Genomic DNA, 71,809 nt, shown 5'->3' with positions numbered 1-71,809 from the left:
ATGAATGGTGTGAATGGGTTTTAATGTTTTAATTTTTAGATGTTTTTATAATGGTTTTTTAAATGCATTTTTTTTTATTTGATTTATATGCCGTCCTTCTCCGGAGACTCAGGGCGGCTTACAATGCGTTAAGCAATAGCCTTCATCCTTTTGTATATTTATACAAAGTCAGCTTACTGCCCCCACAAACTGGGTCCTCATTTTACCTACCTTAGAAAGGATGGAAGGCTGAGTCAACCTTGAGCCTTGGAGAGATTCGAACCTGCAGTAATTGCAGGCAGCTGCGTTAATAACAGGGTGCTTTAAACCACTGTACTACCAAGGCTCCTTAGGCGGTAGTAAGCCGCCCTGAGTCTTCGGCGAAAGGTGGCATATAAATTGAACTAATAATAATTGAACTAATAAAACTGATCCAGGAGAGATTCAACCTGGAAATATGGAGAAATGTTCCGACAGTGAGAGCAGCCCATGGAACAGAAATTGCCTTCAGAGGTTGTGGGAGCTTCATCACTGGAGGCTTTCAAGAAGAGACTGGACTGCCATCTGTCAGAAATGGTGTAGGGTCTCGTGTTTGGGCAGGGGGTTGGAATGGATGACCGACAAGGCCCCTTCCAACTCAGCTATTCTGTTCTGTTCTGTGTGAACGTGAAGATGTATAAGAGCAAAGAGATGTTGGCGAGGGAAGCATCAGCCTGGATCGTTGGAAAAACAATCACCGAAGAGAAAAGTAGGGCTGCATACGTGTGCATTTGTGTTTCCTTTCTATCAGTAACCAGGAGGGAAGAAATTGCTGAGTTCTCAGCGACCTTGCTCTATACAAGGTGACTGCGGCAACCGAGGAAGGCAAGGCAAAATGCATTTACATTTGTGTGTTGCAGCACCCCGTTGGATTTGATTAGTAGAAGAAACAGCGGACAGTCAGTGAGTCTTTGTGCATCCCAGCATGATCCCAGTTTCACACTTCTTCTCTTCTGGCACCAGCGTCAAGGTGAATTAAAAACAGAGGGCGAGGAGGCTTTTTCTAAAAAAAAAAAACAAAGAACAAAAAATGCTGCCCTCATTTTCCCCATTAATCCTTATTTTTATGTCCCTGTTGCTCCTGGGGATAATCAGAGACACAGAATTGCTCAATTTCAGCTTTATTTTCCAGGTGTTAAATGTCCTTCGTGGGTATAAACGTGCGGTAGAGCTTGCAAAAAATCCAGATTACGGCAGGAAGAAGAGATTCCCTTAAGAGGGTGAGAGAAGGAATGGCAGAGCCAGAGGGAGGGGTGAAAAAGAAGGATCAGCCTAGAAGAGACGTGGGCATTTTATGCCCTCCAGGCAGGGGTGAAATGCTCCTGGTTCGGGCGAATCGGTAGTAAAAAAATGCTTTAAAAAAGTTTTTTAAAAAAAGGTTCCAATGATCACAGCTGTGCCGCGCGATTGTCAGAACCTTTTTTTTTTTACCTTTTTAAAGCATTTTTTTATTACCTAGTCACCGGAACCAGTAGTAAAAAAATGTTTTAAAAAAGTTTTTAAAAAGATTGCGATGATCGCACGGCACAGCTGTGATCGTCGGAACCTTTTTAAAAAACTTTTTAAAGCATTTTTTACTACCGGTTCAGGCAAATAGGTAGTAAAATTTTTTTTGGGAATTTCCACCTATCTACCCCCGCCCTCCCTTCGCCCGTCGCCGTTTCCCCTCCTTTAGCGGCCACAGCCCTAACCCCACTTCCTCCCCCACCAGCGCCTCTTTGTTCGGGCTGCTTACCTTCCACGGCGGCTGGTCCAGAGTCCGGAAGGCAAGCTGAACGGAGTTTTCGGCGGCCCCCAGCCAGCCGCTGCAGCTGGCAAAGAAGCCTACCTGAGAGCCGCTTTGTGGCTGTGGCAGCTGGCCACAGGCCACCAAAAAGTACCGGAGGTCGCGGAAAAAGCTGCTGCCATCGCCACCATGTTCTTCGTGCACGCGCATCCCATTGCCTTGCAATGGGATGTGCGTGCACGAAGAACATGGCGGTGATGAACATGGTGGGCGGGGTGAGCAAGCGGCGACTGGGAGACCAGTTCAGGGGCATGGCCAGCCGGCCCTTGCTACCAGTTCGGCCATCTTGGCCAAATTTCTACCAACGGTTTGCACGAACCGGTGCGAACCAGCTGAATACCACCTCTGCTTCCAGCTCTATTCTATTCTAAGCTTCTTCGGTTCCAACTGAATGGTGGAGAACAGATGAATTCCTTCCATCCTCCACCATTCAGTCAGAACCGAAGAAGCTGCTTTGGATGAGAAGCGAAATGCCTTCGAGGAAAAACAAAGGAAGTCCAATTGCCTTTTGAAGAAGGGGAAAAAAAACACCTTTGGGACAATCAAAACCTGAATGACTAAGAATCTCTATAGATATTTATTTTGTTTATTTATTTGTTGGAAGTGTTTCATTCTGCATGATAGGGGGGAGCTGAGCTCCCTAAAGCAACCTCACTGAAGCAGCTGGGAAAGACATAAATCCAAATTGCTGGCAGAATAAATGATAGGATTGGATTATTAGTTGTGGAGGGAAAAAAAAAGGCTGGATTTCTTCTACTGACTCATAACGCACAACGTGAGCCGTTTTAGTCATTCTTCCATTCTTTCCAAAGCTTTTCCCCCCTTTGTTGTGTAGGAATGAATAGTAGGAGATTATCGCCAGCGGCTATGAGGAGAAAATGTACTTGTGTTCCTGGAAATGGCTGAACAGCTGTCATCCAAATCTATTTTCCCTCATTTAATCACAGTTTTGCCTCTGTACAACCATTGTATTTGTATTTCTTTTGAGTTCCGAACAGGGTAGGTGAACGTAGCACGTTCAAAGAATATGTATATCTTATGGATTTGGATACCTATTTTGCTCATTTGTTCAGGGACAATTTTAAAAAAAAGAGAGAGGAGGATAAGATTTCTTTGGCCATTCCAGCAGCAAACAGGATATTCCCAAAGATGATTTTTTTTCCAAAAGGCAACTGTTCTTGGTTTTCGTTTTTTTTCCCCCCTGAAAATGTTGTGCTTTTCATCCAAGAATTTTCTTCGGTTTTAGCTGGCTGGTAGGGAATGGAAGGATTTCATTCTGCAAAAAATATAAACCCTTCCATTCTCCACCACTCAGTTAGAACAGAAGAAGCTCCTTGGATAAGAAGTGAAACAGGAGGGAGGGAGGAAAGAGGGAGGGAGGGAGGAAAATAGGAAGGAAGATAAAAGAAAGAGGGAGGGAGGGAAATAGGAAGAAAATGAAAGAGGGAGGGAGGAAAATAGGAAGATAAAAGAAAGAGGGAGGGAGGAAAATAGGAAGGAAGATAAAAGAAAGGGAGGGAGGGAAATAGGAAGGAAGATAAAAGAGGGAGGAAAATGGGAAGGAAGATAAAAGAAAGGGAGGGAGGAAGGGAAATAGGAAGGAAGATAAAAGAAAGGGAGGGAGGGAAATAGGAAGGAAGATAAAAGAGGGAGGAAAATGGGAAGGAAGATAAAAGAAAGGGAGGGAGGAAGGGAAATAGGAAGGAAGATAAAAGAAAGGGAGGAAGGGAAATAGGAAAAAAGATAAAAGAAAGAGGGAGGGAGGAAAATAGGAAGATAAAAGGAAGAGGGAGGGAGGGAGGAAAATAGGAAGGGAAATAAAAGAAAGAGGGAGGGAGGGAGGAAAATAGGAAGATAAAAGAAAGAGGGAGGGAGGGAGGAAAATAGGAAGATAAAAGAAGGAGGGAGGGAGGAAAATAGGAAGGAAGAAAAAAGGGAGGGAGGGAGGAAAATAGGAAGATAAAAGAAAGAGGGAGGGAGGGAGGAAAATAGGAAGATAAAAGAAAGAGGGAGGGAGGGAGGAAAATAGGAAGGAAGATAAAAGAAAGAGGGAGGGAGGGAAATAGGAAGGAAGATAAAAGAAAGAGGAAGAGAGGGAGGGTGGAAGGAAGGAAGGAAGGAAGGAAGGAAGGAAGGAAGGAAGGAAGGAAGGAAGGATAGCACTAGCAGTTAGAGGTATATGTGGTTCCATAGTGCTTTATGGCACTCTCTGGGCAGTTTACAACGTCTGTTGTATTTGGACAAAGTTCCAAATAGCGCAGTCTTGGAACGTGCTGGAATTTCTAGCATGTATACACTATTGAAACAGCGATGTCTACGCTGGCTTGGACACGTCGTGAGAATGGCTGATGGTCGGATTCCGAAAGATCTCCTGTATGGAGAATTAGTGCAGGGAAAGCGCCTCAGAGGGAGACCACAGCTGTGATATAAGGATATCTGCAAGAGGGACTTAAAGGCCCTGAGAATGGACATTTACAACTGGGAAACCTTGACCTCCGATCGTTCAGCTTGGAGGCTAAAGACGCAGCATGGTCTTCTCCAATTCGAAGAGACGCTTGTTTGGCAGGCTGAGGCAAAGAGGCAGTCCCGGAACCAGCTGGGTAGGGGACAGAATATTTCTGCCCTCAGTGTGGAAGGGATTGCCACCTTTTTAGTCACACCAGATGCTGTTTTAGGACCTCTTTCCAGAGCACGATACCATAGTCTCTTGAGACTGAAGGTTGCCAATGAATGATGGGCAGTTTACAATGTCAGCATATTGCCCCGATAATCTGAGTCCTCATTTTAACAATCCCGGAAGGACGGAAGACTGAATCAAACTTGATCTATCTACATCCTATGCAGGAGTGAAATGCTTCCGGTTCGGACCGGATCGCCCGATCCGGTAGCGATGGCAGCGGGTGGTTCGGAGAACCGGTAGCAAAAATCCTTCTGCCCTCCCCCCCCCATGCCCAGATGAGCCGCACGATCATCAGAGGCTTTTTTTTTTTTTTACTTTTAAAAGCATTTTTTCTACATCTTCCAATGAAAAAAATGTTTTTTAATTTTTTTTTTTAAAAAGCCTCTGATGATCGCACAGCTCAGCTGGGATCGTCAGAGGCTTCTCAAAGCATTTTTTTTCTGCAACCTCTTGGCCGAAGAGGTGGTAAAAAAAAAAATGCTTTGAAAAGTCTCTGACGATCCCAGCTGAGTTGCCTGATCGGCAGAGGCTTTTCAAAGCATTAGAAAAAATGCTTTGAAAAGTTTTTAAAAAAAAAAAGTTGGCCACACCTACCCAGTCACATTACCCACCCACCCCACCAAGCCACGCCCACAGAACCGGTAGTAACAAATTTTACATTTCACCCCTGATCTTATGAACAAAATATCACTACTCATTTTGCTGAATGTTTTCAATTAGCTCATCTCAAAAGTGGCTAAAATAATTGATAGGATCGCCTTGAATTGACACTGAATTGTTTGGATTGAAAGCTGCCCAATCGTAAAAGTTGGCTAAGAAATGCATAGGATAAAACAAATGCTTTTTAAAAAAAAGAGAACTATCATGCAAAGTTATGGTACATTTCCCATAAGTGAATACAGAAATTTGCTTGGGGGGGAAAAAAAAACACATATACACACACAATTTTTCAATTGCACTTCTTTTTGAAATGGAATCGACAGAACTGGTTTCATTTATTAAATGTTCGCTCCCAAGCATAGTTAACACAATAGCTGATGAAAATAACCCTGACTGCTATTTTTCAAAAAATATGGCTTACATCAATTTATAGGCTTTCTTTCACATCGTACAATACATTAAAGAGAAAAAAAAATCCAAATTATAAAAGTTGATGTTTGAGGGCTCGAGCAAATGAAGAGTGGGTAAAAACAGGAGCCTTATTGGATCTATAAACTGCAAAATATTTTTTTTCCCCTGCTTCCAAATACCTTAACTGGATCCAAGCCAGACAAATACGATCAATTGTACCTTGTATGCTGCATTTCTTAATTTGCATCTTAAGCTTTGTTAGTAGCACATGAGAAGTTGTTGAATCTCCCATGACTTTTCTGTTTCCTTTCTCCATTTTCATGGAAATTTCTGACAACACCAAGAGAAGAGAATAAATATAGCTCAGGACTGAACTGCAGAGTCCTTAGTGCTCTCTGAGCTTGGTTGTTTATTTGTAGACGTTTTGTTACCCAAGTAGGTAACATCATCAGTGCCAGTGAGTGAGGGGTTTGCTCCCTGTTTATAAATAGTAGCTTACCCTGCCAATGTTGGTGAGGATGTGGTTTTCTTGGTAGCCTTTTGCTCCAAGATTAAAGCTACCCTATGGAGCTCAATTCACTGCAGGCAAAGTGGTACATAATCCCAATATCTGAATGAATGGGAGTCTTTTGCTGGTCACATCCGTTTCAAAATAAAAGTCAATGTGCTTATTCCATATTTATCAGTTTTGTCTTCTGCAGCCATATTCAATCTCTTTGACCTGTTGGTTACACAGGGTAGTCCTCCACTTACAATTATTCATTTAGTGACCATTCAAAGTTACAGCGGCGCTGAAAAAAGTGACTTATGACCATTTTTCACACTTAGGACCATTGCAACATCCACCGGTCACATCCCCCGGTCAAAATTCAGATGCTTGGCAACTGACTCATATTTATGACGGTTGCAGTGTCCCGGGCAGCAGTGAAATCCTCTGAAGGCTGCTACCGGTTCTGTGAGTCTCGATCGAGTGTGCGCTTTGCGCGCATGCGCGCCTGAGGCATGCTAAGAAAGGGACATTTTGAAGCCTTCGGAGTCTGCAAAGGTAAGTAGAACAGCGAGGGGGGGTGGAATCCGCTGTGCCACGCGATTTAGATTAGCTAGAAAGCAGGAAACCTGACGATTCTAGCCAATATAAATCGAGTATCACAGCTGATAGTCAGAAATACCGGTTCACACGAACCGGTAGCATTTTTTTTTTCTACCAGTTTGCCCAAACTGGTAGCATTTTTTACTACTGGTTCGCCCAAACCGGTCCGAACCGGTAGCATTTCACCTCTGGTCCCGGGGTCACGCGATGCCCTTTTGCGACCTTCTGACAATCAAAGTCGATGTGGAAGCCAAATTCACTTAACAACCGTTATTACGTGAATTACTAATTTAGCAAGTGCAGTGATTCACTTAACAGCAATGGCAAGAAAGGTCGTAAAATGGAGGCAAAACTCGCTTAACAGCTGTCTCACCTAGCAATAAATTTTGGACTCAGTGTCGAAGGCTACCTGTAATGGGGCAGCTCTTTCAAAGTAAAAGGAAATATGTTTATTCCATATTTATCAATTTAACTCTGCAACGATATACAATCTCTTTGACAGGTTGGCTATACTTCACAGTGAACAGCAATTACCAACAAATAAATAACACTAATCCATCAACATTAAAGAATCTTCATGGCTTTCTAGACAACGTTGAGGCAATGGCCTTATAACTACAGGAAAAGGCACCCTGATAAAGTTGAATATTACTGATATCTACTTACATCGTTCCTGGACTCTATATAAGGTCAAAGCAGGGTGAGATTCAGCCGGTTCAGGCAAACCAGATGTTAATTTTAATCTGATTTGCCGAACTGGTTGTTCCAAGGACTGGCTGACCTGCCCACCCTGCCCCGTCCCTCCCAGGAGTCTCCATGCGGCCAGTTTTGGATGCCAGGTAAGTGCAGGGCGCACACGGAGGCTCTAGGAGGGCGAAAAACAGGTCTACCGGACGTACCGGAAGTCCAGAAATGGGCCCATTTCCGCCCTCCGGAGGGCCTCCGGTGCCCAGGGGAGGCCATTTTCGCCCTCCTGGAGGCTCGAGGAAAGCCTCCAGAGCCTGGGGAGGGCGAAACACACAAACACCCGCCATGGTGCAGGAGGCCAAGTAGGCCACACCTCCATGGCCACACCCACCCAGCAACCGGGCAGCGAACCAGTTGCTGAAATTTTTCAATCCCACCCCTGGGGGGTTCAAAGTGCTGTATGGTGGGGTTCCCAACTTCGTTTTGAGAAATCTTGAAGTTTCTCAGGGATTCTTCAAACCAAAATGTTTTATTTGGAGAAGGAAACATTTGTTTTGGACAGCATGAAAGAAAGAGCTCTGTTGGAAGGAGGAAAAATGAATTCTCCCCTAGCATATGGCATGAATGATGCCCTGTGTTAAGTCACCAAAAATGGTTCTACTAACTGCAAGGGCCAGATCATTCTATGGGGGCATGGGATATCCAGACAATTTGGAGAGAATGAGGTAAGCGCAGCCCAAGATGGCCGCCTGCAGTAGTCATTCTGAACAATGTCTGCTGACCAGGAAACCCTGCAGAAAATATTTTCATCCACTCCAGGAGATCTTTGTAAACTCAAAACCATGCCTGGTTTTCTTACTTTCTTACTTCCAGAAGCAGGGGTAAAATTCAAAAATTTTCCCTACTAGTTCTGTGAGCGTGGCTTGGTGGGCATGGCAGGGGAAGGATACTGCAAAATCCCCATTCCCTCCCCACTCCTGGGGGAAGGATATTGCAAAATCTCCACTCCCACCCCACTCTGGGGCCAGCCAGAGGTGGTATTTGCCGGTTCTCCGAATTACTCAAAATTTCCGCTACCGGTTCTCCAGAATCTGTCAGAACCTGCTGGATTTCACCCCTGTCCAGAAGTCTATAGAGATTCCCCTTCATCCAAGTCATGGTTGTCCCAAAAGTGCTTTTCCAAAAGGTAATCGGACTTCCTTGTTTTTGTTTTGTTTTTTAAAAGGTTTCGCTTCTTCTTCTTCTTAAGAAGCGTCTTCAGTTTCGCTTCTCATCCAAGAAGCTTCTTCACATCTGAAGAAACTTCTTGGATGAGAAGCGGAACTGAAGATGCTTCACAATTATTCACTTCTGAAGAAGCTTCTTGGATGAGAAGCGAAACTGAAGATTCCTCAGAATTATTCACTTCTGAAGAAGCTTCTTGGGTGAGAAATGAAATGTTTTCAAAGAAAAAAACCCACAAAAGTCTAGTAGGATTTACTTCTAGAAGATAGTTATTTGCTTGCAGCATGCAGCTTCCTAGCTTCTTATTAGGGAACACGGAGGAAGAAAATAGGTATCAGGAAGCAGATTGGTGGTCTTAATTGGCACTCTTCTAATTCAGTTAAAATCTTTTCCTTTTTTTTTTTGGCATTGGTTTGTCCTAAAGATTTCCTCAAAATGAATCCAGTTCAATCTTTTCTCCCTGTATCACTCCAGCTGTACGGCCAATATAATTAATCTAAGGTGTGGTTTTATTGGATCCAGAGGTGGGTTTCAGCAGGTTCTGACTACTTCTGGAGAACCGGTAGCAGAAATTTTGAGTAGTTTGGAGAACCGGTAGTAAAAATGCTGAATGGCCCCACCCCCATCTGTTCTCTGCATCCCGTTTTGGATGCAAGGTGCACGCAGAGGCTCGGGGAGGGTGAAAAATGGGCCTACTGAAAGATTGGGAAGGACCTCTGGAGCCTGGGGAGGCCATTTTTGCCCTCCCGGAGGCTTGAGGAAAGCCTCTGGAGCCCGGGGAGGGCAAAACTGCCCCCTCCCCGCCGTGGTGCAGGATGTCGACTAGGCCACGCCTACCCAGCAACTGAGCAGAGAACCCCTTGCTAAAATTTTTGAAGCCCACCCCCGATCCAAACCCGCGGATGAATTCCTGTCACAAATTGTAGCACCTTTCTACTTGGGCAAGTCTACTATCGGGGAGTCGAGGCTTGGCGTTGTGACCTTGTGCTTCTAGGCATGATCCAAGGCGACTTCACTTGCTTGGACTTTCAGCTGTTACCTTCTTGTGCTTCAGAGAAAGTTAGAGGTGGTCATGAAACAGACGCAGGAGGGTCTCAGAATAATTGATCAGCCGAAGGGAAGTGAGTACCCAAAGTGAATTATCTTAGCTACGCTGGCACCGCAAATACATCCAGCCAGAGCTGAAGAAGCTTCTTGGATGAGAAGTGAAACGTCTTCAAAGAAAAGCCAGGAAGTCCTCTTGAAAAAGCATCTTTGGGACCATGGATGGGAACTAATCGAGGAGAGAAGCAACCTGGAATTCAGGAGAAACTTCCTAACAGTGAGGACAATTAACCAGCGGAACAGCTGGCCTCCAGAAGTCGTGGGTGCTCCATCACTGGAGGTTTTCAAGAAGAGTTTGGACAATCACTTGTCTGGAATGGTATAGGGTGAGTAAGGGGCTGGACTAGAAGACCTCTAAGCTCCCTTCCAGCTCTTCTCTGATTCCTTATCTGCTTTTGAACTGGCCAATGGATGGATTTTGTTTCAGTGGGTCTTTTCAGAAGATGGTTGCTGCAGATGCATTAGCGTGTTCTATTTTAAGATTTCTTTTTTTTCCCCGTGTGGTGATTTTTCTATTCTACCGTAAGCTGGCTTCAATACTTCTGCTAGCTAACATCTGCATAGCAGCTGCAGACAGCTTTATTAAGGTTCCTGATCGTTTTCAAGAAATGGATTGTATTCAGTTGTATAGGCGGGTAGCCCTCCCCATTCGTTTAGCGACTGTTCAAAATTACAGCAGCACTTAAACAGCGACTTACAACTAGCTCTTGCGTTTACAACCATTGCAATATCCCATAATCACGTGAGCAAAATTTAGGGGATTGGCAACTGGTAAGTATTTACGATGGTTGCATCGTCCATTCGTGACCTTCCCGACATGTTTCTGACAAGCAAAGTCGATTGGGGAAGCTGGATTTGCTTAACAATCGTATGATTCGCTTAACAACTGAAGTGATTCGCTTAACAACCAATGGCAAAAAAAAAGTTCGTACAATTGCACAGGACTTATTTAAGAACTGCCTTGCCTCATCATCATCTTCTTTTAACAACCCTATAATCCCTTGCAACTGAACGGAGCTAGCTGAGAGTTTTAATGGCCCGATGCCTTTCCTGTCGCCAATGCGGAGTTTTGTTCAGCAGATATATTCTCAGTGCGGCCAGAGAGAGAAAAATCTGCCTCTACCTAGGATCGAGCTCACAGTCTCCTGATTGTGAGGCAAGAGCTGCACCTCTAGGCCACTGCACCACTCCAGAACTGCCTTGCCTAGCAATGGAAATTCCGCTGGTCGTAAGTCGAGGACTACCTGTATGTTGGTTCCATGAAAATATTTAACACATACAGAGTCTTATCCCGCATACGCTTATGGACTTTGGCACATATCTGTGTAAACCTATGTTCTACAGTACATCTACTGCTATACCCCCACAATGGCTCAATTTTACTGCATAAAAACTACAAATATATATATATATATACCTTTTATTTTTATTGTTTTACTATTGAGCACTTTTCTTCCGAAAGCAGACAAATATTCTGTCCATGCCATACAAAAGAAGCCACATTTCTGCACAGGTTTCCAGAGTTTGAAATCGTTCATAGACATTCAAATTGGGAATGTCTGTCTCTTTTTAATTTCTGAGAATTGTAGAGAAATGTGGCTTCCTTTGTATGCGATGGATAGAAATACTGTCCAACTACTGAATGACACATTTAATTAGGTGAAATGGCTTTTAACAATCATGAAATAAACACTTCCTTTTTCGTGTAATGGCTATTCCCACTTGAAGCAAGGTGAGTTTGCGAACCTTCAGGTCCCTGAGATGTACATGGCTAAAATCCAACTGCAACTCATGGAAAATTCAGCATGTACCGTATTTTTCGGAGTATAAGACGCACCTACCTTTTTTGGTGAGGAAAAGAAGAAAAAGAAAGCTGCCTCTGCCTCTGAGCAATTTTGCCTCCTTGCAGCAAACAGCAAACAGCCTGCTTTACTTTCATTTTCGTTTTCAGCATAGCTTGATTAGCACAAGGAAAAAAAAAAATCTGCTCCAGCAATTTACCTCCTTGCAGCCCTGCGCAAAACAGCTGAGAGCAAAAGAGCTGAGAGTCGGGAGGCCGATCCAATCAACTTGTGCTAATTAGGCTGTGCTGAAGCTGAAACGAGCTGTTTCTTCTTGCTGTTTGCTGCAAGGACGTAAATTGCTGGGAAGCAGAGGCCAAAGGGTGGGGGCCAATGGGTGGGCAGGGCTACATTTGGTGTATAAGACGCACCTAAATTTTCACCCCCTTTTGGGGGGGAAAGGTGCATCTTATACTCTGAAAAATACGGTAATTCCCATCCATTTCAAAAAGAAATTAAAGATGCCATTAGCCAGATCAGCCACCTCCTGTTCCTAATATTTGCCTCTCCGACTTTCCATGACATTATAATCAGCGGTAGGTTTCACATATTCTTACCACCAGTTCGCTCCGCGCTCTTCTTCCGCCATGCACCCAGCCTTCCGTACATGTGCTTTGCTCGAGCATGCGCCTTCCAGCCTCGAAACATGGCTAAATAGGACGGCATTACATATGGGCAGGTGGATGCAGTTGCCTGCAATAGCCGCTACAGGTTTGCCCGAACCGGTCTGAACCGGCTGAATACTTCACACTCTGATTATAATCCTGTTGTCCCGTCATTGCAGATTTTGTGCATGATGGGTCTAAAAAAAAATACACCTGCACCAAAAGAATTGTCATCTTCTGCCTTTGTTATCTTGGGACTGCCCTGTACACAGATTAAAAGGTAAAGGTTTCCCCGTCCAGTCATATCCAACTCTAGAGCGTGTTGCTCATCTTGGTCAAGGGAGCCAACGTTGTCCAAAGACACTTCTGTGGTCATGTGGCCAACATGGCTGTACGCCGAAGGCACAGAGAACGCTGGTACCTTCCCACCGAAGTGGTACCTATTAATCTACTCGCATTTGCATGCTTGTGCTCTGATTAAACTGGGCTAAATCATAACACATGCTGTGCTTTAATGTTTTTCAACCTCCCACTGTCCTCTGGAAGGTCAAAATGGGGGGGGGGGGAGGGAGAGGTGTCCCTCTGGACAACTATCCTGCTGGATTAGAGCAAAAGTTTACGTGGTCCATAGTTTTGATACCTGAGGACCTTGCACGACGTTCAGAGACGACGTAATGAAGCTGGGGGAAACCATCGTTCTGAATGTTTCGGGCAAGAGGGAAAGAGCGGTAGGAGAAGGGCAGGCAGAGTCTGAAGGTGGAGTCAAGAGAGGAATTAGCCTGGAATCCTTATATTCCCACTAGCGGTCCAAATCCAACCCGTCTTGAATGCCATTAACTCTTACCTAGCGTCAATTTAGTGCTGACTGTTAACCGGGCAGGTGGGACTTTCCAGATTTATGACCTGTTCCAGGTCTATATTTCTCTCAACCTCAAACCCAAGTGAATTCAAATCTCCTGCCTACCCCTTTATTAGCTCGCTACGTACGGAAAGAAGTACCTACTGTCAGGCGTGAAGAATCAGGACCACGCATTCCTGTTGAGCTGATTTCTTGCTCGTGCCTATACACAAGAATCTCGTCAACCAGGGATGGGTTCTAAATTTTTTTTTTACTACCGGTTCTGTGGGCGTGGCTTATTTTGTGGGTGTGGCCTGGAGGTCATGTGACTGGGTGGGCGTGGCTAGCTGGTCAGAGTCATTTCTGGAAGGTCCTCGCACTTACGACCAGTCCTCGCACTTACGACCCGACTCATTTGTTTGCTTTTTAACACTGATCAGCTGTAGGACGGCCCTTTGAAGCCCCGTGGCAAGAGTTTAAACAGTTTTTTTCCCCTCTAGTCATCAGCTGGGACTCAGGAGGCAGCAATAGATTGGGGGTGGGACCAAATAAAAGGTAAGAATAACGTGGGTGGGTGGGGGGGTGGGAGGGCGGGGGGGGGGAGAACCGGTTTGGTGACGTCATATCGTCACCACTACCGGCTCGGCCGAACCGGGAGGAACCCACCACTGTCATCAACCAACGGCCAGCACTAAATTGGTGCTAGATAAGAGTTAAAAGAATTCAAGATGGGTTGGATTTAGCCTGCTTGTGAGAATATAAGAATGCCAAGCTGATTCCTCTCTTGACTCCACTTTCCAGGGTCTGCCTGTCTTTCTCCTACACCTACCACTCTTTCCCTCTTGCATAAAACACTCAGAATGATGGCTTCCCCAGCTTCGTTGTGTCTTCTGTGGACATTGTGCAGGATTCTCGGAGATAGAAACTATGGACCAGGTAAACTTTTGCTCTGATCAGGCAGGATAACTGTCCAGTGGGACATCTCCTCCCCTCCATTTCACCTCTTAATCATTGCATCCATGCAATGCCCTAAAGCAGGGGTATCTAACCTTGGCCCTTTAAGACTTGTGGACTTCAACTCCCAGAATTCCCCAGCCAGCATGGGAGTTGAAGTATTCTCTCAGCTGTATTTATACCCTCCTTACTGATCAGGCCAGCTTTGATCCATCTTCTCCTCTAAAGGGTGTGTTTCCATCTCACAGTTTCTTCACATACTTTAATAGTTCCTCTTTGGCTTGAGAACTTCCATCGACAGGAAGCCCATGGTTCTGTGTTAGTAGAACATTTCATACTGCAATGAGGAGGAATTTGGGGCTATTCACCCCAAAGACTCATTCAGGAAGTAAGCTGAACATGGCTAAGAGCAATGTGGCAGTTTGAGAAGGCAGTCAATGGGAGGAAGGGAAACAGATGTGTATCCTTTCAAATACCACTGGTCATCATCTTCACAGCAGTGTTATCTGTGGGCTCACTAGGATGGAAGGGAGGGAGGGAGGGAGGAAGGAAGGAAGGGAGGGAGAAGGAAGGAAGGAAGGGAAGGAGAGAGGAAGTGTGGAAGGAGAGAGGGAGGAAAGGAAAGAAAAGAGGGAGGGAGGATAGTGAGGGAGGAAGGGAAGGAGAGAGGAAGTGTGGGAGGAAGGAAAGGAGAGGAAAGGGGAGGAAAGGGGACGAAGGAAGGATAGTGAGGGAGGGAGGAAGGGAAGAAGAGAGGAAGTGGGAGGGAGGAAGGAAGGAAGGATAGGGAGGGAGGGAAGGAAGGAAGGAGGAAGGAAAGGAAAGGGAAAGGAAGGAAAGGAAAGGAAAGGAGGGAGGGAGGATAGTGAGGGAGGAAGGGAAGGAGAAAGGAAGTGTGGAAGGAAGGAGGAAGGAAGGAAAGGAAAGGGGACGAAGGAAGGATAGTGAGGGAGGGAGGAAGGGAAGGAGAGAGGAAGTGGGAGGGAGGGAGGGAGGGAGGGAGGAAGGAAGGAAGGAAGGAAGGAAGGAAGGAAGGAAGGAAGGAGTACAGAATGATGTACTCCATGATCCCAAAAGAGATGACAGAGCTAAGGGAATACACCATGCTTCTTACATTGAAGCCTTTCACGAATAGTGTCCTAATTCACAGCTGCTTTGCAAAACAACCCATCTGAATTTCCTGTTTGTCAAGTTCGATGCCCTCCTAGAAATAAAATACTGAAATCCCTAAAACGATGTGCTCTATTTCTACTGTAAAATCTTCATAGCTAATGTGCTTTACTTGCTGGAGGCCCCAAGGCAGGGTGCACATTCCTGCCACACTAAGGTGTGCTTCGCCCAAAGGACAACAGCCCAACATGGCTGACGAGGGGGGAAAAAGAGGGTGGGGGGGTTCACCCACTCTGAAGGAAAGCAAGAACCTGACAAGAAAATAAGAACCTCAAATATTATTGCATAATTTCCTCGAAGCGTTAAAATTCGTTTGCACGGAACGCCTGGCCCAACCGACGTCTTTATCCTGCCCGCCGACGAGTTTTCTGCTTCAGAATGTGGCAAAGGACCCCAAAACACCTACATTTTGCTTTTTTTAAAAAAAAAAATCCAAAAATCCAATCCGTCCGTTGAACTGCGTCAGGAGTAGCTGCAGGCGTCGGTGTGGACTCTTAAAACCCCTCTACTGTGCAGACGGAGGAAGTTGAACATCTCTGAAGGCATTGCATGGAATCCGGGCCGAGGTTTGACGTTGTCGTAGTAATGATGAGTTATAAATATCCCTGAGGGGTTCATGGGGAAGCCCCAAAATCCAAAAAGGTGCACCTCTTCACACAGCTCCAAGGCGGCCGTCACTAGAATCAGCCCTGTGGTGATACGCTTTGCCCGGACTCCTTGAGTCAGCCAGTAGCGTGAAACGTTAGTGAGATATCTGGGGTGGAAAAAGTAGACAGCCTTCTTGGATTCAAAGTCATCCAGGGCGTACCTGACCCTGAGGGAGACGTCGGTGTTGTGGGTGTTGTAGAAGGCGGGAAGTAACACGGAGGCGTTTTCATAGGCTTTCAGGACGTGGTAGAACGGCCTTCTCCATTTCTCTAGCCTCTGGAACCTGGTGTAATTTGCCCAGGGGGAGCACAAGAAGAGTAAACAAAGAGTAAAACTGAGCGATCTAATACGACCTTTAAATTCTCCTCTGATAAAAAGTGTGTTACAGTTGAAGAGTTTTATGGTGGGCTTCTTGGGATCTGTGAGAGAGGAACGCCTCGTTTAAATGTCAACTGCCTCAAAGGCGTGGAAAAGGAAGGAAAAACCAGAAATGGTGGTTTTTGTCAAATGGCAGGGTCCTTTCCCCCTCACCCCCCTTAAGGTCCAACTCTGGAACCCTCTGAGCCCTCTGGAGATTGAAGGTTTGGGTTCCGAGTCAAGTTTCGGTTCCAGACACTATAAAATCAGGAATGAATGCTAAATGAATCTCCTTACTGTTCTCCCAATAGTTCAAAATATAGAGGAGGATGCAAAACAGAACAAATGGAGCCATTTTAAGGAAGGGAGGGAGGGAGGGAAGGAGGGAGGGAGGAAGGAAGAAAGAGGGAGGGAGAGAGGGAGGCAGGCAGGAAGGAAGGAGGGAGGGAGGGAGGGAGGAAGGAAGGCAGGACAAAAAAAAGAGGGAGGCAGGGAGGAAGGAGGGAGAGAGGGAGGGAGGAAGGAAGGAAAGAAGGAAGAAAGAGGGACGGAAGGAGAGAGGGAGGGAGGAAGGCAGGAGGGAGGGAGGGGGAAGGAAGGAAGGAAGGAAGGACAAAAGAAAGAGGGAGGGAGGGAAGAAGGAAGGAAAGAAGGAAGAAAGAGGGAGGGAGAGAGGGAGGGAGGAAGGCAGGAGGGAGGGAGGAAGGAAGGAAGGAAGGAAGGAGGGAGGGAGGAAGGAAGGAAGGACAAAAGAAAGAGGGAGGGAGGGAGGAGGGAGGGAGGAAGGAAGGACAAAAGAAAGAGGGAGGGAGGGAGGGAGGGAGGGAGGGAGGGAGGGAGGAAGGAAGGAAGGAAGAAGGGAGGGAGGACAATAGGAAGGAAGATAAAAGAAAGAGGGAGGGAGGGAAGAAGGAAGGAAAGAAGGAAGAAAGAGGGAGGGAGAGAGGGAGGGAGGAAGGCAGGAGGGAGGGAGGAAGGAAGGAAGGAAGGAGGGAGGGAGGGAGGAAGGAAGGAAGGAGGGAGGGAGGGAGGAAGGAAGGAAGGAAGGAAGGAAGGAGGGAGGGAGGACAATAGGAAGGAAGATAAAAGAAAGAGGGGGAGGGAGGGAGGGAGGGAGGAGGGAGGGAGGAAGGAAGGAAAGAAGGAAGAAAGAGGGAGGGAGGGAGAGAGGGAGGAAGGCAGGAAGGAAGGAGGGAGGGAGGACAATAGGAAGGAAGATAAAAGAAAGAGGGGGAGGGAGGAAGGCAGGAGGGAGGGAGGGGGAAGGAAGGAAGGAAGGAAGGACAAAAGAAAGAGGGAGGGAGGGAAGGAAGGAAAGAAGGAAGAAAGAGGGAGGGAGAGAGGGAGGGAGGAAGGCAGGAGGGAGGGAGGAAGGAAGGAAGGAGGGAGGGAGGAAGGAAGGACAAAAGAAAGAGGGAGGGAGGGAGGAGGGAGGGAGGAAGGAAGGACAAAAGAAAGAGGGAGGGAGGAAGGAAGGAAGGAGGGAGGGAGGGAGGGAGGACAATAGGAAGGAAGATGGAGGGAGGGAGGAAGGAAGGAGGGAGGGAGGGAGGGAGGGAAGGAAGGAAGGAAGGCAGGCAGGAAGGCAGGAAGGAAGGAAGGAGGGAGGGAGGACAATAGGAAGGAAGATAAAAGAAAGAGGGGGAGGGAGGGAGGGAGGAAGGAGGGAGGGAAGGCAGGCAGGCAGGCAGGAAGGAAGGAAGGAAGGAAGGAAGGAAGGAAGGAAGGAAGGAAGGAAGGAAGGACAGCCAAGGAAAGGAAGCTAAAGAAGAGAAGCTAAAGAAAAGAAGCAAAAGTAGGAAGGGAGGGAAGGAATGCGAGAGGAAGGAAAGAAAAGCAAGGGAAAGCGAGACTACAGAAGAGAAGAGAACATGCGTGGGCTGAAGTCCATATGCATCCTTTCAATTGCACGCATTTCCCCTGATGACAAGGAGGCTCAAATGACTCTCATTTCCAGTTGCTATGAAATTACACAGTCAATTGCAGCTAGGGCAAAGAAGAAGACACGGCTTCCTTCTTTTTCATGCCTGCGAATTTCACAGAGGCTCAGGAGAGGGAAAGGAGGCTGGAAAACGACTGACCTTTCCGTAATTATGCTGGGGTTGACCGTCACGACGTTAGTCTTTGCCCCAACATCTGCAACGTATTTCCTCGATATGGGTGGCAAATTGCATCTATAGGAGAAAAAGGAGCGCAGGGAAAGATCTTAGGGATTATTTTTTTTAACTGTAACCCCCTCCTCCCTCTCCAAAACAAACACCATTTTACACTGTGCCTAAAACTGCCAATTGAGCTCTACCTACTCCGAGGCCTTTGGATTTAGAGGAAGGGATTTATTGATTGATTTGAATTCGGAAGTTGCCCAACCGCAGACAGTTCTGGGCAGCTTATATTTTAAACTGTAAAAAGGGAAAGGTTCCCCTCGCACATGTGTGCTAGTCGTTCCCGACTCTAGGGGGCGGTGCTCATCTCCGTTTCCAAGCCGAAGAGCCAGCGCTGTCCGAAGACGTCTCCGCGGTCATGTGGCCGGCATGACTCAACGCCAAAGGCGCACGGAACGCTTTTACCTTCCCACCAAAGGTGGTCCCTATTTTTCTACTTGTGTTGTGGCCCGTCAGCGGCCTGTGCGGATTGTAGCTGATTCCGACAATGAGGAGGCTGGTGTGGTGCTGCGCCAGCAGCCTGTGCAGCTGGCACTTGAGTCGGACAGTGAGGAGGCTGGAGAAGATGTGGTGCCAGAGGCGGGGATTCAGCCAGGGCCTTCAGAACCTCCAGAAGCTCCTTTAAGTGAAGAGGAAGAAGAGGAGGAGCCTCTTCTCAATGCACGGGCATACAGAGAGGCCAAAAGGCAGGAGTGGCTCCTCAGGAGGAGGTCTCCTCGAGAGTAAGGCTTGGGGCTAACTGGCCACTCCCTTAGCCTATTTAAGGAGGAACGCCACTTGCAGCAAGCTGTAGGGAACAACTTTAGTACAATCTCCTTCGCATCTGGATTCTCTGCAAAATTGTTTCTGGGCTTTCTGCCAACTCTAGTAAGACTGTGATTACCTTATCTTAGAATTCTGGTAGGCTGTTAAGACAGTTCATTAACAGCCTTTGGTTGATAAAGACTAAGTTATTTGAGTAAAATAAGCTTTGTATAGAGTTTGTGTGTGCTGCGTTCTTTGGGGTCCGTAGCTGGGGCAGAACAACTTGCATTTTTTATGTGCTTTTGAACTGCTAGGTTGGCAGAAGCTGGGACAAGTAACGGGAACTCACCTCGTTACGCGGCATTAGGGATTCGAACCGCTGAACTGCCGACCTTTCGATCGACAAGCTCAGTGTCTTAACCACTGAGCCACCGTGTCCCTTATTTTAAACTGTACGGAACAATAAAATAGAAAGAAAAGGGAAAAAAAGAGAAATATCCAGAAAGAATAGAATAGAATAGAATAGAATAGAATAGAATAGAATAGAATAGAATAGAATAGAATAGAATAGAATAGAATAGAATAGAATTCTTTTTTGGCCAAGTGTGATTGGACACACAAGGAATTTGTCTTTTGTGCATATGCTCTCAGTGTACATAAAAAGACAAGATACACTCGTCAAGAATCACAAGGCACAACACCCAGTGACAGTCATACAGTATAACAAGCAATCAAATCATATTAGATAAAGACAAAAGACATAAAAAGCACATCAAAAAAACAACCAATGGGAATTCAACAAAAAAAATCCCATCCTCAGGCCTGGAATAGCCAGATGTTCAAGATTTTAATCTTCTGTAAGTGTCTATGGAATTCAAAGGGAATTGGACTTAGTCCGCTTGTGGCTATGTAGGGATTCTAGGCTGGTCCCTCTTTTGACTCCTCCCACAGGTTATGCTACTCCTGTCGAGATCCCCTCGACACCCCGAATTGCGGTGGATCCTGGTGCTAGAAAAACTTCAGCAGCAAGCGGCTTGTGGGGTTGGTTGGGTTATTGGGTGGGATCTCACGTTCACACCAGTGGTGGGAGTGATTAACATAATTGTAGGGGGTCGGTCACGTTGCGGTCAGGACAGGCTTTGTGTTCCTGACGCCCTCCGCCTGCCGCTGAGAAGGAGGAGGATGCGGCTCACGCATGCGCTGTGAATGCCATACCCAGAAGGGTGTGTTAACAAGCTGCAAGAGCTGGCGCAATCTTTAAAAGGCGTTGGGAGGCAGCCGCTCCCAACACCAATTTTGTGTATTCTTGCATTAATGTCACTTGTTAACGGAGCTGATCGGGTGGAATAAAAGATTACAGCCATTGAAACCTGTTGGTAGCGTTCTTCTTCCCACTCTGACTCAGACACGCAATGCAAGTTTGACACTCCTCCTACCCCAGGGATGTCAAACTCGATTTTTCCATGGGCCGGATCATCTGTCCTCCGTGGACCGATGGCGGGCAGGGAGGAGTCGGCAGGTGCATGTGAGCGCAGGCCCCACCCCTGCCATCTGGGCTGTATTCTGTGCACACGTGTGTACCCTGGAATAGCGTGGGCCAGGCCGAAGTGATGCAGGCCAGCCCCTTGCAATTTCCAGGACGGCTGCGCGAGCCAGATCTGACCACAACTTGAGTTTGACGCATCTGTCCTACACTAATACATTCATTTGATCCTACAGGGCAGTGCCATTTTTCTTTCTTTAACTTTTTTTCCTTCTTTTTTCCTAATAAAGAAAGAAGAAGAAAGAGCAATACAAAAAAAGTGAACATTTTCCAAACAGCTGGCAGTCGGAGGGCTTTTTCCAAACCCTGAATGAGATACACAGTTATATAAGGAATGCCTAATTGGGAGCACTTTTAGCTTTTAGCCTGTAAGCGAGATCCACATGGAATCTAAGCTGCTACTACAAGGGTCCTCCTCAAAATATCTAAATAAATTCCAATTAAACTCCAAATCTACAGTATGCAGTATCTGTTTTCCTTAGATTGTTAAATATCTCCAATTACTGACATTGCCCTGGGAAATTGGCGATTTTGGATAAAATGATCGTGCAAGGCTTTGAAATTGTTTTTTCCCCATCTTTTATAATTATAATTTCCTTATCTCGTCCTTTTCAACCGCATGGATTGAATTTCTAACCCATTTTGAGGCTTTTTTCCCAGCCTCAAAAAAACAGCTGGAAGCTGAATTTGTAATCAAGGCAAGGGAAGATTTGTAGAAACCAAAGTACAAGATATAATTAGGAGATCCTTCTCTGTCATTCGTCTCCATGCAGAACATAATTTTCTTCTTTATTTTATGATGAAGAATACATTTTTGCCAGTTTGGTCTAGTAGTCAAGTAAACAGGGTAGAAAGCAAGGGGCTCTGAGTTCAAGTCCTGCCTTAGCCATGAAAGCAGGCTGGGTGACTTTGGGCCCATCACCAGGAGAAAGTGAGTTCTAGTCCCACTTTAGTCTTGAAAGCCAGCTGAGTGATCTTGGGCCAATCATTTTCTCTCAACCCAACCTACCTTACAGGGTTGTTGCCATTGGGAAAATACAAGGAGGGAGGTGTGTTGGATATGTTTGCCATCTTGAGCTATTTTTTAAAATAATAAAGGCAGGATATAAGTAAATGTAGTCTTCACACACCAGTAGAACCTGTGCAGGCTTGCATACGCCACTAACATGGAAGTGTTGACAGGATTCTCTATGATATATATGTCGAAAATCTAATAAAATCTGGGGCTTTTAGGGGGTTACTTTTGGCAGTTTTTTAGCTGGTTGAGAGTCACGGTTGCAAAGAATTGTCTAGTGGCATCATGCGCGCAACGGAGCCCAGAAGAGCAGCTGGCTGTCGCGTGCATGCACGCCGGCCACCTCCTCTCTTCCAGGATCCAGCGCTCCGGTGCATGCATGCTCCAGTTTTGGCACTCTGTGCCAAAAAGGTTAGCCATCACTGCTCTAGAAAGAGTACAGAGAACAGAAACAAAGATGATTAGGGGACTGGAGGTTAAAACTTATGAAGAACGGTTGCAGGAACTGGGTATGTCTAGTTTAATGAAAAGAAGGACTAGGGGTGACATGATAGCAGTGTTCCAATATCTCAGGGGCTGCCACAAAGAAGAGGGAGTCAAGCTATTCTTTTTTTGAGTCTGTCATCTGTACCTCTATAACTGTCTGGTTTGGTTCTGCAACCCAACAAGTCAGACACAGATAATAAGAACTGCAGAAAAAACAATGGCTACCAACCTGCCTTCCATGAAGGATCTGTATACTGCACAAGTCAAAAAGAGGGCTGTGAAAATATTTACAGACCCCTCGCATCCTGGACATAAACTGTTTCAACTCCTTCCCTCAAAACGATGCTATAGAGCACTGCATACCAGAACAACTAGACACAAGCGTTTTTTCCCGAACGCCATCACTCTGCTAAACAAATAACTTCCTCAACACTGTCAAACTATTAAATAAGTCTGCACTACTATTAATCTTCTCATCATTCCCATCACCCATCTCCTCCCACTTATGACTGTACGACTTTAACCTTGTTGCTTGTATCCGTACGATCTATATTGACTGTTTCCTAATATGATTTCATTGCTTATTTGTACCCTATGACCATCATTAAGTGTTGTACCTTAGGATTCTTGACGAATGTATCTTTTCTTTTGTGTACACTGAGAGCGTATGCACCAAAGACAAATTCCTTGCGTGTCCAAACACACTTTGCAATTCTATTCTGTTCTGTTCTGTTCTATATTTAATTGGTTTCCATGTCTTCAAATAAGCAGCACAGCTATTACAAAAGCAAGAGGTAATATTGAGACGTTTGACTAAATTTGAAAATCTTATAACTCATGCAAGTGGTCCTTGATTTAGGACCACAATTGAGTCCACAATTTCTGTCCCTAAGCGAAACCAAAGACAAATTCCTTGTGTGCCCAATCACACTTGGCCAATAAAAAATTCTATTCTATTCTATTCTATTTTCCAAAGCACCTGAGGACAGGACAAGAAGCAATGGATGGAAACTAATCAAGGAGAAAACCAACCAATCGCTAAGGAGAAATATCCTGCCAGTGAGAACAATCAATCAGTGGAACAGCTTGCCTCCAGAAGTTGTGAATGCTCCATCACTGGAGTTTTTTAGGAAGAGATTGGGCAACCATTTTTCTGAAATTGTATAGGGTGTCCTGCTTGAGCTGGTGACTAGAGTAGAAGACGCCAAGGTCACTTTCAATTCTATTATTCTGTTATATATGGAACACATATGTAAAGCTGTTGGGTGAGATCATCGGTGGTTTCGGGGTGAAGTACCACCAGTATGCTGATGACACCCAGCTGTACATCTCCACCCCGGGCCACCCCAACGATGCCCTTGAAGTGATGTCCCGGTGCCTGGAGGCCATGCGGATCTGGATGGGGAGGAACAGGCTCAGGCTCAACCCATCCAAGACCGAGTGGCTGTGGTTTCCAACGTCCCGATATAGTCAGTTGACACCATCGCTGACTATTGGGGGCGAATCGCTGGCCCCCACGGAGAGGGCTCGCAACTTGGGTGTCCTCCTGGATTCACGGCTGTCTTTAGAAGAGCACTTGACGGCCGTGACCGGGAGGATTTTTCATCAGGTTCGCCTGATTCGCCAGTTGCGTCCCTTTCTGGATCGGGACGCCTTACGCACGGTCACTCATGCCCTCGTCACCTCCCGCCTGGACTATTGTAATGCTCTCTACATGAGGCTCCCCTTGAGGAGCACCTGGAGGCTCCAACTGGCGCAGAGTGCAGCCGCGCGGGTGGTTATGGGAGAAACATGGCGCTCCCGTGTGACACCTCTTCTGCGTGAGCTGCACTGGATCCCGGTGGTCTTCCGGGTGCGCTTCAAGGTTTTGGTTACCACCTTTAGAGTGCTCCATGGCTTAGGACCTGGTTATTTATGGGACCGCCTACTACCACAAACCGCCTCCCACCGGCCGGTACACTCTCATAGAGAGGGGCTCCTCCAGGTGCCGTCAGCCAAGCAGTGTCGACTGGCGGTCCCCAGGGGGAGGGCCTTCTCTGTGGGGGTACCTACTATTTGGAACGAGCTCTCCCCGGAGATACAGAGGATCCTGGATCTGCGCACTTTCCGCCGTGCTCTTAAGACCCTCCTATTCCAGCAAGCCGGCCTGGCCTAATTTTCTCCCCTTTCTTTTAAATTTTTTAATTGAAATTTTAATTTGTTTTAAACTATTGGGATTTTTAATTGTCTTGGGCTAAATTATTTAATTTGGTTTTAATTATGTTTCTAACTTTTGTATTTATGTATTTTATTTTGTGCCTGTTCACCGCCCTGAGTCCTTCGGGAGTAGGGCGGTATATAAATTTAATAAAACAAAACAAAACAAAACAAACAAACAAACATACTGTACAAACTACAAAGTATGGTTCAATGCATAAAATGATCAGAGGGTCAGTATTGACCAAGTCAGTAAATTCATCAATTCAAATATAATCTCCCAAATTATTTTACCATGTGGGGATTCCCTGAACTTTTGTTCGCTTGTCCACTCTTACAAAAAGAAATAGAATAACAGAGTTGGAAGGGACCTTGGAGGTCTTCTAGTCCAATCCCCTGCTTAGGGCAGGAAACCCTACACCACTTCAGACAAAGGGTTATCCAACATCTTCTTAAAAATTTTCAGTGTTGGAGCATTCACAACTTCAGGAGGCAAGTTGTTCCGCTGGTTAATTGTTCTCACTATCAGGAAATTTCTCCTTAGTTCTAAATTGCTTCTCTCCTAGATTATTTTCCACCCATTGCTTCTTGTTCTTGTTTATATGCCATTGATCTCAGTAGAACAAACTCAATGAATACAAAATAAATGGATTTGATAAGAGAAGGAAACGGAGAGAAGGGGGATTAAGTTAACATTCTGTCCCAGCTTCTCAACCCTGATGTGATTCATGGCTCCATAATGCTGTGCCAATAGTCAACTATCAGGTCAATCCAACTAAACAACTAATGTCCCTCTTGTGTAACTTGGCTGTGTTTTGGAGAAAATGAGAAAAAAGATCCTTTTGCCTTCAGGCCATAGCTTCAAACATCACCAGCAAAAATGAGCTGAAATGGATCCAAGAATCTTTATCCTAAGTCAGCAGAATCAGAAATGATTTCCTGTTCTTTTTTCTTTAATTGTGTCTTAAAACCCTACATTAACAATCTTGGAAGAATTTGGGGCTCTTTTTGAGAGATAAAGCTAATGATATTTTTTCTAAAAAATAATTGAAAGTTGTTGTATACACTTTATTTATTTTTGGGTTTTTTTCAATTATAAATTCTTTATCAAGAGGCTAAAGGCAGGAAAGCAGAAAAGCAATAAACATTAAAATTTGTGGCGTTTTTTTTTTTTTAAATGGTTGTGGCTGAGATCTTCTACTGTTGCTATTTACTGTTATTTCTCTGCTCTTTTGCCTTTAAAGAATTAATCAGTTTGCAGGTATAAAGTTTTCCACTATTTTCCACTATTTAAACAGTTTGTTTGTTTATTTATTTATTTATTTATTTATTTATTTATTTATTTATTTATTTATTTATTTATTTTATTTATTTATTTATTTATTCATTTATTTATTTATATTTTTTTTTAAAAAAATTGATTTATATGCCGCCCTTCTCCGGAGACTCAGGGCGGCTTACAGTGCGTTAAGCAATAGCCTTCATACTTTTGTATATTTATACAAAGTCAGCTTATTGCCCCCACAAACTGGGTCCTCATTTCACCTACCTTAGAAAGGATGGAAGGCTGAGTCAACCTTGAGCCTTGGAGAGATTCGAACCAGCAGTAAATTGCAGGCAGCTGTGTTAATAACAGGGTGCGTAGACCACTGTACTATCAAGGCTCTTTATTTATTTTATTTATTTATTTATTTATTTATTTTTATTGCAAAAGTTTTACAATTACATTTTCACCCCCTTTTTCACCCCCCACCTCCCGCCCCAAACTTCCCATCCTCCCTAACCCTCCCTAACCCTCCCCCCCCCAGACTTCCCTATTACTTACTCATAACTAATGACACTAATATATAAGCCTGAACCCGTCCCTCCCCCTATAAAGTTTTTCCTCTTTATCCCTTTGCATTAAAATATTTCTAATACATTATTTTCAAATAAAAGCTATTTGATACTTTCTAGTTTGATATTTGTTCTGAACATATTCTATCCACCTTTTCCATTCCCATTCATAAGTCTCTTGTGAACAATCTTTTAAATACGCTGAAATCTTCGCCATCTCTGCAAAACTGGCCATCTTCACAGTCCATTCCTCGATAGTGGGCAAAGCTTCATTCTTCCAGTATTTACCTATCAACAGTCTTGCTGCCGTTATCATATACAATATCAATTTTGTTTCACCCAATGTAAAACCCTTAACTATACCCAATAAAAACAGTTGTGGAGAAAACTGAATTTTTTTCTTCAAAACATTCTGCATGACCCACCAAATTTTTATCCAAAAAGCCTTAACTTTCCTACAGGTCCACCAAACATGATAATACGTAGCATCCAAACATTCGCATCTCCAACATTTTGGCTGAACATTAGGGTACATACATGACAACTTTTTGGGATCTAAATGCCATCTATAAAACATTTTATAGAAATTTTCCCTCAGATTCTGCGACTGTGTAAATTTAACATTCTGAACCCAAATTTTTTCCCATGTTTCCAACATCACTGGTTCTTCAAAATTTTGTGCCCACTTAATCATACAATCTTTAACTAATTCGGTTTCTGAATCCCTTTCTAGCAAAACATTATAAAGCCTTTTAATATGCATTGGACCTTTCTCTTTTATATGTCTAACCAATTCTTCCTCATGCAACATAATACCAGTTTTTTGGTCCTCTTTCCATCTCAATTGTAATTGATTATATTGTAACCAAGTTAGATTAAGTCCTTCATCCAACAGTGTCTGTAATGTCTTCAGCTGCCATCTGCCCGCATCTGTAAAAAGAACCTCTTTGTATAAAAACCCCCCGAGTGACATTATATTTGTATTCCACAAAGTATGACCAAGATCCAGCCATAGCGGTATTTTGTAATCCCATTTGAGTCGGTGCTTCTTCCAAACTCTCATCAAGGAGTCTCTAAGTATATGGCTTTTAAATACTTTATCTACTTTGTCGTCATAAAATAAATAAGCATGCCATCCAAATTCGAGATCAAAACTTTCTGCGTTTAGTATTCCAGTCTTTTTACTTCCAAACCAATCACTTGTTAAAGTTAAAGCTGCAGCATCATAATATAACTGTAGGTTTGGGAGTTTAAGGCCTCCTCTTTCTGGAACATCTTGCATAATTTTCAGTTTCACTCTCGGCTTCTTCTCGTTCCAGACAAACTTATTCACACCAGACTGCCAAACTTTCAATTGTTTATCACTTTTAAGCACCGGAATCATTTGAAACAAAAACAGAAGTCTTGGCAAAATATTCATCTTAACTGCTGCTATTCTTCCAAGTAAAGACAGTTGCAGCTTTTTCCAGGTCTCCATATCTTTCTGGACCTCTCGCCACAACACCTCATAATTATTTTGAAACAATTTCAAATTTGATTCTGCAACCTGAACTCCAAGATATTTTACCTTAGGTACAATTTCAAAACCTGCCCTCCTTTCAAGCTCATATTTACGATCTTGTGTCATATTTTTAACTATCATTTTGGTCTTTTTTGAATTCAGTCTAAAACCTGAAACTCTACCATAGTCTTGTATAATGTCATTCATCAAGATTATTGATTCCATTGGTTGTGATAGGGTAACCACCAGATCATCTGCAAATGCCTTTATTCTGTAATCCTCTTGCCTTATCATTATGCCTTTCAAAATTTTAGAATCCCGTATTGTGTTTAACAAGACTTCCAATGTTAAAATAAATAAAAGTGGGGACAACGGACATCCCTGTCTTGTTCCTTTTTCAATTTTAAACTCTGTCGTCAAACTTCCATTAATAATAATCTGTGCCTTTTGCTCTTGATAAATTGCTGAGATTGCCTGTATAAATTGGTCCCCAAAGTCCATCTTTTTTAAAAAACTTATTTTATTTATTTATTGTTAAAGACATAAGCATGTAAATTCACACCATTGTCTTATCATATCTCACTTTTGAAAATGTTTTGATTGCCCTAAAGAACCCTAGTCCTTATGAATTCATTTCTAGTTGCTTCTGACTGTGTAAGACAGGGGTGTCAAACTCGAGTCATCACAGCATCGTCACGTGACATATTGTGACTTTTCCCCCCTTCGCTAAATTGGGTGTGGGCGTGGCCAACACGTGACACATCCAGCCCGTGGGCCGCGAGTTTGACATCCCTCGTGTAAGAGCTTAGTAAATGAGGTGTGAAAAAAACCTAAAAAGTTGCCTATGCCTTCATTAGCAGCAATAGCAACACAATCACTTTATGTAAAAATTCCAAGGAGATCATGCTGGACAATTACCGTAATACAAAATCGGCAGCGTCAATCTCCTGGCCACATCCGCTGTTCTTCAAAATTCCTCCGTTTCCAACCACTGCACATTTCTTAAACTGGGAACGAGAATAGGGCATCTCCTGGAGCAAAGCGGAAGAAGCCAAAAAATAGGAACAATTCTTGGAAAAGTCATACACATTTATCCCAAAAGTGCTTTTTCAAGAGGCAACTAGACTTAACCAGTAAATAAATTTTAAAAAAAATGTAATAACAAAATTTTGAAAGCCTGATAGTATTTTCCCTTCCTTCTTCTTACATCAAAGAAAATCAAGATGGACACTGTACGTTCCTTTCTCATCCTGCCTTGCTTTCCTAGGCTGAGCTGACAATCTCTGCAACCTTGTCCAAGGTGACCTGTGTGTCCCTTTACCCAGGGATGGGTTCTAAATTTTTTTACTACTGGTTCTGTGGGCGTGGCTTATTTTGTGGGTGTGGTTTGATGGTCATGTGACAATTCTTTAGGATTTAGCAGAGGTACTGGTCTACCAGGCTTTTAACTGCTTGCACAGCTGTACCGGTCTACCCATTTGTTCTTGGAGCATCCTGGTCTACTCATTTGTTTTTGAAGGCACTGGTCTACCACCACACTGCCTTTTAACATTGATCAGCTGTAGGGCGGCCCTTTGAAACCCTGCGGCAAGAGTTTAAACAGTTTTTTTCCTTCTAGCCGATCAGCTGGGACTCAGGAGGCAGCGAATAGATTGGGGGCGGGGCCAAATAAAAGGTAATAATAACGGGGGGTGGGGGTGGGAGGGCCCAGTTCCCAAACAAAGAGAACCAGTTCAGTGACATCATATTGTCACCGCTACCAGCTCGGCCGAACCAGGCCGAACTGGGAGGAACCCACCACTGCCTCTATCACAAGGACCGGTTAAGTAGAAAAATCCGGTCCTACATTAATACAGAATATCTGCCAGGGATGTGACCCAGATCTTTGAAGGTTTAAAACTGGATGAGAGCATATATGTACGCTCTCAAGTGACAAGTCCACATTTGATGAGCTGCATGTACCATCAGCAAGGCAGACTGGCTTCTATTGACCGCTCTAAGAGGTTGGACATATTTGATGTATTTTCTTTGGCGTCGTTCTTTATTGAACTTTTATTAGAAACCACCACAAGGTATCTCTTCCGGGAGAATGTCAGACAGAAATGCATATAAAATAAATTTAAAAAACAAATAGATCTTTTCTGGGGAATCTTGTAGGTGGGGGGGGGTCCTTGGTACTCTCTGAGCTTAGTGGTTTTCTCGCAGACGTTTAATTACCAAACTAGGTAACTTCATCAGTGTGTTAAGGTAGGTCGCACTAAGGATGTTATCTAGCTTGGTAATGAAATGCCTGCAAGAAAACCACCAAGCTTAGAGAGAATATCTGTAGCTCAGAATATCTGAGCTACAGATATTCTCTTCTATCAGTAATCAGTAATCTTGTAGGTGCTTTCTGGTGCTTTCTCACTGGAGGTTTTTAAGAAGTCATTGGACAACCATTTGTCTGAAATGTTCTAGGGCAGTAGCCCCTATGTTTTTGGGTGCTAAGGACAGGTTCCATGGAGGGTGGTTTTTTTCATGGGCCGGGAGTATGGTTTCACATGTTGCCTGGATCCCACACGTGTGCAAGATGGGTCTTGAACAGCCTGGCTGGGGACCCCTGGTCTAGGGTCTCCAAGGGGGTTGGAATAGAAGACCTCCAAGGTCCCTTCCAACCAGTGGTGAAATTCAATTTTTTTTACTACCGGTTCTGTGGGCGTGGCTTGGTGACAGGGGTGGGTTCTAAAAAAATTTACTACTGGTTTTGTGGGCGTGGCTTATTTTGTGGGTGTGTCTTGGGGGGATAATGGGTGGGTGTGGTCAACTTTTTTTTTTTTACTTTTAAAAGCATTTTTTCTACAACCTCTTAAGGTTGACTCAGGGGTGTTAGAGAGCAGCTGGATTCTTGCATATACAGAAACACCTTACAATACTACTAATATATGCATATATTAGTATTAAATAATAATAATAATAGTATTATAATATAATACTAACTCAGTGGCTCAGTGGCTAAGACACTGAGCTTATTGATCGAAAGGTTGGCAGTTCAGCAGTTTGAATCCCTAGTGCCGCGTAATGGGGTGAGCTCCCGTTACTTGTCCCAGCTTCTGCCAAACTAGAAGTTCGAAAGCACATAAAAAATGCAAGTAGGAAAATAGGGACCACCTTTGGTGGGAAGGAAACTGTGTTGGGGGCTTTTTTTTTTTTTTAATTTGATTTATATGCCGCCCTTCTCCGGAGACTCAGGGCGGCTTACAGTGCGTTAAGCAATAGCCTTCATTCTTTTGTATATTTTTATACAAAGTCAGCTTATTGCCCCCACAAACTGGGTCCTCAATTTACCTACCTTAGAAAGGATGGAAGGCTGAGTCAACCTTGACCCTGGCAAGATTCGAACTTACTTTAATTGCAGACAGCTGGTGTTAAATTACAGTGCCTTTGTCTGCAGAGCTATCTGGGCTCTTTTTTAGCATTTAGTCATGCCGGGCACATGACCACGGAGACGTCTTCGAACTGCGCTGGCTCTTTGGCTTTGAAACAGAGATGAGCACCGCCCCCTAGAGTCGGGAACAACTAACACACATGTGCGAGGGGAACCTTTACCTTTACCTTTATGCATATAGTCCTCACAAGTCTTCATTTAGTGACTATTCAAAATTACAATGGCACTGAAAAAAGTGACTTACGACTGTTTTTCACATTGATGACCTTTGCAGCATCCCCATGGTCACACGATCAAAATCTAGACAACTGGCTCATATTTATGACAGTTGCTGTGTCCCGGGGTTGTGTAATCCACTTTTGTGACCTTCTGACAAGCAAAAGTCGATGGGAAAGCCGGATTTATTTAACAATTGTATTACTAACAACTGCAGTGGTTCATTTAACAACTGTGGTCAGACAGGTTGTAAAACGGAGCAAGACTCGCTCAACAGCTATCTTGCTTAGCAACAAACATTTTGGTCATAGGTAGAGGACTATCTGTAGTTTATGGGTTTGCAACGTAGAAACAAGTGTGATTTTAAAACATAATTAAAGCACGCATGGCACAGTACTCGTAAAAGAAAATACCGTAAACAATCCATTAGGACTGTGAGGTTAGCATAGTAGATTGATTACAGGCAGCTAACAGGTGGCAGATTTAATATGTGCTACATTTCTGGGTAATCCCCTGCTCTCCAAGAGCTGGAAAAATATACTGGCCTCTCTACCCACCCAATTAACTATGGAGGCAAAGATATTAGTCAGTCTTCTGCCACAAATGCAATAAATGCTTTCCCCAGGTCAGGGGTCTGCAACCTTAAATACTCAAAGAGCCATTTGGACCTGTTTCCCACAGAAAAGAAAACACTGGGAGCCACAAAACCTGGGTGGGCGTGGCCAACTTGATGTCACTCACTTCCACCAGTCACAAGACACCCCCCAGGGGTGGGTTCTAATTTTTTTTACTACCGGTTCTGTGGGCGTGGCTTATTTTGTGGGTGTGGCTTGGAGGTCATGTGACTAGGTGGGCGTGGCTAGCTGGTCAGTCATTTCTGGAAGGTCCTCACACTTACGACCAGTCCTCGCACTTACGACCCGACTCATTTGTTTGCTTTTAACACTGATCAGCTGTAGGGCGGCCCTTTGAAGCCCCGCGGCAAGAGTTTAAACAGTTTTTTTTCCCTCTGGTCATCAGCTGGGACTCAGGAGGCAGCAATAGATTGGGGGTGGGACCAAATAAAAGGTAAGAATAACGTGGGGGGTGGGGGGGGAGGGCGGGGGGGAGAACCGGTTCGGTGACGTCATATCGTCACCGCTACCGGCTCGGCTGAACCAGACCGAACCGGGAGGAACCCACCACTGACCCCCCCCAGCCACGCCTACCCAGTCGATCATTAGGGCAGAGAACCAGTTCTTAAAAAACACCGGGAACCACAAAATCCTTTTGACATCGCTCTCTCTCTCCCCTCTCTCCCTCCCCCCTCCCTCTCTCTCCCCCCTCTCTCTGTATCTCTCTATGTCTCTCTCTCTCTCCCCCTCTCTCTGTCTCTGCCCTGGCCGCTTCCCCATCCCCCACCGTCACCCATACCTTCTCAGGCCAGGTGAGGAGTGACTGGGAGGGGAGGGCAAGAGGTGGGGCCAGCCAGTGGTGGGATCACCTGACAGGGAGCCACAGCAGAGGGCCCAAAGAGCCACATGCGGCTCCAGAGTCGCAGGTTGCTGACCCCTGCCCCAGGTGGAAGAAATCTAGAACCTAAAAGCCAAATGGCAGAGAAAGTCTGAGAACTGAATGTTAGATACCAGAAAATGATTGGAGTTATCAAACTCAGGGTGTCAGTGTTCCAGAAAAACCCCCATTTTAGAGTAAAGATTCTAAAGCAAGCATTTTTCAAAGTTCTATTTACTAGAATAGGTAAACTGGCACATCTGGGAAAACCCGAATCTGAGAGGTCCGGGTTTTCCCTCAGTAAATCAAAACCCCCAAAATCATCCCCTCACCCCTCAGTCAATCACATGCTCCAATCAACCACTGTCCCATCTCGAGACATCACTCCGACCACTCCTTCTCCAGATGCAGGATCGCCCTGACCTTGACTGACAGGAAGAATGCTATTATGTCTAAAGACAACTCCTCCTCTCCTACTTTCCCACACAGGAGAAGGTGGCAGCATGGAAGCTTCCGGCCTAATATGGCTTCCAAAACTGACACAGGAGTCTCCAGACTTGACAATTTTAAGTCTTGTGGAACTTCAGCTCTCAGAATTCCTCAGCCAGCCATGATTGAGGAATTCTGAGTTGGCTGAGGAATTCTGGGAGTTGAAGTCTGGCTGAATGGCTGGCTGGGGAATTCTGGGAGCTGAAGTCCACAAGTCTTAAAGTTGCCAAGTTTGGAGATTCCTGATGTAACTCACAGAGACTTTGGGGGAAAGTAAAATTCTAAATAACTTCAAAATGAATAATACGAAAGAGGTGGAAAGCAAAGATAAGGAATTCTTCAGAAGACAACAGATGGATTAATCAAGTCCTGGTTTAAACAATCCTCTGTTTTTTGTTTTGTTTTTAATTTGATTTATATGCCGCCCTTCTCCGGAGACTCAGGGCGGCTTACAATGCGTTAAGCAATAGCCTTCATACTTTTGTATATTTATACAAAGTCAGCTTATTGCCCCCACAAACTGGGTCCTCATTTCACCTACCTTAGAAAGGATGGAAGGCTGAGTCAACATTGAGCCTGGTGAGATTTGAACTTACAGTAATTGCAGACAGCTGGTGTTAATCACAATGCTTTTAGTCTGCTGAGCCACCAGGCCCGTTTGCTAAATAAACCATAGTAGACTAGAGTCACACGACACCAAAACAGAATAAATTCCATTATCATGTGATGTAGAGTCGAACTCAACCAATAAGTTAGTGGATCAAATCTCCCTTCAGCTACAAACAGATTCCATGTCCTTACTTAAATTATGTTGACTGGCCATTTTCCACATGGATAGGATATCTCACTGATGTGCTGTGCTAAATATAAATTATGCTGCCTATCTCTTGATATGCAGGAATGAGATGGCAGGTGGCAAACTAATCAGAGCAGCCACGAAGGAAATCACAGCAATAGAAAGTCAACGTAATTCACTTATTTATTTCAGATCTTTTCCCACTTTTCATATCTGCTACAAAATCCAGGTTAATGTCTTTGCATCCAACCACAGGGATCAGAGCTACAGGTAGTCCTCAATTTACGACCGCAATTGAACCCAACATTTATGTTGCTAAGTGAGAAATTTCAGTCGCCACGATGTAAAAAAAAGATGTCGAGATTCTAGAAACAGTGCAGAGAAGAGCAACGAAGATGATTAGGGGACTGGAGGCTAAAACATATGAAGAACGGGGTTTTTTTTTATTTTATTTTGATTTATATGCCGCCCTTCTCCGGAGACTCAGGGCAGTTTACAATGCGTTAAGCCAGTGGTCCCCAACCTTTTTATCGCCGCGGCCCGCTGAGCGCGCGCAGGGGTGGGGGCACGGCCCAGGAGCTTTTGCGCACGGCCCAGGAGCCTTTGCGCTGCAGCGTTCATGTCCCCCGGCCGCTGCGCGGCCCCGGTGCCAGGTACTCCACGGCCCGGCACCGGTCCGCGGACCGGGGGTTGGGGACCACTGCGTTAAGCAATAGCCTTCATACTTTTGTATATTTATACAAAGTCAGCTTATTGCCCCCACAAACCGGGTCCTCAATTTACCTACCTTAGAAAGGATGGAAGGCTGAGTCAACCTTGAGCCTTGGCGAGATTCGAACCTGCAGTAATTGCAGGCATCTGGTCTTAATAACCAGCTTAATAACAGGGTGCCTTAAACCACTGTACTACCAAGGCTCTTTTGCAGACATAGCCAGTTGCAGGAACTGGCTATGTCTAGTTTGATGAAAAGAAGGACTAGGGGAGACATGATAGTGTGAGAATGGATGGAAAGCTACTCTTTTATAAAATGTATCAGAAGAATTATAAAATACTTTAAGTCAATAACTGTTACTTCAAGCCTCAGTAGCAAGGCCAAATAAAAACCACAAATGATAAAGAGTTAATCACTGTGTGTCAGCTTGATCTGAATGTTCAAGGAAGTAAGTCCATGCTCCGGACAAACGATAAAAGGCAAGATAAGATAGATCCTGTTGTAACAAGGCAGGGGTAATCATGTTTTGTCATAAACACAGAATGTAAGGGATCTTAGGCGTGTCGTGACGTCACGTATATTGTGTGGAAATGTATAAATGCATGGTGTGAAACTTGAAAAGTGCGCTTCACGATCTCAATCCAAATTGGGAAGGGACGTGGAGGCCTGCCTTTGCAAATGCAATTTAATAAACCTTCTTTGTTTGTACATCAGTCTGTCGAATTAGTGAGTATAAATTTTGGATGTTTTAAAACCTCACAGTAGGAGTGTTCCAATATCTCAGAGGTTGCCACAAAGAAGAGAGAGTCAAGCTCTTCTCCAAAGCACCTGAGGGTAGGACAAGAAGCAATAGGTGGAAACCAATCAAGGAGAGAAGCAACCTAGAACTAAGGAGAAATTTCCTGAGAGTTAGAATAATTCATCAGTGGAACAACTTGCCTCCAGAAGTTGCGAATGCTCCAACACTGGAAGTTTTTAAGAAGATGTTGGATAACCATTTGTCTGAAGTAGTGTAGGGTTTCCTGCCTAAACAGGAGGTTGGACTAGAAGACCTCCAAGGTCTCTTCCAAATCTGTTATTCTATTCTATTCTATTCTATTCTATTCTATTCTATTCTATTCTATTCTATTCTATTCTATTCTATTCTATTCTATTCTATTCCATTCCATTCCATTCCATTCCATACTTTCTGTTCTGTTCTGTTCTGTTCTGTTCTGTTCTGTTCTGTTCTGTTCTGTTCTACTCTACTCTACTCTACTCTACTCTACTCTACTCTACTCTACTCTACTCTATTCTAAATTGGTTAAGTGAGTTTTGCCCCATTTTACGACTTTTCTTGCCACATTTGTTCAGGGAATCACTGCGGTTGTTACATTAGTAACCCGGTTGTTAAATGAATCTGGTTTCCCCATCGACTTTGCTGGTCAGAAGGTCGCGAAAAATAGTCACATGACTCCAGGATGTTGCAACCATCCTAAATGTGAGTCAGCATCTGAATGTAAATCACATGATCATCGGCATCCTGCAACCTTTTTTTTCAGTGCCATTGTAACTACGAATGGTCACTAAGTGAACTGTTGTAAGTCAAGGACTACCTGTACTTATGGACAATTATTTTTAAGTCAGCAAAGGTACCACACCTTAGGAAACATTCGGAATACTTCGACGTTGATATGGAAAATGCCGCTGGTGTCCACTTCATATTTCAGGTCTGTTCCCAGGGGTGTGTTTTTTTGTGTTGTGAAGAGGAAAGCTGGCGCATTGCAGCATCTGGACAGAGTAGACCTATGTGAAGAAGCAGGAAGGATACACATGAATCGTGGCGGCGCAGTGGTTAGAATGCAGTACTGCAGGCTACTTCTGCTGACTGCCGGCTGCCTGCAATTTGGCAATTCAAATCACACCAGGCTCAAGGTTGACTCAGCCTTCCATCCAGGGGTGAAATGTTCCCGGTTCGGATCCAGTAGCGATGGCAGCGGGTGGTTCGGAGAATCGGTAGCAAAAATTCCTGCGCCCCCCCCCCACGCCCAGCTGAGCAGCGCGATTATCAGAGGCTGGGTTTTTTTTTTACTTTTAAAAGCATTTTTTCTATAACCTCTTCGGCCGAAAAAATGCTTTTAAAAGTTAAAAAAAAAAAAAAGCCTCTGATAATAGCGCGGCTCAGCTGGGATCGTCAGAGGCTTCTAAAAGCCTTTTTTTGTGCAACCTCTTAAAGTTGTAGAAAAAATGCTTTTAAAAGTAAAAAAAAAAAAGTTGGCCACGCCCACCCAGTCACATTACCTCTACCACCACCACCAAGCCATGCCCACAGAACCGGTAGTGACAAATTTTAGATTTCACCCCTGCTTCCATCCTTCCGAGGTGGGTAAAATGAGGACACCAAATTGTTGGGGGCAATAGGCTGACTTTGTAAACTGCTTAGAGAGGACTGTAAAGCACTGTAAAGCGGTATACAGGTCTATAGCTAAGTGCTATTGCTAAGTGTTACCTACTGCTGTCAAACACAATAAAACACACTTAAGGGCAGCCAGCTAAGTGTAGCAGGGTTAGTGAGACAGACAAGCACAGGATTCCTCAAGAGAAAGACTAGGGTTGATATGATAGCAGTGTTCCAATATTTGAGGGGCTGTCACAGAGAAGAAGGAGTCAATCTATTCTCCAAAGCACCCGAGGACGGACAAGAAGCAATGGATGGAAACTCATTAAAGAGAGATCCTTCCTCAAAATGTGGACAAATTTCCTGACAATGAGAACAATCAACCAGTGGAACAGTTTATAGCTGTGGGTGCACCATCACTGGAAGTTTTTAAGAAGTGATTGGACAGCCATTTGATCAGAATGCTATAAGACCTCCAAGGTCCCTTCTAGCTCATTTGGAGCCAAGGTGGCGCAGTGGTTAGAGTGCAGTACTGCAGCTACTTCAGCTGACTGCTAGTTCAGCAGATCAGCGGATCAAATCTCACCGGCTCAAGGTTCACTCAGCCTTCCATCCTTCCGAGGTGGGTAAAATGAGGATCCAGATTGTTGGGGGCAATATGCTATTTAGTATACTGTCTTTGGTGTAAGCTGCCCAGAATCCTCGGAGAGTGGGCGGCATAGAAATATGAATAATAAAATAAATCATTTATTCTGTATTCCTCTGGCCAGATAATCTGTCAACTATACTGAATATCTGTAGGGATGAAGGAAATACCCTCCTTCATCTCAATGGAGTTAGCAGAAGGCCCAAGGTTCAATCCCCAGATTTCCAAGTCTCCAGGGACTGGAGGCTAAAACATATAAAGAACGGTTGCTGGAATTGGGTATGTCTAGTTTGATGAAAAGAAGGACCAGGGGTGACATGATAGCAGTGTTCTGATATCTCAGGGGCTGCCACAAAGAAGAGGGAGTCAAGCTATTCTCCAAAGCCCCTGAGGGCAGGACAAGAAGCAATGGATGGAAACTAATCAAGGAGAGAAGCAACTTAGAACTAAGGAGAAATTTCCTGACAGTGAGAACAATTAATCAGTGGAACAACTTGCCTCCGGAAACTGTAAATGCTCCAACATTGGAAGTTTTTAATAAGAGTCTCCGGAGTCTCCGGAGAAGGGTGGCATATAAATTGAACCAATTTATATGATTATAAATTGATTATATAAATATATTATATAAATTGAACCAATAAATAAATAAATAAATAAATAAATAAATAAATAAATAAATAAATAAATAAATAAATAAATAAATAAATAAATAAATAAATAAATAAATAAATAAGAGAATGGATAACCATTTGTCTGAAATGCTATAGGGCAGTGATGGCTAACCTTTTTGCTGTTGTGTGCCAAAAGTGGGGGGGGGGTCGCGGCCATATGTGCCCACATCCATAATTCAGTGAGCCCCCCCCCCCCGTCGTCGTCACCCCCACCGACACGTGTGCACGACAATCCTGCACTCCCCCCGCTTTTGGCACGTGATGGCACAGTGGGCCCAGTAGGCCCATTTTTCGCCCTCCTCAGGCTCCAGAGGCTTTCTTAGAGCCTGGGGAGGGTGAAAACAGCCTTCCCCATAACCCCTGAGGCTGAAAACAGCCCGTTTGCGTCCAGTGGGACTGGAAGGCCCGTTCTTCACTCTCCCCAGACTCCAGAGCCTTTCTAGGAGCCTAGGTAAGGTGAAAACAGCCTCCCCCCACCCCAGAGGCCCTCCAGAGGCCGGAAATAGCCTTTTTCCTGACTTCCAGTGGGCCCGGAAGGCCCAAAAATCAGCTGAGTTAGGGCAATGCTCACGTACCCACCAATATGGCTCTGCGTGCCACCTGTGGCATGCGTGCCATAGGTTCGCCATCATGGCTATAGGGTTTCCTGCCTGGGCAGGGGGTTGGACTAGAAGACCTCCAAGGTCCCTTCCAACTCTGTTATTCTATGCTATTCTAAGTAGAAATGTGAAGACTGTCTGAGAACATCAAGAGCAGATGTCTGACATTAGGTAATCCAGTTTCCTCCTATCTGGTGTCTCTCAGGACTCCCAAAATTCCAAACCCAGCCTATCTCAATCCCAACACATTTAAAGCTGCTATGTTGGAGGAGACACAGCTCAGAGGGACCATCATCTGATTCACTGACTTGGTCCTGTAATGAGGTTTGTTGAACATATCACATTGGCTGGGTCATTGTTCCTATGTCATCTGACAGGTTTTAAATAAAATACCGCCAGGCAGATTTGCTCACAGTAGTAGAAATGAATTAATTTACACTTCTGCCTGGAGCTGAAAAAACAATAAACCTGCAATCAGATTCAGATTCAGATTAACAGAGTTAGAAGGGACCTTGTAGGTCATCTAGTCCAACCCCACCCCCACCCAAGCAGGAGACCCTACACCGTTTCTGACAAATGGCAGTCCAATCTCTTCTTGAAAGTCTCAAGCGATGAAGCTCCCACAACAATTATCCATTTTCTCTGTCAAGATGTAGTTTGGGGTTAGGGATTGGATCAGGTTTTCTAAACTCTCTTAGCCCGAGGTTCACCCCATCTTACTTGAAGAAGTTAGCCTCTGTGATATTCAGCTCCCATTTGCAGATCTGAAGATTCTTCCATCTTTCAAACAATTCCGTCTGCTTCGCTCTGAAATAGGCAGAAAGAAATGGTCACCTTAGAGCTGAATTCCAAAAGTAGCAGCATCTACATCCCAATTTTGACAACAAGAATGCAATCTTGTCCTGGTCAAGGAAGAGTATCTGTGTATCTCCACACACACACACACACACACACACACACACACACACACACACACTTCCAAAAGCAAAGAAAACCACAGGATACCCAATATATACACATACTGTCAGGTCCCAGATATTTCTACAGGGACGCTGGCATTTTGGTGGGAGGAAGGGGGGAAAGGAATGAAGTGGTCTGTCTATGAAGTTTCTGCTTACAGTTTCTGTTTCTGTTTCCTGCATTACTGTGTTAATCTCTATATGAAGTTTCTGTTTCCCTACAATGATCTAGTGTGGGAGGGTTTTGGTTAGCATTGCTTTAAATAGCTGGTTTTAAGTGAAAAGCTTCAGTTCTTGCCTAGACCTCTTGTTATCACAAACCTTCCAATAAAAGCTCCTTTTGGAACAACTGCAGTTTCAAGAGTCCTGCTTTCTTGGGAAGATTGGAGAGGCAAGACCTTACACATACATCACCCCTACCGGCTCGGCTGAACCAGACCGAACCGGGAGGAACCCACCACTGCACCTCACTGTTACTCACCAACCCTTACAGGAAAACCTTACACCAGGGGTGGTCAAACTCAAGGCCCGCGGGCCGGATCCGGCCCACAGGGTGCTTAAATCCAGTCTACGAGGCCGGCCTGGAAATGTCAAAGGACCAGCCCATGGTGCCTCTGCCAGCCAAAACAGGCTGGCAACTCGGAAGCAAGTTAGGGAAGCTTCCTTTGAGGCTCCTGCTTTTATTAGGGCATCAGTTGGAACCCTGACATGGGCTGAATGCCCCCCCTCCCGCGGCCTATTTTAGGCCTCCCCGGCCTCCTCCAGCACTCTGCCGACCAAAAACTGGCAGTGCGGAGGCCTCACGGGGCCTCCATATGGCCCATTTTTGGCTGGCAGAGTGCTACTGGAGGCTGAAAACAGGCCACGCAGGGGCCTAGGAGTCCTCCACATGGCCCATTTTTGCCCGCCAGAGTGCTGCAGGAGGCCAGGGAGGCTGAAAATGGACAGGGGCCTAGGAGACCTCCACATGGCCCGTTTTTGGCTGGCAGAGTGCTACTGGAGGTTGGGGAGGCCAAAAACAGGCCACGCAGGGGCCTAGGAGACCTCTGCATGACCCATTTTTGCCCGCCAGAGTGCTGCAGGAGGACAAGGAGGCTGAAAACGGACAGGGGCCTAGGAGACCTCCACATGGCCCATTTTTGGCTGGATGAGTGCTACTGGAGGCCGAAAACAGGCCATGCAGGGGCCTAGGAGACCTCCGCATGGCCCATTTTTGGCCACCAGAGTGCTGCAGGAGGCCGGGGAGGCTGAAAACGGGCCACAGGGGGACCTCGGGAGGCTTCCGCTTGCCCTGTTTTGGCCAGTAATGTGCTGCAGGAGGCGTCTGTCCTGTCTCCTCCCCCCACCCCCTGCGGAGGAGAACTACAATGCTGATCCGGCCCTCAAAGAAATCTAGTTTGACACCCCTGCCTTACACATTCTGAGCATCCCTGTAAACTTGAAAACAACCTATTCTGGACAAAAAAGGGCTGGATTTTGCCAAGCCTTCGGTTCAGCGTTGCCTAGGAGAACAGGAATGAACAGGTCCTACTTACACCGTCAGAACCTTCAACTCCATTATTTCCCGCCTTAGATCCAGACATTTTGTAGAGTTGTAGTCAAAAGGACCATCATAATATTCAAAGTACCTGAGGAAGAACAAATGAGATACAAAAATAAATGTCAGGTCTCACTACTTCTAGCATCATCTTCACACAACTGGGTGCACTTTCCGAATAAGTTTGTCGACCAATCTCATAAGTCCCCCTCATCTAACTGTAGTTTGTAGAGCATATACCCGTGATGGCAAACCTATGGCACGCGAGCTCAGCTCCGGTGGGACCGGAAGTTGTTAAACGGGCCGTTTTTGGCCTCCGGAGCACCTCCGGAGGGGTGGAGAAGGCCATTTTTGCCCTCCCCAGACTCCTAGAGAGGCCCTGGAGGCTGGGGACAGCAAAAAATGGGCCTTCTGGTCCCACTGGAAGTTGTTAAACAGGCCGTTTTTGGCCTCCGGAGGACCTCTGGGGGTGGGTGGGGAAGGCCGTTTCCGTCCTCCTCAGACTCTTAGAGAGGCCCTGGAGCCAAGTGAGAAAGAAAAACGGGCCTACTGGGTATCCCATGCCAGGAGTGGGGGGAGCGGGAGGTCGCATGCATACGCGCATAGAATTATGGGTGTGGGCACGCGTGTGTACGACACCCCCACCACACACCCCGCTCATGGCACACGATGGTAAAAAGGTTAGCCATCACTGGCATATACAGTAGTCTCAAAAAAAGATGGTGAGAAGAGCAACATAGATGATTAGGGGGCTGGAGGCTAAAATGTATGAGGAGGAATGGTTGCAAAAATAGGGTGTGTCTAGTTGAATGAAAAGAAGTAATGGGGGTGACATGATAGCAGTCTTCCAATATTTAAGGGGTTGCCACAAAGAAGAGGGGGGTCAACCTGTTCTCCAAAGCACCTGAGGGAAGGACAAGAAGCAACGGATGGAAACCAATCAAGGAGAGAAGCAACCTAGAACTAAGGCGAAATTTCCTGACAGAACAATTGATCAGTGGAACAGCTTGCCTCCAGAATTTGTGTTCCAACTCTGGAGGTTTTTAAGAAGAGATTAGACAAATATTTGTCTGAAAGGGTGTAAGGTTTCCTGCCTGAGCAGGGGGTTGGACTAGAAGATCTCCAAGGTCCCTTCCAACTCTCCTATTCTGTTAATGAGGAAATGGACAGGCTAATGAAGAAACAGGCCCGCCCACCCACCGCAAAAAATGCAACAGCTTTGTTCACACAAATTCTTCCTTTGGTTACCAAATGAACCTATTTTCTGAGTTTGCAAAATGACCCAGAACCATAAACTATGTTTTAATGCTGTAATCCACCCAGAATTGTTTCTATATATTAAGATGGGTGGCAAATAAACTTAATCAATAAATGTGAATAAATATGGGCTGGATCTGAAGCAAGCAAGAACCCTAACTAGGTTCAGCCTGCTGTGGAAAAGCGAACTTTGAGGTCTTGGTGCATTCTATCAGGGATGGCTAACCTTTTTGCTGTCGCGTGCCAAAAGTGTGGGGAGCGTGGGGGGGGGTTTGCGCGTGTGCGTGCCCACACCCACAATTCAATGTGCCCCGCCCCCCAGTGCATGTGTGCACGACCCCCCGTGATTTCCCCGCCTTTGGCACGTGATGGCGCGGTGGGCCAGGTAGGCCCGTTTTTCACCCTTCCCTGGCTCCAGAGGCTTTCTTGGAGTCTGGGGAGGGCGAAAACAGTCTTCCCCACCCCCCAAGAGGCACTCCGGAGGCTAGAAACAGCCCATTTCCTGACTTCCGGTGGGACCAGAAGGCCTGAAAATCAGCTGGCCGGCGCGCGCATGCATGCTGGAGCAGAGCTAGGGCAACAATCGCGTGCCGACAGATATGGCGCCATGTGCCACCTGTGGCACGCGTGCCATAGCTTCGCCATCAAGGCATTATATGAACAATGCTGGTGCTTTTATAGTCATCTCAAAGACCTGACACAGTTCATTAGTCTACAGACAGTCCTCAACATATGACCACAATTGAGCCAAATTTTTTTTGTTGCTAATCAAGGCAGTTGTTAAGTGGGTTTGCCCCATTTTACGACCATTCTCACCACAGTTGTTAAGTGAATCAGTGCAGTTTTAAGTTAGTAACTCAGTTGCTAAGTGAATCTGGCTTCCTCAGTGACGTTGCTCGTCAGAAATTTGCAAAAAGGTGATCACATGACGCCAGGACTCTGCAACCATCTGAATTTTGATCATATGACCAGGGAGATGCTGCAATGGTCCTAAGTATGAAAAATGGTCCTAAGTTATTTTTTCAATGCTGTTGTAACTTCAAACGGTCACTAAACAAATGGTTGTAAGTCAAGAACTATCTGTATTTGCTCCTAGAGAGAAATCTTGCCTTGAAGAATCTGGTTTTGTATATTTTGTATATTTTTCCTGTCAGTGCAATCATGTACAACTCTCACTGTCAATTAAATTAAATTAAAATTAAATCAAATATTTAATATACCAGATTAGTCTGCTGTTCTTTCAAACTGACAGAAATCTAAACAGCCCAGCAGCCGAGGCATTTTACAAAATCAATATCGGATCATATATTTTAAGAAAAGCGACTGGCACAAGAGAAATAATAACTGAGAGCCCCAGACAGTGATGGATAAATAAAGAGAATTTTGCTTCCTGTGGCTCACTGTCTCCAGTTCAATTTCTCTTTTTTTCTGCACGAAGGTTATTAAATACACAAACCTGCAGTAGTGCCAATGACTGGACGGGGCCCACAAAACCAAAATATACATATCAAATTCATCTGTGCATTGGACAAAGATTGACAAGCTGTATAATGGCGTGTAACAATAGAACAGTATTACACTATTGTACAACTCGGATATACAATTAAAAAGAAAGAATGCCTGAAATGTATGTCATTAACAAAACAAATTCCAGAAAACTCAACCAGATAGCCTGAAATCAGCTCTCTCAGAAAAGTAAGACAATCTTGAAACTTTTACCGCTATTTAGCACATGGATGCATGGACAAATACAAACAGGATCTGACCCAGGTACCCATTTCCACACATTTTTAAATATTCACACTTCTCAGAAAAAAATAACAATTCAGAATGCATCTCTATACAAATGCACTTATTTTCCATAAATATGCAAACCTGATTTGCAAAAATCTGGAATCTCACCATAAGTGGTTTTGGACTTACAAACCATTCATTTAGTGATCAAAGTTACAATGGCACAGTAAAATGTGACTTATGACAAGCAAAGTCAATGGGGAAGCGAGATTCACTTAACAACCGTCTCGCTAACCTAGCAACTGCAGTGATTCACTTAACAGCTTCGGCAAGAAAGGTTGTAAAACGGGGCAAAACTGACTGAACAAATGTCTTAATTAGTTAGCGACAGAAATTCTGTAAGTCGAGGTTGTAAGTCGATGACTACCTGTATTCCACTTTCTTCAGCTGTAGAGGACTTTTAAGGTTGGATCCCTCTTGTCTCTACATGAAGAGCATCCAACCTTGGTCACTTTAAGATTTTGGTGGACTTCAACTCCCAGAATTCCCCAGCCAGCTATGTTGTCCACAAAATCTTAAAGTGACCAAGGTTGAACACCACAGCTCTACATGGAAAGCATGTGCCACATGAACAAGTTATGATGCCTTCCTGGATCATCTCAACGGTCTGTTGCAGGGCTGTGTTGTGGCTTGTATGCAGCCTGTGCAACTAGTAGCTGATTCTGACAGCGAGGAGGCTGGTGTGGTGCTGCACCAGCAGCCTGTGCAGCTGGCACTCGAGTCGGACAATGAGGAGCCTGGAGAAGATGTGGTGCCAGAGGTGGGGATTCAGCCAGGGCCTTCAGAACCTCCAGAAGCTCCCTTAAGTGAAGAGGATGGAGGAGCCTCTTCTTGATGCATGGGCACGCAGAGCTGCCAAAAGGCAGGAGTGGCTCCTCAGGAGAAGGTCTCCTCGAGAGTAAGGCTTGGGGCTAATTGGCCACTCCCTTAGCCTATTTAAGGAGGAACGCCGACTGAAGCAATTTGCAGGGAACAACTTCATTCACATACCTTTGTGTCTTGTCTTGCTTATCTTATCAGCTTCCTGCAAATTGCTTCTGGGCATTCTGCCAACCATAGTAAGCTTTCAGTTATTATTCTTTGAATTCTTGGTGGCTGTTAATGCAATTAATTAACAGCCGTTGTTGTAAAAGACTGGTTTATTCAGTAAACTAAGTTTATTGAATAAACCAGTAAACTTTGGTTTACTGGTAAACTACTTTGTGTGTGCTGCATTCTTTGGGGTCCGTAGCTGGGGCAGAACAGGCTGGCATCGTTCCAGGGCTGTGCCCCCAATCTCTGTACCTGCTGCCTGCGCCACCTCCACTCCTCAGAGCTCCGCCATCCATGAAATTGGAGCTGTTAGTCCAGTTCGCACGCTCGTCATCACTCTGCCAGCTAAAGTGCGGCTCACTAGCAAAGAAACAAGGCAGTTGGTATCTCACATCATTATCTCCGTCCTACTTAGCATTGGCTAGATACCGGTAGTCCTCGACTTACAACGGTTCATTTACTGACCGAAGTTGCAACGGCACTGAAAAAAGGGACTTATGGCCATTTTTCACACTTATGACCATTGCTGTGTCTCCACGGTCACCTGATCAAAATTAAGACGCTTGGCAACTGGCTCATATTTATGACGGTCGCAGTGTCCCGGAGTTACGTGATCCCCTTTTGTGATCTCCTGACAAGCAAAGTCAATGGGGAAGCCCAATTCACTTAACAACTATGGCAAGAAAGGTCATAAAACAGGGCAAAACTCACTGAACTGTCTCGATAAGCAACAAAAAATTTGGGTTCTGTTATTGTCGTAAGTTGAGGACTACCTGTAGTCAACACAAAATATTTCCCAAGACAGACAAAACCTGAATCCTGCACGGACGGCTGAGGGACTTCATTCAATCAACATTAATGCGGGGAATATGTAACAGGCAAGCCTCTTCCCCATTTCTAGTGCATTTAGAAGGACTGGCTGACACATTGTTAAGAGGAGACAGTGATGGCATGGCCACAGCTCACTGGCACTCATGGATATTATGGTCTGGATTTGAAAATCAAGAGAGTGAAATGTAAACCAGCTGCAATCTCACTTGAGTCAGGTGGGCTGCCAATAGCCAATCAGTTATCTGCCTTTCTGCCTCCCTGCCTATCCATCTACTTACCTACCTATCTCTCCATCTATCTCTTTCATCTCTCTCATCTATCTATCTATCTATCCATCCATGCATCCACCCACCCATCCATCCATCCACTTACTTACCTATCTATCTCTTTCATCTCTCCTATCTATCTATCTATCTATCTATCTATCTATCTATCTATCTACTGTACTTACTTACCTACCTATCTCTCTATCAATGGACCAATTTACCTCCAGAAGTTGTGAATGCTCCAATATTGGACGTTTTTAAGATGATGTTGGATAACCATTTGTCTGAAGTGGTGTAGGGTTTCCTGCCTAAGCAGGGGGTTGGACTAGAAGACCTCCAAGGTCCCTTCCAACTTCTGTTGTTCTGTTCTGTTCTATTCTATTCTATTCTATTCTATTCTATTCTATTCTATTCTATTCTATTCTATTCTATTCTATTCTATTCTATTCTATTCTATTCTATTCTATTCTATTCTACTCTACTCTACTCTACTCTACTCTACTCTATCTCTCCATCTCTCTCGTCTGTCTGTCTGTCTGTCTATCTATCTATCTTCTCTTTCTATCTATCTACTTACCTTCATATCTCTCGTCCATCCATCCATCCATCCATCCATCCATCCATCCATCCATCCATCTATCTATCTGATGTAGGGCATAAAATACATGGATAGCAGCAATAGAGATATATGGAAACAACACATAATAATAATATAATGCACATAAGATGGAGATGTATTGTCAACTTTGTAAGGTATAAGCCAATCAGTGCCTAGTTTTCTTCTGAATTTTGCAAAGCGTTATCCTAGAGACGCTCATTTTATGTCAACCTGGAAGGAAGTGATCATCTTTTCTTAGGTGCAAACGATGCTATTGTCACCAATAGGACATCAGGGTGGCAGAAACCAAGAAGGCAATTTGTTCTTGGCAATGCAACTGCGCTGCAAAACCGCATCTGTGCCCTCTAGTTCTGCCAGCCATTTCCCTTGCGATGGCTGCCAACTCTTTTCCACTAGCAATTAAGAAGTAGGTTGTGCATAAAACAGGGAAACATGTTTAGTTTCAGGGCTCAGAACAAAAAGCCCACTTGAAACTTTCTATCCAAAGACTTCAAATGGTTTTGTTCTATCTCAAATACAGATAGTCCTCGACTTACAAACGGGTCGTTTAGTGACCATTCGAAGTTACAGTGGCACTGAAAAAAGTGACTCATGACAGTTTTTCACATTTAGTGAGCATTGGTGGCGCAGCGGTTAGAGCGCAGTAGTGCAGGCTGCTCCTGCTGACTGCCGGCTGCTTGCAATTTGGCAGTTCGAATCTCACCAGGTTCAAGGTTGACTCAGCCTTCCATCCTTCTGAGGTTCGTAAAAAGAGGACCCAAATTGTTGGGGCAATAGGCTGACTCTGTAAACCGCTTAGAGAGGGCTGTAAAGAACTGTAAAGCAGTATATAAGTAAGTGTATTATGATCGTTGCAGCCTCCCCATGGTCATGTGATCAACATTCAGGAGCTTGACATCTGACTCATATTTATGACGACTGCAGTGCTCCGGGGTCATGTGATTCCCCTTTTGAGACCTTCTGACCAGCAAAATCAGCGGGGTAGCCAGATTCACTTAACAACCATGTTACTAACTTAACAACGGCAACAATTCACTTCAACTGTGGCACAAAAGATTGAAAAATGGGGCAAAACTCACTTAACAAATGCTTCATTTAGCCACAGAAATATCAAGCTCAGCTGTGGTCATAATTTGAGGATTACCTATATTGTCTTTTACCCCAAAAACAAAACTTAAAGGGGATACAAGTTCATCGCAGTCCGTCTCAAGGCTGGTGCAACTTGTACAGGTAGTCCTTGCTTAACAACTAGTTGCTTGGCAACTGTTCAAAGTTACGACGGACCTCCCGAGAGCTACTTATGACCCAATTTCAAAGTGTCAATGACCGCGCACATGACCTGCAGTCATGTGATCACATTTTGGGGGCTTGGCAACCGACTCATGGCCGCTTATTGTATCCCACAGTCATGTGACCACAATTTTTGGTGGTTTTTTTGCCAGTTTCTTACATATATTTCCAGTTTTCAGCAAAAAAACATCCATTGATAAAAAAAAAGAGTTCACTTAATGACTGCAGTGTTTGCATAACAACTGAAGCATCCACTTAATGACTGCAGCGTATGCTTACTGGCAGTGGTGAAATGTAAAATTTGTTACTACCGGTTCTGTGGGCGTGGCTTGGGGGGTAATGTGACTGGGTGGGCGTGGCCAACTTTTTTTTTTTAACTTTTAAAAGCATTTTTTCAGCCAAAGAGGTTGTAGAAAAAATGCTTTTAAAAGTAAAAAAAAAAAAAAGCCTCTGACGATCGCGCAGCTCAGCTGGGCATGGGGGGGGCGCAGGGATTTTTGCTACCGGTTCTCCGAACCACCCCTGCCATCGCTACCGGATCAGGCGATCTGGTCTGAACCGGGAGCATTTCACCCCTGCTTAGTGGCCACTTCAAGAAAGGTTGTAAAATCACATTATGACCTTTTAGCAACTGCCACAACCTATGACCATAATTCTGGGCTCAGTTATAGCTGTTAGTCGAGGACTGCATGTACATCAGCCCATTTCAAGCCCACTGTTTTCAATGATTGGAGCATTTTAAATGCTGCCACTCAAAAGAAGTTTTATTTCTTACAAAACCATGCTTTGAGCCTGTAGCGCTTCCTATGAGCCTATCTAAAAGCAGTTGCAAATCGTCAAATGGAGATGCAGTAGAAATACAGCTGTCTAATGAAAATACGTGACTGCAAACATCATTCGCCCAGTATTCATCCTTAATTATTTTTATTTTGCTAAATTATTTACACAGCAAGGAAGAACTACATATAAGAATGCAAACACCTTGGTTGGATAGATGGATGATGAATGAGTATATAGTTGATAGATGGATGGATTTTAGATGATGGATGGATGGAGACAGAGAGAAAGACAGACAGACAGATTTCAAGCTGTCCTTTAGCCATGCAAGTTGCTCGAGTCTTTCTGAGATAATCCCTACCTCCCTCCCAGCCTAAAATTTTACGGTGCAGTTGGTGAGGATCCTGGACTAAGAGCAGGAAGATCCCAATTCCAGTCCTCTGGAAGTTCTCTGAGGAACCTTGGACCAGTCCCTCTCTCTCAGCTATTCTGTGTGATGTTCTGGTGAAAATATCAGGCTGACATAGGAAAGATCCAGGTTGCAGTCCTCCCTAAGGCATGAAAGCTAGCTGGATGACTCTGGATCGGTCTTTTAGCCCAATCTACCTCTCAGCTTTCCTGTTGCAGAGATACACGGCAAAAAGGGCAATATACAGTATATACCCTGCGTTCTGCTCCTGACACCCCCCCCCCCAAAAAAGCAAGATATAAAGCAGAACTCTTCAAACTTGGCAGCTTTAAGACTTGTGGACTTCAACTCCCAGAATTCTCCAGCCAGCTATGCTGGATGGATGCTGGATGGAGAATTCTGGGAGTTGAAGTCCACAAGTCTTAAAGCTGCCAAGTTTGACGACCTCTGATATAAAGCTAATTGATAAATAAATAGGGTGGCCATTTTTAGGACACTTACTGAGAGGAAAATGAGTTAACAACTATCAACGTTGAAATTTAATTTCATGAAAAATAAAGCAAAGTTGATAAATAAATAGGGTGGCCATTTTTAGGACTCTAAATTGGATATCCAGCAACTGAGAGGGAAATGAGTAACAACTATCAACATTGAAACTTAATTTCAAGAAAAATAAAGCCAAGGTATATGGAGTCGATAGAATCAAAACAAGGGATACGAAATACGAGATTTAAGGCTTCCCAAGCGTTTGGGAATTACTGAAGCTGAATATATTTTTAAGTTTGCCCTTCCCAAAGGCACTGCAAGTATTAAAAACCCGCATTCCTTTCCTCTGGAAAAAGAAAAGTTTTTTCTTTTCTTTTTCCAGAAAGAAAAAAGTTATGGCCCAGTTTTACTGAAATGCGATCTTCTACCTGAATGATCCCTCGCCTCAACCTTTTTTTTTTATAGCCAGCATTTTTCACATTTCCTAAGCATTTGCATACACAACATCTGCCTTTGACATGGGACCATTCCACAGGAATAGCCAGTGTTTTGACAGAAGCTGGCAGCAGACTTGAAATTATTTTTAGTACGTTTTCTTGCATTGTGTCTGCGTTTCCCTCAGTAAGAAATCTTGGAAGAGTTGGGGGATTATTTTCTCCTGAAAAAAAACCAGTCATGGAGGTGAAGATGATAATATACCAGGTGGGAAAAAAAAAAACAGATGGAAAATTTGTGCTTGTAACTCCCAGCCTAGGCCTCTACGGCAGTGGTAAAATCCAATTTTTTTACTACTGGTTCTGTGGGCGTGGCTTGGTGGGCGTGGCAGGGGAAGGATACTGCAAAATCCCCATTCCCTCCCCACTCCAGGGGAAGGATACTGCAAAATCCCCATTCCCACCCCACTCCTGGGGGAAGGATACTGCAAAATCTCCATTCCCACCCCACTCTGGGGCCAGCCAGAGGTGGTATTTGCCGGTTCTCTGAACTACTCAAAATTTCCACTATCAGTTCTCCAGAACCTGTCAGAACCTGCTGGATTTCACCCCTGCTCTGCGGGGTATATTATATGCACCGTGACCTCATGTTATAAGTAATGGGAATTGTGATTTTTACATCATTTGGGTGATGCTGCCATTAACACGTGACTTTGTCATGGCTTTTACAACATGGAATAGCAGAGTTGGAAGGGACCTTGGAGGTCTTCTAGTCCAGCCCACTGCTCAAGCAAAAGGCCCTATACCGTAGTAGTCCTCGACTTACAACAGTTCATTTAGTGACTATTCAAGGTTACAATGGCCCTGAAAAAAGGGAACTTATGACCATTTTTCACCCTTACGATCGTTGCAGCATTTCCATGGTCACATAATCAAAATTCAGATGCTTGGCAAATGCTTGGTCGCATTTATGACGGTCGCAGCGCCCCAGGGTCATGAGATCCCCTTTTGCGACCTTCTGAAAAGCAAAGTCAATGGGGAAAGCCAGATTCACTTAACAACCGTGTTACTCACTTAAGAACTGCAGTGATTCGCTTAACAACGATGACAACGATTTCTGAAGCTTACAATACGATATCCTAATTCCCAGACTGTAGAATTCCACAAATTGCCAAACATTGTGATTAGCATAATGTATGCCTTAACATATTGTGTTAAACAAAGTACAGGTAATCCTGGATTTATGACCACAATGGAATCCAAACTTTCTGTTGCTAAGCAAGACAGTTGAGTTTTGCCCTATTTTACGACCTTTCTTGCCACACTTCTTAAGTGCATCAGTGCTGTTAAGTTAGTAACACGGTTGTTAAGTGAATCTGGCTTCCCCATCGAATTTGCATGTCCGAAGATCGCAAAAGGTGATCACATGATCTTCGGACACTGCAATAGTCATAGCTACATGCCAGTGGCCAAGCGTCCGAATTCTGATCATGTAACCGTGGAGCTGTTGCATACAGTCGTGTGAAAAATGGTCATAAATCACTGTTTTCAGTGCTATGGGTACTTCCAATGGTCACTAAGTGAATGGTTGTAAGTCAAGGATAATGTGTACTGCCTTAATCATATGAAGAACAGTTGCAGGAATTGGGTGTGTCTAGTGTCAACTTGCAAAGCTTTCAAGTTGCCATGAGCAGGAGGGAGGGAGAACTGAAGTTACATTCCATACATTCTTTCCGACCGCAATCAGAAGGAGGGTGTTAGGTTTCACAGCCAGCCAAAGTGGTTAATTGGAGAATGTGATTTATGACATGGCCAGAGAGGAGGGGAGAGACAGGGTCATAGGGGAACGTAAATCTACGGGAGATCAGTCCTAACTGCATCCCAGTATTGCCGGAATGTTGCTCCTAATAAATGACTATATTTCCTTTGAAGTTTGGATCATGGCTCATGAACTAATTAAGGCATCTTTCGGAAACTTGACATCTAATTTAATGAAAAGAAGGCCCAGGGGAGACATGATAGCAGTGTTCCAATATCTTAGGGGCTGCCACAAAGAAGAGGGAATCAAGCTATTCTCTGTTAGGAAATGATAATTTCCTAACTTGTTGGGTTGGCAATATATAAACCTCAATATAGCTTTAAGACTGTATAGCTGTATTGCATCATACTGTGTCCTGATTGGTTAGCTCTGTAGCCAATGCCCTTAAGAGGAAGCTTGAAACATGGTTTGTTTCTCTCTGCTTATTATTATCTCTTTGTTTCTCTTTGCTGACCATTATTGCTCGTTGCTGATCGTTACTGATCTTTACTGCTTTTTGCTGTGTTTGCTACTGTTTGCAACTGTTTATTGTGTATGACTACAACGACTGGTAAGAAGACTTTGTTATTGGATTATCCCTGGACTATTGTTTTACTATCTACTGCTTTATCTGTGTAGGACCTGGACTGTTTATTGGACTGTGCCTTATTACTATTTCCTAAAAGTAAACACAACTCAGTGTATCTGTGTGTTGGCTGTGATTATTCACAATTGCTCTCAGTCACTTTCATGTGCACACCCTTGCTACTCTAGGGTTGCTCTGCGAATTCCTCAACATTCTCCAAAGCACCTGAGGGTAGAACAAGAAAGGTGGAAGCTAATCAAGGAGAGAAGCAATCTAGAACTAAGGAGAAATTTCCTGACAGTGAGAACAATTAATCAGTGGAACAACTTGCCTCCAGAAGTTGTGACTGCTCCAACACTGGAAGTTTTTAAGAAGAGATTGGATAACCATTTGTCGGAAATGGTGTAGGGTTTCCTGCCTGAGCAGGGAGTTGGACTAGAAGATCTCCAAGATCCCTTCCAACTCTGTTATTTTGAACTAATTCTAACTAATTAAACTACATAGGTAGTACTTGCTTAAGAACTGGTTGTTTAGTGACTCTTCAAAGTTACAGCCAACTTGAAAACGGGGCATACAATCCAGACCTGAAGTTCCAACAATTGTCCACCCACCCCCAGCACAGTCATGTGATCGCACTCTGAGCACTGGGCAACACAGCCCCCATTTACAGACATTTATTTGCAACATCTCCTATTCCCGTAACTATGTTTTACAACAATTTACTTCCAGTTTTTGATAAAACGGTGCCACTGTGAACAACAGGTTCACCCAATTACTGTCATGTTTGCTTAATGACCAGGGTGTTCATCTTATGACTGCCGCAAAAAGAGTCATATAATTGGGTTGAGGTCACTGGAGGTAGTCCTCACTTAATGACCAGTGATCTAGTGACCTTTCAAAGCTACGGCAGACTTTCTCAGATCTACTTATGACTATTTCAAAGTTCCAATAGTTGCACTCACTCACACACACACACACCACAATCATGGGATGGCATTTTGGGTCCTTGGGAACCAGCTTGCATTTATGGCCATTTGCAGCATCCTGTCGTTATGTGACTGCAATTTTGGGTGGGTTTTTTTGCCAGTTTCCGGCATTCATTTCCAGTTTCTGGCAAAAAATGCCCATTGTGGAAAACATTTTTGCTTAACAGTCACGGTGTTTGCTTCACAATCGCTGCAAATAAAGTTCATAAAATTGATGACAGTGATGTGGTGACCCACTTAATGACCAACCTGATTTATGACTGTAATTCCAGGCTCAATTTTGATGGTTTGCCCCCTTTTCTTCAGCTAATGCTAAGAAAAAGTATTGGTCTATAGGGATTCTCAGTCATCCAGGTCATGGTTGTCCCAAAGGTGCTTTTTCAAAAGGCAATTAAGACTTTGTTTTTTTTTTTTTCCTGAAGACGTTTCGCTTCTCGTCTAAGAAGCTTCTTCAGTTCTGAACTGAAGAACTGAAGAAGCTTCTTGGATCAAAACATCTTCAAGGAAAAACCAAGTACAGTTGCCTTTTGAAAAACCACCTTTGGCACAAAGAACTATTGGTGACAATGTCCAAGCACCCAATTCTGCAAGTATCGCATTAATGTTCTTTCTCTTCTGAGAATGTTTTTTAAAAAATTATCACGTATGTAAAAAAAAAAAAAAGAACAGAAACTCCTTTAGGAGGAGAATAAACCTTCTGAGAAAGTGGCAAGGCCTTAACAGGCCTGGTAGCTCAGCAGACTAAAAGCATTATGATTAATACCAGCTGTCTGCAATTACTGTAAGTTCGAATCTCACCAGGCTCAAGGTTGACTCAGCCTTCCATCCTTTCTAAGGTAGGTAAAATGAGGACCCAGTTTGTGGGGGCAATGCGCTGACTTTGTATAAATATACAAAAGTATGAAGGCTATTGCTGAGTACATTGTAAGCCGCCCTGAGTCTCCGGAGAAGGGCGGCATATAAATAAATAAAAAAAAAGGCAGATTTTACTGTTGTGGATCTATTTCTGTAAACCACACCAAGGATTCTTCTATTAGAAGAGTGACCTCAAGGTTAGAACGAAACAATTAAAATTACACACAGAGCTCTGGGCGAAAGGGAATATTGTGCTGACGCTTTTGGCAGCTTTAATGCTTACTTTGCTTTTATTTTGTGAAATCAAAGGTGGGAAGAACGAAGCTACACGAAGCCCCAGTGACTTCAGAAGAAAATGTTCCTGTCATTAACAAGCTTCCAAGTTAGCTGAGGTGCTGATCTTCGGGAAACCTAGAGTAGGGATATTCTCCATGTCAAATAAGAGCATAACAGCATTGGAAGGGACCTTAGAGATTTTCTAGTCCAATCCACTGCTCAAGCAGAGAACTCTCTATCATTCCAGACATTCCAAATATTCCAAATATTTGTTCAGTTTTTTCTTAAAAAGCTCCAGGGTTGGAGCAACCACAACTTCTGGAGGCAAGTTGTTCCACTGATTAATTGTTGTAACTGTCAGAAAATTTTCTCCTGAGTTCTAGGTTGCTTCTCTCCTTGATTAGTTTCCATCCATTGCTTCATGTCTGTTGTGACCAAGGCCCAAGTAGTGATTACCAAACACAATTCAGTCCTCAACAAACTTATTTTATTAAAACTTAAGACCTTTTTATTCCACCAGGCGGGCCTGGCCTAATCTTTTCCCTCTTTTTAATTATGCAAATTTTAATCGGTTTTTTAAATGATTGGGGTTTTAATCTGTTTGGGCCAAATTGTTTAATTCGATTTTACTTTGTTTTTAAATTTTGTATCCATGTATTTTTACTGTTTGGCTGTTCACCACCCTGAGTCCTTTGGGAGTAGGGCGGTATATAAGTTAAATTAATAATAATAATAATAAAAAAAAACAGCTGAGAATTAATTCATTCTCAGCTTACTCCAAAACAAAATTCTTCATAACCAGTCGGTCGGCCTTATCACCAAACTTTGATGTCTTTGGCAACCTGCCAAAGGCTTTTCTTGGCAAAAACCCCACAAAGTTCAAGAAACGCTGACAAGAAGCACTGGAATCAATCTTGCTTTTCCACAAAGAACCCAACTGCTCATTGCTGCTCTTTTAAGCTTTATGGGAGTGGCCAATCATCTTCTGGCCTTACTCCTGAGTTGTCCTTTTTGCTTCAGCTGCTCCTGCCTTCTGGCAGCTCTTTGCATGCGTGCACGGCTCCTCCTCTTCCTCTGCCTCTCTGCTTTCCGCCTCTGGAAGCTCTGGAGTCTGCACATCGCTCCCAGATGGCCCTGGCCCCATCTCTGCCTCCGATGCAGAGCCCTCGTCCGGGCCTTTCCCTGACTCAAGGACTGGCCTATTGTCCACCCCAGTCTCCTCACTGTCCGCTCCGCAGGCTGCTGGCGGATCACAACAATGTCCTGCCTTCTGGTGCTTTGGAAAATAAGTTGACCCCCAATGCTACTGTGCAGGGAGGGTGAACCTGGGAACATGTGCACAAATGCCTTTAGTCTGACATCACTGATCAAGGGTGTGTGAACTGTTCTTACCATCCTTTTCATTTCATTAGAATCTGCAGAGGAATGAAGGAACACGAACTAATGCATGTGGGGACAGAAATAGGAAAGAGCAGAGGCCATCCAACTGAAGCAACGGAGACTCTTTTGTAAGTTTTGCAGCTTGTATGGAGTAAGAAGCTCTTTTAAGACTGATAGAATGTAGAATCATAAGGCTGGAAAGAACCTTGGAGGTCTTCTAGTCCAACCCCTTAACTCAAGGCAGGAGACCTTATACCAAGGGTGTCAAACTCAAGGTCTGGGGGGGGGGTAGATCCGGTCCGTGGAGGACTTAAATCTGACCTGCAGGGCTGCCCTGGAAACAGCGAAGGACAGGCCCACAGTGCCTCTACCAGCAAAAATGGAGCTCACGAGGGCTGCGTGCAGCTCCATTTTCGCTGGCAGAGGGCTGCAGGAGGTCGTGCAGCCGAAAACGGAGCTCAGGAGCCCATTTTCGTTGGCAGAGAGCTCGGGCCGCCACAGACGCCCCCAACATGAGTGACATCTAGCTGGCCACACCCACCCTGGCCACACCCACCGGGCCACACCCCCAAGGTCAAAAACAATCCTGATGTGGCCCTCAATGAAATCGTGTTTGACACCCCTGCCACCCCAATCAAGTGCTTCTCCGCTCTTATTTTTGAAAAACCTCCAGTAATGAAGCACCCACAGCTCCAGGAGCAAAGCTATTCCATTGATTAATTGATAGTTTAGATATCAATCAAGATAATTTAAACTTCTAGGTTGGGTCTCTCTCTTTAAAAAGCTTTATAAATCCATTATTTCTTGTCCAGCCCTGTGGTGCCTTGGAGAAAAAGTTGACCCCCCTCTTCTCTGTGACAGCCCCTCAAATCTTGGAAGACTGCTATCATGTCATGCCTAATCCTTCTCTTTGATAGGCTAGACTTGTGTATTGTATTGTATTGTATTGTATTGTATTGTATTGTATTGTATTGTATTGTATTGTATTGTACTGTACTGTACTGTACTGTACTGTACTGTATTATTTGTTATTTTATTTTAATCCCACTTTTATTATTTTTACATATAACTCAAGCAGTGGTGGGTTGCCCCTGGTTCGGACCGGTTCTATAGAACCGGTAGTAAAACCGGCGGGAGGCTCCGCCCACCAACCCCGACGTCATCAGGAAGCTTCTGTGCATGCGCGCGGCCCCATTGTGAACCGGTAGTAAAGGTAAGTAGAACCCACCCCTGAACTCAAGGTAGCGAACATATCCAACAAACTCTCCTCCTCCTATTTTCCCCATCACAACAACCCTGTGAGGTGAGTGACTGGCCCAAGGTTACCCAGCTGGTTTTCAGTATGGTTCAGACGAAACTAGATATAGTTGATTTAAAGCTCAAGATTTCCACTGTCCAGTTGTGTTTCTAACTCTAGGGGACACTGCACATCTCCGTTTCTTGGCTGAGGGAGCCAGTGTTATCCAAACACATTTCCATGGTCTTGTAGCCAGCATGACTTATATGCCAAGGAATACAGAATGCTGTTACATTCCCACTGAAGTGGTGCCTATTTATCTACTCGCATTTGCATGCTTTCGAACTGCTTTCGAAATAGGCAGGAGCTGGAGCAAGGAACAGGAGCTCTCCCTGTTGTTTGGCACTCAGGTCTTGAACCTGGGCTGTGAGCTCTCCAGCTGACAAGCTCAGCATCTTTAACAGCTGAGTATCGCATTTACTCCTCGGCTTACTACAACAATTGAGCCCCAAAATTTATGTTGCTAAAATTCACTTAACAAATTTCTGAAGCTCACTTAACAAATTCACCCCCATTTTACGACTTTTCTTGCCACATTTGTTAAGTGAATCACTGCAGTTCTTAAATTATTAACACGGTTGTTAAGTGAATCTGGCTTCCCCATTGATTTTGCTTGTCAAAAAGCTGATCCCATAACCCAGGGACACTGCAACCGTCATAACTACGAGTCAGTTGTCAAGCATTCATGTAAATCACATAACCATGGGGATGCTGCAATGGTCGTAAGTGTGAAAAATGGTCATAAGTCACTTTTTTTCAGTGCCGTGGTAACTTCGAACGGTTACTAAACGATCTGTGATAAGTCAAGGATTACTTGTAATTGGAATATAATATTTGGTATAGTATAGCAACCGTTGTAAGTCGAGGTAGGCCACGACTTACAACAGGTCATTTAGTGACCGTTTGAAATTCTAACAGCACTGAAAAAGTGACTTATGACCATTTTTCATACTTACGACAATTGTGGCATCCCCATGATGCACGTGTTAAAAATATAGATGCTTGACAACTGACTCGTATTTATGACGGTTGCAGTGTCCTGGGGTCACGTGAACCCCTTTTGCGACCTTCTTACAAGTAAAGTCAAAGGGGAAGCGGGATTCAATTAACAACCGTATTACTATTTTAACGGCAGTGATTCAACGGCTGTGGCCAGAAAGGTCATAAAATGGGGCAAAACTCACTTAACAACTGTCTCGCTTAGCACCAGAAATTTTGGGCTCAATTTTGGGTCGTATGTTGCGGACTTACCTGTACATCCATATCTAGCTCCCTCAAGCATTCATTTAGCCTCCAGACCAGGGGTTTGCAACGGGGCCGCACATGCGCGCTTGCTTCGCTCACTCGTGCACTCTCTCTTCTGCGCAAGCGCAGAAGCGTTTTGATGACGTCAGGGTCAGTGGGCGGAGCCTCCTGCCGGTTTTACTACCAGTTCTATAGAACCGGTGCGAACCGGGGACAACCCAACCACTGCTCCAGACTCCTTATCATCTGCGTTGCTCTTCTCTGCACACTTTCTAGTGTCTCTGCATCTTTTTAATATATCGGGGTGACCAGAACTACACATGGTGACTCAGATGTATTTTTAAAAAGGTTGGTATCCATGGACATTATTATCATTGTCATAGTCCTGCCTCTTTTGTCCTGAATTTCAATTTACTCCCTTGGTTGCATCTGGAGACAGTTTGTTTTATAATTGCCGAAATTACAATTAAAGAGAAATCATTACATGCCAGCAGCGCCTTTCAGCTGGATTGTCAGCTCCTGTGACGGCAATCTGATCAAAACGGAGCATCTGCAGCTGGCATCAGCATTACTGAAAGAACCCACAGTGCTTTAATGGGAGCAAATCTGAAAGAACACTCAGTGCCTCTATTTGTGTCAATCAGAATAGAGCTGGAAGGACCCTCAGAGATCTTCTAGACCAACCCACTGCTCATGCAGGAGACCCTATACCAGTGATGGCAAACCTTTTTGGCATCGAGTAGGGATCGGTTCACAAGAACCAGTAGTAAAACCAGCGGGAGGCCCCGCCCACCGCCCCAGATGTCGTCATCAGCAAGCTGCGCATGCGCAGAAGCAAGGCACGCATGCTGAGCGAAGCCAACGCGCACGTGTGATAATAATAATAATAATAATAATAATAATAATAATAAATAATAATTTTATTTCTATACCGCCCTTCTCCCGAAGGACTCAGGGCGGTGTACAGCCTATTTAAAAACACAAGACAAACATCAATTTAAAATTTAAAATTATTAAATAAATTTGGCTCCATTTAAAACCCCAGAAATTTAAAATACCCCAATTTAAAATTATCATGTCGATAGCCCGGCCTGGCGGAACAACAGGGTCTTCAGTGCACAGCGAAACACCCGGAGGTCGGAGATCTTACGTATTTCCGGGGGCAGTTCATTCCACAGGGCAGGGGCTCCCACAGAGAAGGCCCTCCCCCTGGGTGTCGCCAGCTGACATAACTTGGCCGATGGCACCCTGAGGAGACCCTATCTGTGGGAGCGAACTGGCCGGTGGGAGGCTATCAGTGGCAGAAGTCGGTCTCGAAGGTACCCGGGTCCTATGCCATGGAGCGCTTTAAAGGTGGTGACCAGCACCTTGAATCGCACCCGAAAGACCACTGGGAGCCAGTGCAGCTCGCGCAGGAGGGGTGTCACGTGGGCACAATGAGTTGCGCCCATAACCATAATGGTGATACTGTTGTGAACCAGTGGTAAAGGTAAGTAGAACCCACCCCTGGCATGTGCGCGCCCAAAGATGAACTTCCGGTTTCAGCTACTGAACTTCCGGTTTCAGCCAGCTACTCTTCCGGGTTTCTGGCACGCATGTGCGTGCGACGATCAGCTGGCTGGCACTCATGTTCACGCAGGAAAATGGAAGACCAGCTCTTCTAGTTTCCAGCACTGCCGCATGTAGAATGGCCAACTGATTATCACGCACGCATGCGCAGCAGAAACCCGGAAGAGGAACGGGCGATGCCGCACGTGCCAGGCGACATGGCTCTGCATGCCACTTTGGGCACGCGTGCCATAGGTTCGCCATCACAGCCCTATACCATTTCAGATAAGCGGCTGTCTATCTTTTCTTAAAAACTTCCAGTGTTGGAACATTCACAACTTCTGGAGGCAAGTCATGCCATTGATTAATTGTTAATTAACTGTCAGGAAATTTCTCCTTAGTTCTAAGTTGCTTCTCTCCTTGATTAGTTTCCACCTATTGCTTCTTGTCCTGCCTTCAGGTGCTTTGGAGAATAGCTTGACTCCCTCTTCTTTGTGGCAGCCCCTGAGATATTGGAACACTGCTATCATGTCACCCCTGGTCCTTCTTTTCATCAAACTAGACCTACCCAGTTCCAGCAACCGTTCTTCATATGTTTTAGCCTCCAGTCCCCTAATCATCTTAGTTGCTCTTTTTTGCACTTTTTCCAAAGTCTCAACATCTTTTTTTTTTTATAACGTGGTGACCAAAACCGGATGCACTATTCCAATTAAAGCGGTACTAATATTTGCTCTTTTAGTAGTATTTGCTTTTTTAAGGGTGGTTTCTTGGACCTATTTGAGAATTTCATCTACTGGAATTCTATCCTAAACACTGTAATGTAAGGCTAGGTTCTCCCACTGTACTAAATCTCAGTTTTGACGCACTTGGATCTAGTTTAGTTGGATGTGAACCAGGGTGGATTTGATTTAAATCGAGTTGATTTAAATCACAATTGAAATCATGATTTAAATCACTAGTAAAAAGGCTTGATTTAAATCAACTCGATTTAAATCATAATTTTTAAAGAGCAACTGTCCTCTCTGCTACTCCTTTGACCCACTGTTGACTCACCGATAGTCCCAGTGTTGCAGAATATACAGCCTTGTTCTACATAACTAAGCTCCATTTCATGCTGAATAAACTAAATTATTTATATATCTTAAATAGAAAACTATCTTGCGATAGATTTTTACCCCAAAAGTTTTTTATTAAAATAAATTCGATAAAAATCAAAAAAATCCAATTTAAATTAAAAAAATCCGATTTAAATAAAAAAATCTGATTTTTTTGATTTTTTTAAAAAAATCATTGATTTTTATCCACCCTGCATGCACATTTCAAAACATCTTTTGAGCATCATATCCACTGCTCTAATGATAAGGTTAATTCATGCATTACTACAGATGTGGCATTTCTGGAAGATTGTGAATCAAAAAATGTTCTGGAATTTTTTTTCTCTGAAAAGGAACATGATTTAAATTATCATTTTCAGATCAATATCTACAGCCTCCAGAAGTATCATTTGATATTTTAAAAAATTAGCTTATTTAGTGTGATACGATCCTGGTGTTCAAAGAAAATAAGTGCTGGAGGAAAGCTGTTTCTACTGGAATGCTGGAAACACTGTTAGGCAATAGACCACAAATTAATAAGCAGCCTCTCAATTTTTAGAAGAATCACCAGGAAAAAAAAAAGGAAATATCATAACCCCTTCAAAACTGTCCAACTTCCCCAAAGTAGAAAAATCCCCATTTTGGAAAATTCTTTATGGATTTTTTTCTAACCAACATTCCTGCATAACCCTGTAAACCAGGAATGCAGAACTGGAACTGAATAAGGATGACGGTGGAGTACTAAGTGGAATGCAAGGGCCGCCCTTCAACAAATTACACAAAGTTAGCACCATGGCAAAATCTTATTTCATTTAATAACTGATTAAAATACATTGCATAGGAAACTCCCTATGCGTTTACAAATAGTGCTTTGTTTAGTGACCGTTCCAAGTTACAACGGCACTGAAAGAAGTGACTAATGACCGTTTTTCACACTTATGACCTTTGCTGCATCCCCACGGCCACTTGATCAACATTCAGGCGCTTGGCAATGGGCTTATATTTATGACGGTTGCAGAGTCCCTGGGGTCATGTTAATCCCCTTTTGCGACCTTCTGATAAACAAAATCATTGGGGAAGCCAGACTCACTTAACAGCCACGTTACTAACTTAACAACTGCTGTGATTCACTTAAGATAAGCGGCAGGAAAGGTCGTAAAATGAAGCAAAATTCATTTAACAACTGTTTCACTTAGCAACAGTAATTTTGGGCTCAAAATCGCACAGCTGGCTTTGATGCCTAAGGCGGGACTAGAATTCACCATCTCCTGGTGATTGGCCCAGAGTCATCCAACCGGCTTTGATGCCTAAGGCGGGACTAGAACTCACAGTCTCCTGGTGATTGGCCCAGATTTCACCAGTTGGCTCACATGCCTAAGGCAGGACTCGAACTCAGGGTCTCCTGGTTTTTAGGCCAGCATCTTAATCACTACATCAAACTGGCTTTCAGTCCCCTCCCCTCTTTGACATCATCTTCACATACGGTACACTCAGCCAACAGAGCTCATACCAATATTTCCTTCAACCGTAGACAGACAGTTGGAGTCTACTTCTACCATCCTGTAAATCCTTGTTCCTCCATGGATCAGATCATGCGTGTTGCAAGGGAAGGGAAAGCCTGAATTGCAGACATTATATCAAGGGAGATCCAAAGGATGTTTGCCCGGAAACGAAGCTCCTGCAACCCAAACTTCTCAGATTGATGTGATTGTTACTACATTAATCCCACCAAATATAGTTTTGGGGTGGCATTAAACCGAAGGTGACTGGTTGTTTTTATGGAAGGATTTTAATTGATTATAAAGATATTTGGAAAGTCATTGTGGGTCTTTACTAGATCAAACAAAGTTCCCTTTAATCCAACATTCTGCCTGGGTGGATGAATCGGAAAAGCCACGGTTTATTTTAAGCCACAATGGCTCGTTTGACTTTTTACCCAGGTCTCTCCCCCTGGGTCACATGGCACCAAGGTTGGGTTCAAGCTTCAATCAGGCATACCACAGTCTATGAGACTTAAGAACAGGGTGGATAAAAACCGATGATTTTTTTTAAAAAAAAAAAATTATAAATGGATTTTTAAAATTTAAATTGGATTTTTTTTTATTTATATCAAATTTATTTTAATAAAATGCTTTTGGCGTAAAAAATCTATCTAAAGATAGTTTTCTATTTAACATACATTAATAATTTAGTTTATTCAGCATGAAATGGAGCTTAGTTATGTAGCAGGAGGCTGCGTATTCTGCAATATTGGGACTGTCGGTGAGTCAACAGCGGGTCAAAGGAGAAGCTGCTGCGGGACAGAGATGACAGCTGCTCTTTAAAAATTACGATTTAAATCGAGTTGGTTTAAATCAAGCCTTTTTGCTAGTGATTTAAATTGTGATTTAAATCGTGATTGAAATCGAGATTTAAATCGTGATTTAAATCGCGCTGATTTAAATCGAATCCACCCTGCTGAGAATCCCTATTTGCTTCCGCAAAACTCCATAGACGGGCAATTTGAACATCCTTCCAAATAGATACAGGCAGTTCTCAACTTACAACCACAACTGAGCCCAAAATTTCAGTTGTTAAGTGAATTGTGCTGCATTTTACGACCTTTTAAGGCAATTGTTAAGTGAATCGCTACAGTTGTTGAACGAATCGTGTGGCTGTTAAGCCCATTTGTCTTCTTCCATTGACTTGGATTGCCAGAAGCCAGCTGAGGAGATAGCAAATGGTGATCACATAACCCCAGGACAGCGCAACTGTCTGTTGTGGTCCGCCACCTGCGGAGCTGGCAGCAGAGTCAGACAGTGAGGAGGTTGGGGAGGAACATGGGCCAGTCCTGGGGGCTGGGCAAGGCTCGGATGAGGGCTCTGCGTTGGAGGCAGAGAGGGGGCCAGGGCCATCTGGAAGTTATGTGCTGCCTCCGGAGCCTCCAGAGTCAGACATCAGCGAGGCAGAGGAACGGGGAGCCTGTTCCCAGTGCGCGCATGCGCAGAACTGCCAGAAGGCAAGAACAGTTAAGAAAAAAGGGATGACTCGGGAGTAGGGCTTGGAGATGATTGGCCCCTCCCATAAGACATAAAGGAGGAGCAAAGGCACATGAGCCTTTGCAGGAAGCAACTTTGTTCGTTCTGGTCAGTTTAAATTCTGAAGCTCCGTTTTGACTCTGTACTCCGTGTGGCCTTGCAAAGCTAATTGCCAATTAGGTCTTTGGCAGCGTGTCAAGGGAGATAAAGGAAGCCGAGGTCAGAACACTGTCATAATTACCTGCCAGTTACCAAGCTCTCGAATTTTGATCATGTGACCACAGGGGTACTGCAACGGTCATAAGTGTGAAAACTGGTCATAAGTTGCATTTTTTTTCAGTGCTGCTGTAGCTTCAAGTGGTCACTAAATGAATGGTTATATGTTGAGGACTACTACCATACCTGTATCTCCCAGGAATTTATCTTAAAGCCTCCTACAGATTTATCTTCTCATATACGCTACACTATTTGTTTTATACATTCTAATGCTGTTCTGCCCCAGCTACGGATCCCAAACAACACAGCACACACAAAGTTTGTACAAAACTTAATTTACTAAAATAATTCAGTCTTTTTCAAAACAAAGGCTGTTAATAAACTTTCTTAACAGCCTACAAGAAACCAAAGATAAAGTAATCACAATCTTACGAAGGTTGGCAGAAAGCCCAGAAGCAATTTGCAGAGAATCCAGACGTGAAGGAGAATGAACTAAAGTTGTTCCCTACAAATTGCTTCAGTCGGCGTTCCTCCTTAAATAGGCTAAGGGAATGGCCAATTAGCCCCAAGCCTTACTCTTGAGGAGATCTCCTCCTGAGGAGCCACTCCTGCCTTTTGGCCACTCTGCGCGCCCGTGCATCGAGAAGAGGCTCCTCCTCTTCATCCTCTTCACTTAAAGGAGCTTCTGGAAGTTCTGAAGGCCCTGGCTGAATCCCCGCCTCTGGCACCACATCTTCTCCAGCCTCCTCACTGTCCGACTCAAGTGCCAGCTGCACAGGCTGCTATCGTAACACCACACCAGCCTCCTCACTGTCAGAATCAGCTACAACGCAATGGCGCTGACAGGCCACAACAAATGCAGGGGTGTCAAACACAAGGCCCGCGGGCTGGATTCAGCCCACAATGTGGTCAGATCCAGCCTGCGGGGCCGGCCTGGAAAATGTAAGAGGCTGGACCATGGCGCATCGGCCTGGTCTACCCAATGCGAAGCAGTTTGGGGAGTGGCTGGCATCAAGCTGGCCACGCCCACCCAGTCGGTCACGCCCAGTGAGTGGCATGAAGCTGGCCACACCCACCCAGTTGCCCACACACACCCAGTCAGCCACGTCTGCCCTGCCCCCCCCCACTGAGGTCAACCACAGCCCTGATGGGGCCCTCAATGAAATTGAGTTTGACACCCCTGTTCTAATGTATCCAAGAGTTAGAATTTAGAAGATTCAAGAGGACTCAGGAGACTTTATGAAAGAACAAAACCAACTTCATGAGAAAATCCCAACCCAAGGAACCAGGAGTCCTCCGCCCTCTCTCTTTTGAAGGAGATGACTCAATGGTCAAAGAGCCTTGGTGGCACAGCAGACTAAAGTGCTGTTAAGTAGCACCAGCTGCCTGCAATTACTGCAAGTTCAAATCTCACCAGGCTCAAGGTTGACTCAGCCTTCCATCCTTCCGAGGTAGGTAAAATGAGGACCCAGATTGTGGGGGCAATAAGCTGACTTTGTATAAAAAAAAGAACACCGCTTTGGGGGGCGGGGCAAAAGCCCTACTAAGCAGGTATATGCAAACAGTATGAAGGCTGTTGCTTAACGCATTGTAAGCCGCCCTGAGTCTCCGGAGAAGGGGGGCATATAAATCGAACCAATAAATAAATAAAATAAATAAATGGGACAAGGGTTGCTGGGTCCCTTAACAGGGTGGGAAATTAGGGTGGACTAGAGTGTCCTTGAAAAGTTCATTCTGGGGCCTCTGAACAGAACTACTTCATTTCATTTAATTTCTTGGAAACCCATCTTCCACAGCCCATGCCACCAACCAGTACTAATCACATCTAATCAATGCATTTTACTCATCACAAGTAGGTTCCAAGATGGGACCCAGGGTATGAAGTGCTTCGGTCTTATTCTCCATAACTTCTTCATTTCTATGATATTGGTTCAAACTAAACCATGGGATTCAGCCCACACCAGCCTGAACTTTGGGTCTCCCCCAGGGGTGAAATCTACTTACCTTCCCTACCAGTTCGGAAGTGCACATGCCATTTGTGCGCATCACATGCACACACGGACTCTCTGCACATGCGCAAACCTTTCTGCGCATGCACAGAGGGTAATAAACAGGTTACTTCCTGGTTAAAACCAGGAAGTAATGACGACCGGGCAGGGGGGCGGAGCCTCGCGCTGCCATCGCTACCGGTTCTCCGAACCACCCGCTGCCATCGCTACCGGTTCGGTCGAACTGGTCCGAACCGGTAGCATTTCACCCCTGGTCTCCCTCATCTTTCTTTTTCTTTGCCTGATAATTTTTTCCTACTTTTCTAGATGGTGTTTCTCTGAGCTCTGTTTCTATCACCCTGCTATGACCTGTCTCCTTTGGAAAAGTCCTAAAAAGAGCTTTTCTTTTCTTAGGATTTTAATGGGAGGCCCTGGATACTACAGACTGTGGGAGAGAAGATTTAATAAAGGTAGGTATGCATTCCCACATATTCATTAGTCCTCTAAAGCAACGCTTCCCAACCTTGGCAAATTTAAGATGTCTGGACTTCTACTCCCAGAATTCCCCAGCCAACATAGCTGCCTGAGGAATTCTGGGAGTTGAAATCCACACCAAAAATTGCCAACTGCCTGCTCTAAAGAATCTTCAATCCACTCTGTGCCTGAGAAATATTCCTGAAATATCCTCCTCTTCTGAAGAACATTTCAAAAGCAAATTCTCTTATCCAATGTGATCAGAGAAAAAAAGCAGGAATGTTTTTTTCAACATAACACTTGAGTAGGTCAAAAAAGAAGGAAAGAAGGAAGGGAGGGAGGGGGGAAGAAACTGAAAGATGGTATAGGAGAGAGAAGAAAGGAGAGGGAAGAACGAAAGGAGAGGGAGGGAGGGAGGGAGGGAGGAAGGAAGGAAGGAAGGAAGGAAGGAAGGAAGGAAGGAAGGAAGGAAGGAAGGAAGGGCAATAGCACTTACACATATACATATACCACTTCACAGGGCTTTACAGCCCTGAGAAAGGAAGGAAGGAAGGAAGGAAGGAAGGAAGGAAGGAAGGAAGGAAGGAAGGAAGGAAGGAAGGAAGGCAGAAAGAAAGAAAGAAAGAAAGAAAGAAAGAAAGAAAGAAAGAAAGAAAGAAAGAAAGAAGCAACTAAACAGGGGTGAATATACAGTAGATCACTACTCTCTACAGCTACTAAGAGCTAAGGTCAAGTGAAGGAAGATTTTATTTTTAGCACCCCAAATGCTTTTAAGTTACTCCTTTGCTAACGAGGAGGATGACTTCCGTGACTCCCCCAGCCGAGAAGCTCAAAGGGATCCGCATTTTGCAAAGTAGGTCTTAACAATGAAATCCTGGACATGTTTTATCTTCTCTGCCAGATCCATAAATCAAGAGTTAGGCTCTTTTTGTGCCCAATCAGGAACCCCGACGGCCTTTTCTGTGCAGTTGGCAGAAATGCAAGTCCAAGCCAACCATTTCCCCTGATGCGTCAATAGTATCTATTTACACACAGCAATGTCACACAGTTACTCTGTTTTAAAAAAAATAATAATAGCCATTTGATCCCTTCTTATTCTAAGTGGAAAGACAGCAGCAGCTACAACCCAACCACATTTGAACACAACTGAACCGCAACTGAACCAAAAAGGTTTTCCGTTGAATGCTTGGAGTTACAAGCTTTCCTGGGCAGTAACCCTCTTAGCCCCTTAACAATCCAGCAAGAGTCTTGTGTCATCTTGGCAAGCCATAGCTTCCACGGACTATTTCGCTCGAGGTGACACACACTGTTGTCTTGCAAGGCACCACAAAAGCCTTCAGTGATTTGTGCTTCAGTGCATTGTCCACAAGACTTAGGGAGGAATCGAACCAATTTAAATTCCATGGAGGACCTGTATACTGCACGAGTCAAAAAGAGGGCTGTGAAAATATCTACAGACCCCTCGCATCCTGGACATAAACTGTTTCAACTCCTACCCTCAAAACGATGCTATAGAGCACTGCACACCAGAACAACTAGACACAAGAACAGTTTTTTCCTCGAAAACCATCACTCTGCTAAACAAATAATTCCCTCAACACTGTCAAACTATTCACCAAGTCTGCACTACTATTAATCTTCTTATTGTTCCCATCACCCATCTTCTTCCACTTATGACTGTACGACTATAACCTTGTTGCTTGTATCTGTATGATTTATATTGACTGCTTCCTAATATGATTTGAATGCTTATTTGCTCCCTATGACTATCATTAAGTGTTGTACCTTATGATTCTTGATGAACGTATCTTTTCTTTTATGTACACTGAGAGCATATGCACCAAGACAAATTCCTTGTGTGTCCAATCACACTTGGCCAATAAAGAATTCTATTCTATTCTATTCTAAATAAAGCTCGGGCACTTTTTTTTTTAATTTGATTTATATGCCGCCCTTCTCCGGAGACTCAGGGCGGCTTACAATGTGTTAAGCAATAGCCTTCATACTTCTGTATATTTATACAAAGTCAGTTTATTGCCCTCACAAACTGGGTCCTCAATTTACCTACCTTAGAAAGGATGGAAGGCTGAGTCAACCTTGAGCCTGGGGAGATTCGAACAACACACTTCCACAACACATATATACAGTACTAATTGCTTCACAGGGGTATGTCTAACTTGGTTACTGAATTAACTAAGCCATTTTCTCGCTCATGCAAACACGCTGGTACGGTTTGAATGGCGGCTATCAATTGAAGGTTAAGGACCACAGATGGGTTTTCTCCAGGACACTCTGTGCCCAATCTGGCTTTACCGCTGAGAGATGATGGACCAAATGGCTCGTCAGGTCGCACCACAAGCTGCAACAAACCAAGGTGACCACTAACCAAGCCCAAAGGGAAACGCATCACAGCATCCTTGTCTAATCTAGAGAAGGGGGCTTGTTTCTCATGCTGCACCCACCCTTTCGGTTCCTTCTCTGAAGGATTTCAAATCCTTGGGGAAAGCCAAACAAGGATGGCTTAACCCAAGTTTAAAGGGGTCGTGGGAATGCAAACAAGGATCTTCTCTCTCTTTTTTTTTTTTTCTTTTCTTCTTTCCCCGTTTACCTCTTCAGATAGTTTCTCCCGTACAGGATCTGCTGCAGCAAGGTGACCACGGCGAAGGCGCAGATGAAAATGAACAGCAAACTTCGGTTGCCCAGCAAATCCCGGTTGAAAGTCGGGTCGGTGTAGCCCATCCTGGCGGAGGGCGCGGAGGAGGCGAAAGGAAGCTTTAAATCCGTTCACGGTCAATCCACAGAGCCCAAGCCGTTATTCGGGCAGCGGGACGGCCAAGCGGCCGGTGGAACCGCTCGGGCGCCCCAGAGGAGCGCGAAAGCCAAGGACGCGGCGACCCCGCATCGCGCCGGAGAACCCGGACGGCGCGGAGCCGGGATGGGCGCTCCCAGTCACCCCCGTGGAAACTTCCGCGGGCCGCGTGGAAAAGCGCCGGCTGATCGTGAGAGTCCTTTCTTCCCCGCCGGCACCGGCGCGGCCGCCGTGGAAGGCGGCGACGGCGACGCTGCTGCTGCTGCTGCTGCTGCTTTTCTCCCCGGGAGAAGAAGCCAAGCAGGCGCGAAGACCGGCCAAGCGAGTCCCAAAGTGGCCGCCGGCTGCCGAACCCCGTTTCCAGCCCCCAACGCCTGGTGGGAGGCAGCCGGCTCGGCGTCCTCGGTGGCCGGACCGGCTGGCTGACAAAGGAAGGGCGGCCGGAGGGGGGACGCGGAAAGCCGCAGTTCGCCGCGGCGACGCTCTGAGCCGCGTCTAAAGGCGGACGGGAGGGAGGGAGAGGGAGGGAGGGAGGGAGGCCGGGGGAGGGTCTCGTTTGGCGGGAGGGAAGCTGGCTCCTCAGTCTCCTGTCTCGGCGATGCCTCCTTTCTCCCGCCTTCCGCCGGCTTCTCCTCGCCCCCTCCTCGCCTTCCCCGCCCCGTCCAACCTCGGAGAAAGCGAAGCAAGGTCGTCGCGCCTTCCCTTCAAGGACGCGGGAACGCCGCGCTGTGGTTCGCCGAAGCTCTGAGGAAAGCCGGCTGGACACGCGCGCAGGCCGGGAGACTTTCAAGGATTTTGTGTGTCATACACACACACACAAAAACACACACAAACACACACACAAACACATGTTCAAAGGCCCTCTTTCCCACCCACCCACGCACCCACGTCTCCGTCCAACGTTTTGAGGTGTTTTACCGAGGGTCCTCGACTTACAACAGTCCGTTTAGTGACCGTTTGGGGGAAGTGAACTGCGGCGCCGAAAGAAAGGACTCCAAGGACCGTTTTTTTTTTCACGCTGAATGACCGTTGTGGCGGTTCCCCAAGGTCACCCGACGCAAAATTCAGACGCTTAGCAATCGACTCGTAGTTATGACCGGTTGCAGTGTCCCGGCCTCGTGAGATTCTCCCTTTTTTTGTGACGTTCAGACCAGCAAAGTCAGCAGGGACGCCGAATTCTCCTAACTTATGAGCCAATCAGGATCGAACTCCTGGCTGAGGGTAGAGTTTGCCTGCAATACTGCACTTTAATCGCTGCTTTAACCACTGCGCCACCATGGAAGGAAGGAAAGAAGGAAGGAAGAGCAATACTCACTCATGCCCTTGTCACCTCTCGCCTTGACTACTGCAACGCTCTCTACATGGGGCTCCCCTTGAGGAGCACCCGGAGGCTCCAACTGGTCCAGAATGCAGCAGCGCGGGTAGTGACGGGAGCAGCCTGGCGCTCCCATGTAACACCGCTCCTGCGCGAGCTGCACTGGCTCCCAGTGGTCTTCCGGGTGCGCTTCAAGGTGTTGGTTATCACCTTTAAAGCGCTCCATGGCATAGGGCCTAGCTATCTTCGAGACCACC

General features: G+C 44.8%; 1 protein-coding gene across 2 annotated transcripts; it reads right to left on the bottom strand.

The window, feature by feature from the left end:
• Positions 1-15,344: 15,344 nt before the first annotated feature.
• ST8SIA5 (ST8 alpha-N-acetyl-neuraminide alpha-2,8-sialyltransferase 5) lies at positions 15,345-70,456 on the bottom strand. 2 transcript variants are annotated; one of them, XM_070936001.1, is made up of 8 exons: positions 70,037-70,456; positions 45,809-45,916; positions 41,472-41,564; positions 39,698-39,784; positions 36,325-36,469; positions 28,475-28,587; positions 18,155-18,247; positions 15,345-15,999 (listed from the first exon to the last, which is right to left on the bottom strand). In XM_070936001.1, the coding sequence occupies exons 1-8, from the start codon at positions 70,165-70,167 to the stop codon at positions 15,531-15,533; spliced, it is 1,239 nt and encodes a 412-aa protein (XP_070792102.1). In that variant the 5' UTR covers positions 70,168-70,456; the 3' UTR covers positions 15,345-15,530. The 2 variants fall into 2 exon arrangements, with proteins under 2 accessions (XP_070792102.1, XP_070792103.1); XM_070936002.1 differs by lacking the exon at positions 45,809-45,916.
• Positions 70,457-71,809: the final 1,353 nt, after the last annotated feature.

This window comes from Pituophis catenifer, unplaced genomic scaffold, assembly GCF_029215685.1.
Source record: "Pituophis catenifer annectens isolate HBS135680 unplaced genomic scaffold, rPitCat1.0.hap2 SCAF_2, whole genome shotgun sequence".
Classification (NCBI taxonomy): Eukaryota; Metazoa; Chordata; class Lepidosauria; order Squamata; family Colubridae; genus Pituophis; species Pituophis catenifer.
Note: the sequence above shows the minus strand (reverse complement) of the source record. Positions and strands in the feature narration are given on the sequence as shown.

Excerpts from the sequence above, each read along its gene's own strand:
- ST8SIA5 (XM_070936001.1), bottom strand. The coding sequence starts at position 70,167 with ATGGGCTACACCGACCCGACTTTCAACCGGGATTTGCTGGGCAACCGA. Across the intron at positions 41,565-45,808 it reads GGAGGTGGCGCAGGCAGCAG|GTACTTTGAATATTATGATG; the intron begins GTACAGAGATTG and ends GTTCTTCCTCAG. Across the intron at positions 28,588-36,324 it reads TATTCCGAATGTTTCCTAAG|GAGATGCCCTATTCTCGTTC; the intron begins GTGTGGTACCTT and ends GCTTTGCTCCAG.